Source organism: Nyctibius grandis, chromosome 6 (genome assembly GCF_013368605.1).
Source record: "Nyctibius grandis isolate bNycGra1 chromosome 6, bNycGra1.pri, whole genome shotgun sequence".
NCBI lineage: Eukaryota > Metazoa > Chordata > Aves > Nyctibiiformes > Nyctibiidae > Nyctibius > Nyctibius grandis.
Genome location: NC_090663.1, coordinates 67,396,541 through 67,468,629, shown reverse-complemented (window position 1 = coordinate 67,468,629; position 72,089 = coordinate 67,396,541). Strand labels below are relative to the sequence as shown.

The 72,089-nt window shown below is 42.6% G+C and overlaps 1 protein-coding gene across 3 annotated transcripts; it reads right to left on the bottom strand.

The window, feature by feature from the left end:
* Nucleotides 1-13,897: 13,897 nt before the first annotated feature.
* Nucleotides 13,898-48,327, bottom strand: PRKG2 (protein kinase cGMP-dependent 2). 3 transcript variants are annotated; one of them, XM_068403273.1, is made up of 19 exons: nt 48,255-48,327; nt 47,816-48,191; nt 38,341-38,507; nt 36,513-36,626; nt 33,539-33,644; nt 32,207-32,270; nt 30,854-30,931; nt 29,703-29,797; nt 28,837-28,905; nt 24,661-24,759; nt 23,615-23,765; nt 22,187-22,323; nt 21,936-22,025; nt 21,541-21,682; nt 20,607-20,770; nt 19,786-19,908; nt 15,753-15,815; nt 14,850-14,916; nt 13,898-13,993 (listed from the first exon to the last, which is right to left on the bottom strand). In XM_068403273.1, the coding sequence occupies exons 1-19, from the start codon at nt 48,325-48,327 to the stop codon at nt 13,898-13,900; spliced, it is 2,274 nt and encodes a 757-aa protein (XP_068259374.1). The 3 variants fall into 3 exon arrangements, with proteins under 3 accessions (XP_068259374.1, XP_068259375.1, XP_068259373.1); XM_068403274.1 differs by having other exon boundaries at nt 23,699-23,765; XM_068403272.1 differs by having other exon boundaries at nt 47,816-48,327.
* Nucleotides 48,328-72,089: the final 23,762 nt, after the last annotated feature.

Sequence of the window (72,089 nt, the reverse complement as noted above, 5' to 3'; positions counted from 1 at the left end):
GGGGATCTGTTCCCTTCCTCTTGGGCATTGTCTCAGAAATCCATGCCACGTGCTCGGGCGACATCTTGTGGGGACTGCCTGGAATGCCTGATCTTGGCAACGCTTGATGACGCAATAAGCTAGGCGCCCCCTCCTCCACCCACCTCCGGATGTGTGTCTCCGGCGACCGCATGGCAAGGGGCCAATCCTACGGTGCAGGAACCGGACATGTCCCGCTTTCGGACCTGTGATTGGTGCGAACTGTTGACTGGCAACTCCAAGTCACATGACTCTGCCGAGAAACTCTATAAAGAGGCTGGATCGCTCGACCACGCGGGACCGTCACCGCCATCTTCCAAGAAGGAACAAAGTACCGCGGGATGCCGCTGGAACTCTCAGGGTGGTGAATATTCTTTCTCCCTCAACTGTTTTCTCTTTTTCCCTCTTTCTTTTACTTCTCTCTCTCTCTCTCTCTCTCTCTCCCCCTTCCTTGCTCATTGAGTTGCCTCATTGTTGAACTTAATAAAGCCAGAGTTAAGTTTGTTGATACCGTGCCTCGGTTGTGCTTCGTCCGAACTCAAGGATCACGAATCTATTTTATTTCGGGTCAGGATTTTTGGGGGTGCTTTACCTGCAGGCAGGTTAAGCATACTGGGTGATAATTTGGCGGGCCCCTCGTGGGGGGGGGGCTGTCTGCATTGGACCAGGCACGCCGCACGTGGGCTGCACTGGAGTTACTAATTAGGCGGGTCTCTCTCTCTCTCGGGGGGGGAGGGGGACGACGACTGTCTGCATTTTATTTCTAGATTTACTCCTTTTTTACTAATTAGGCGGGTCTCTCTCTCTCTCGGGGTGGGGGGGGACTGTCTGCATTTTATTTCTAGATTTGCTTTTGAGAACTAATTAGGCGAGCCTACGACCTACGTAGGCTGTCTGCATTTTATTTCTAAATTTGCTTTGGAGGCGGACCTAAATCCGGAACCCGACACCACCTTGCTACAGCTTCCCGTCAGGTAGTTGTAGAGAGCGATAAGGTCTCCCCTCAGCCTCCTTTTCTCCAGGCTAAACAACCCCAGTTCCCTCAGCTGCTCCTCATAAGACTTGTTCTCTAGGCCCTTCCTCAGCTTCGTTGCTCTTCTTTTGACATGCTCCAGCACCTCAGTGTCTTTCTCATAGGGAGGGGCCCAAAACTGAACACAGTAGTTGAGGTGCAGCCTCACCAGTGCCGACTACAGGGGGACGATCACTTCCCTTGTCCTGCTGGCCACACTATTTCTGATGATACAAGCCAGGAAGCTATTGGCCGCCTTGGCCACCTGGGCACGCTGCTGGCTCATATTCAGCCAGCTATCGACCAACACTCCCAGCTCATTTTCTGCTGGGCAGCTTTCCACCTACTCTTCCCCAAGCCTGTAGCATTGCATGGGGTTGTTGTGACCCAAGTGCAGAACCTGGCACTTGGCCTTGTAGAACCTCATACAGCTGGCCTCGGCCCATCAATCCAGCCTGTCCATATCCCTCTGCAGAGCCTTCCTAAGTTCAAGCACATCAACGCTCCCAACCAACTTGGTGTCATCTGCACACTCACCGAAGATGCACTCAATCCGCTCATCCAGATCACTGATAAAGATATTGAACAGAACTGGCCCCAACACTGAGCCCTGAGGAACACTCCTTTTGACTGGCCACCAACTGGATTTAACTCCATTCACCACCATTCTTTGGGCTCAGCCATCCAACCAGTTTTTGATCCAGCCTTTCCCTCATCCACTAAGTGGGTCACGTTGTCATAGAAGGAGATCAGGTTAGTCAGGCAGGACCTGCCTTTCATAAACCTCTTCTGATTGGGCATGATCAGCTGATTGTCCTGTATGTGCCATGTGATGGCACTCAAGATGATCTGCTCTATAACCTTCCCTGGCACCGAGGTCAGACTGACAGGTCTGTAGTTCCCTGGATCCTCTTTCTGGCCCTTCTTGTGGGTGGGTGTCACATTTGCTAACCTCCAGTCAACTGAGACCACCCTGGTTAGCTAGGACTGCTGCTAAATGATGGAAAGTGCCTTGGTGGCTGCTTCTACCAGCTCCCTCAGTACCCTTGGGTGGATCCCATCTGGCCCCATAGACTTGTGTGTGTCTAAGTGGTGTAGCAGGTTGCTAACCATTTCCACTTGGATTATGGGGGCTTCATTGTGCTCCCTGTCCCTGTCTTCTAGCTCAGGGGGCTCGGTACCCAGAGAACAATTGGTGTTACTACTAAAGACTGGCATTAAGGTGCAAAGAAGGCATTAAGTACCTCAGCCTTTTCCTCATCCTTTGTCACTATGTTTCCCCTGGCATCCAATAAAGGATGGAGATTCTCCTTAGCCCTCCTCTTGTTGCTAATGTATTATAGAAACCTTTTTTATTGTCTTTTATGGCAGTAGCCAGATTAAGTTCTAGTTGGGCTTTGGCCCTTCTAATGTTCTCCTTGCATAGCCTCATGACATCCTTGTAGTCTTCCTGAGTTGCCTGCCCCTTCCTCTAAAGGTCATAAGCTCTCTTTTTTTTCACCCCGAGTTCTAGCCAAAGCTCTCTGTTCAGCCAGGCTGGTCTTCTTCCCCACTGGTTTGTTTTTCAGCACATGGGGATGGCCTGCTTCTGTGTCTTTAAGATTTGTTTCTTGAAGAGTGTCCAGCCTTCCTGGATTCCTTTGCCCTTCAGGATTGCCTCCCACGGGACTCTGTCAACCAGGCTCCTAAACAGGCCAAAGTCTGCCCTCTGGAAGTCCAAGGTAGCAGTTCTGCTGACCTCCTTACTTCTCTGAGAATTGAAAACTCTATCATTTTGTGAACGCTATGCCCGAGATGGCCACCAACCATCACAGCACCCACAAGTCCTTCTCTGTTTGCAAACAACAGGTCCAGTGGTGCACCTTCCCTAGCTGGCTCACTCACTAACTGTGTCATTACTATGCTTGTATATCTGTGTTTATCGCTTATCTTGCTGTGCTGAAAGCACATACCATCAGTTGTTATCTGATTACAAACTGTGAAGCCAGACTTCAGTGAAAGTGCTCAAAACTTTTGCCTATTCTCACCCCTGGTGTGTCAACAGGATTAACAGTACCTCCACCTGCCAAGGCCATGTGTTTGCTGGATGTTTGGTCTGTACCAAGGGGTGGGGTGTGGCAGTTCACTCAACGCCTGCTCAGATTTTGGCTAACCCAACTCATGCTAAGGCCTGATGTATGCTGGGAGCTGCACCATTAGGTCAATGCAAGAGCACCAGGTAAGCACGACAGGTGGCAAGAAAGAGCTAAAGGGTTGTTATGCAGCCATTATCACCTGCATATTGCTGTCTCTGGCAGCCATTATATTTTGTCTGGCAGTTTCCTCAGAATCCACTAACTTATGGAAATGGTATAGACCAAACCTCCAAGCTGGAAGGTATAAAACATCAGCTTACCCCTCTTGAAGCGGATCCAAAAACAGCTGGACTGCTGAGGCCTTCATGCTTCCCAGTGTGATACAGGGGACACCTGCACTGTGACGGACGAGGAAGGATAGGTAACTCACTGTCGGCTAGGTAACCAATTCCTTTATTTTGCTCATAGGTGCACGATATGAAGAGTTATGGGTTATAAGTTATGACACCTGATGATTGAATGGTGAATAAATGAATTTATGTGATAAACTAGTCTGGGTAAAAGGGGACTGAGCCCCTGTTTGTTGTGTGTGTTTGTTGTATTCTCAATGAGCTCATGAAATAAAGTTTACATCACAGAGTACGTTGTCCTGTAAATTTGAGAGATCCAAAGGGAGCTCGACGGGAGGGTGGGGAGTGGGAGAGAGAGGCCAGAGAAGAAAGGAAAGGAGGATGCCAGGGTGGAAAATTGCCCTTCATGCAGGCTGCAGGTAGGTCGCAGGCCTGACTGAGAGCGCGGTGCTCCACGAGTCAGTCCATCCCTGGGTATAGTGGTTAGGAGTTGTTGCTTCTCAGTGCTTATTGTGTCCTCCTTTCCTTGCAGCAGCTGGTAGAGAAGAAAGAAGAGGCATGGTGTGGAACTGCAAGGCAAGAGTGAGCACGAAGGGGAGCAGTGCACTGAAGAGGGGGATAAAAAAGGCATCTGGGGCAGAGACCTCCCTGTCATCAGGGCTGTGGTCTCCTAAGAAAAACCCAAGTTGCTTTGCAGGCTTATGAGCTTCCCTGGCCCTGAGGGAAGAACCTCCTGTCCTGCCGGGCACAGGCCCCCAGCAGACCAGGGAACAGGATGGTGCCAGGTAAGAGCCGCAACATGCAAGTGCAGGCATATAGCGCCTGCATCGGGTCCAAAGGGGCACAGGGATCTCCTCAGGGCCTCACCCCACATCCTACTGCCCCATCCAGGGTGTAGGGGAGGCTGGGGGGCGGGGGGATGGGTTGGAACTGGGGGCAGGCCCAGCCCTGGACTTCAGGCACCTATGTGGGGACACAAGTCAGCAGGTCATGGCTGAGACCTGCTGCTGTTTTCCATCTTTGAATCATGAGCTCTGATGACAAATATATATTGCTTTGTTCTGAAATAAGCAGTGTCCTCACTGAACAAAGGGAAGGTACAATCCCAGCAGAGTGACATTTGCTCCTTTAAGCATATCTGATTAAAGATACTTATTGTTCTAAACCCATTGTTCTAAGCCTTCAGTTGAAATCCCATCTCTGTGGTCTTTCTGATCTTGTCTCACGTGACTTTGGGTTGCAGCAGTCCTATAAACACACTATTCACTTTCCTCCTCCAATATTTTCACAGTTCAAGTGCCAAAGCAATAAATTGGAAGTGGTTATCAGTTTTTGACACTTCTATAAGTATTTATGCAAAGTATTTAACCATTTAGCTGTTGTCTTCCTCTTGTCTTGATGCAGAAAAGTGCATTTCCATAAAACTCTTAGATCAAACATTCCTTGGAGTGGTACAGGGAGGGGAAAGGCTTTCTCCCATTTCTGACATTTTCCTTGTGCCTGCCTGACTGGCCAGCCCTGTGATGTAAATGGCACATCCACAGTATTCCCTTTCGAGGTGGTTTGTTTCCAGATCCGCTGCTCTGACTGTTGTGCTTCTTGGCTGCAAATTTCAGTCTCCCACAGGCTTCCCCTTGTCCTTAATGTGGCTGCATCAGTTAAATTAATCAATTATGTTGCCATTACTGCTTTAGCACATTATACCATGCCTGCTGCCAGCCCCTTCAGGAGACAGCTTTTTGTCTGCGATGAGCAGAACTTCCCTAAGAATCCAGCCATTTCTCCTGCGTCTACAGCAACAGTCCTTGAAGGAAATCTTCAGTGATTTCATTTGCAGTTTAACCATATATTTTGCAATTTAACCGTATATTTTCAGGAGAGAAACAGTTTATGTTCTGAAACACAACTCTCAAAATGCAGCTGTGAAACCTTTCTGTCCTTGCTTTTTCCCTGGAAGGCTTCTGGCTCTTCTGGAGCACATGGGAAAGGCCTGTCCCAGATCTCCCAGGTAACCCACCAGATGAATTTTTGGGACCCTGTAAGATAGTGTTGTGTAATAAGACCAGGAACTGGTAGGATTTGTTGAAACTTGTCCCTGTTTCTAGTGCAAGAAAAGAGGTGGTGTTGCATATGACAGCTGCAGTCTTGCAATGGACAGCCAACAAGAAAAAACTAAGACATGATTAATCAAAAGAAGCATCTTACTGTTAAATGCAAGTTTATCTTTCGGTGGCTCAGTCCTCCAAGGGGATAGGATGAGAGCTTCAGACAGAAGCACCAGATTTCATGACCATGGTGTATTATTAGTGGTTTGTTGTTTGGGCTGGGGTTTTTGGCCTTTGATTTTGATGAATGTTCATGTGATCTTTTATTCAGGCAAATTTGTTTTCCATTAACCTTGATAAATTATCTCAAAACAGAATTGTTGAGTCCAAGTCACTCAAAAAAGTAACCTTTGATGCCCATGACAAAGGTGAAAGAAACCCCAGGCCCAAAATCCATTAGAAGTGGAGATGTACATAATTCACAGTATATCTATTTACATTCCAGCACTGTTCTCCCTCATCATTGACTTAACCACTCTAATTTATATCTACATATTTGAGTCAAAGGATGTTCAGCCCATTATTTCTGTGACAGCTCTGTCATTGTTGTGGGATGTTTCTGGGATGACACTAGCAGCCCTTATCTTGCTTAGGCTAGGCCTGACAGTGAGCTCTGCTTCAATAAAAGTCCTAAGACAGAGCCTTTTCCAGTTCTTTGCCTGTGGGTACCACAACAGTGAGGGGTGACTCTAAAAAGAAAGTGAGGAAGAAGGTCAGATGATACATGAGTTACAGCTGAACACTGACAATTCTGGTAAGCGTAATTTTAAACGACGGCTGAGTCCGTGCATCAGTTTCTGCACACGACCGTTCTTTTCTACTGCCAGTTAGCGAAACCGCTGAATGACCAGACCTCCAGTTGATGTAGATCTACTTACCTTCAGTGCTTCCCATAGGGGTGTGTTGATCTGCAGCTTCTGAGGCTCTGGGTCTGGAGGAAAGATACAACCCGGAATAAATAAAAGAGATTGGAAAGATAAAAGCCTCAAATGCAAGGCTTTCAGTTTGATTTTGAAAGCACTTTTAATCATAGCATCACTAAAGGAATGTCTTGCAAGCGAGTAATTTAAAAAACTTTACTTTAATGGGAGGGTCCCTCTAATGATGTTAGAGTAAAGCTATACAGTCAGAAATTACTTTAAACTCTCTTTTATTGACTGAATTTCAAGTAATTTTAGGTATTACACCTGCCCCTGGGCCAGTTCTTGTGGTTTAAGAACTATATTCTCTTCCTTTCAAAAATGCCTTTCTTTGTTGCAGTATGAAATGCCCATGCAAACAGGGGAAACGAAGTACTGCACAGGGAAACCAGCTAGCCACTGGCCACCATCAGCTTGTGCAGTACGGGCCAAATTCTAGTCTCTTTGAGCTCTAGTAACATTAAGAGTCTTTTGTAACGAGAGCTTTAAAGACATTCAGGCAGGAGACAGTGAGAATGTGAGGGGTTTTGGGTTTGTTTCTTTTTGCTGTACCTCTATAAATAAAACGCAAACAGCACCATCGTGGTAGTTTCTAGGCAGAAGGAACTTGAAAACCATTAAGCTATTATTTGGGCAGGCTGGGCCCAAATCTGCAAGCCTTCTCTAAGGCAAGTGGGCAGGAGAAAAGTCAGACACTCTGTCTGCAAATCAGCTGGACTTAAAGACTGGAAGACAAACACTGTGCTTTTCTCCTGGCTGAAAAGACAGACAGTTGCAGACAACAAAGAGCTTTTCACTGCTGTGTCTTGGTAATGAAAAAGAGCCTGTCTCTCTGGTGTGGAGCTGTGTCAGCTACTGTCTTTTGACTTTAAGGACAGTCAGAGTAGTGATGTGCACAGGCTGACTGTACTGTAGCGTTCACCTTTTAATCTGTTGGTCCACTCCTGGGCCCAGTGTCATTAGGACACGATGGGAGATGCCACCTGCTAAGCTGGAAGCATGCTCAGATTTTCAGTAAGCATCAGGCCCTGGAAGCAAACACATGAAACGGTTGGGGCTCCAAGAACAAGGAGGATGATGTAAATACCTTAGGCACTCGACTAACCTAGTTATATAAATAAACAAAGGGGAGCCTTTATAATTTAGATGGCTGTATTTCACTTCAGACAACTTGGCCTTGGGAAAGCAGAGGCACAGAAACCTAAAGATAAGGGAGTTGCAACAGCTGCCTTGAAGGACACAGCCTCCGTGGCCTACGTGATCCCTGGACTGAGTTTGCGCAGAGGCAGGGGTCAGTCAGCAAACACAGTGAGGAAGACTACTGGCCTTCATCTGAAGACCCCTGACGACCACCAGAGAAAATGACTGTGCATGCGGAATGGACATTTACATATATTAATGAGTTCCAGGAAATCTCATGATTATGTAAATGAGTTCTCAGAAATTCTATGACTGTGTATAACTTTATGGTATATAGCCTTTGAAAATTTGCAAAATCGGTGGAGTGCGGCGGGCGGAAAAGAAGGTACAGACTCTGAGATTGAGGATGCAAGGGCCAGAAGCCGAAAGGCCTAAGGCTCCTTTATTGTCATTCTACTACCCTATTTAACTGCTACAATGCAGGAACCGGACTATGCAGTTCAAGATAACATCAGCATTCATACTCTAAGCACTCATCACCCATTCTGGGAAGAGCCACAGTGTTCTGGGCTCAAAACATCAACAACCATTCCCTGTTTTCAGCTCTGTGTTCAGAACTGACCTTCAACGCATGTTTACTTCTTTCATGCCTCAAAAGACCCTGTGAACTGGTCTCAGCTCCTTTATCTTAGAAGCAAGCAAAAACTATTCTCAATGCAGTGTTCCCAAGGGAACCCTCTGCTCCCCAAGTAAAGCACAACTGTTTGCAGGCTGATGGTCTTCCACAGTGGAGCACGCATGGTGGATAATCCCCAGAGCTGCCCAGCCTTCAATAAAGTATGCCTGCTTAATAACACTCTAGTGTTACTGAGTTTTCGGTCGGACTCTACCCAGCTGCACCTAGCTTCCCACTTCGGTGAGGAAAGTTAGAAAGCAAGGGGGTTTGGAGATTTCTGATTTTTGTATCACTCTGATGCAGTGGTTTCTCTTGTAACAGCTGCACAAGTAAATCCATAGTTTATAAAATTCAGTGTGACAATGGCTACCTCTGATTACAAGAGGGTGACAAGAGCAGAGACTCTCAATCCCAAGGAGAAAAGATGCTTCTGACTGCTCAGTCGTTCCCTGCTGGCCCAACCTACTGAGTAAATTTGTGTTGAGTCTCAGAGTAACACCCTGCCCTCTCACCTGGAGGTGACCCAAGTTCCCAAGCCACAGGGACATAAAGGTTCAAGGAAGACAGGTGGTGGCTGTGCACAATTACAGATGCATTTAATTTCACATCTTCACATCTGCTCTCTGCACAACCTCCTCCTTGCTTTCTACCTTTAGGAGGAATTATCTGTTTTTACTGATGCTGCATTCTACCCTCTTTAGCACTGCCTCCCCTCACTCCCTAAAAGTATACCACATGCAAAATACGTTAATCATAATGTGGTACAAATCCATTTTCCTTGGTCTTTCACCTCAATAGATCTTACACACTTGAAGAGCACCACTTCCATAGGAGTCGTTTATCTGAACATGGACGTGCAGCCACTTCAATGGTGAGACATGAAACTGAGAAACAACATTCTGTAACAGGCATATGCCCATGTGCGTGTCTGTCTGTATCTCTTGATTTACTCCTGCTTGTTCAGCCCTAGATCAAGAAGTAAAGAAGTCAATCAGAAATGCTCAAACCCATGCCAGGAGACAAAAATAACTGTGCTACAACATTCAAGCACAAGGAGCTCTAGAGATACAGAGCACCAGTCTTGTGCTGCCTTGCAAAAAATGGGAAGGGAGGATGAATTTAGGGCAGTGTGCTATGCTACAGTTGAGAAGGCTGGCTTTAATGGTCTCTTCTTTCCCACGCTTTCTACATAATCTTGAGGAAGCCAAATTTTCAAACTGTCAAAGATGTCTAAACCCAAAGCTACACACAGCTCTCTGGAGGGACATAAAAAAATCACCAAATGGCTTAAATCTCTCAGGACTTCATCTCCCACTTTGTCAAATAAACATTCTTCTTGCCACTACACTGCAAGGTCCTTGGGGACCACAGCAGGGGAAAGCTGTGTCTGTTCAGAGATAGCTTGTTGAGTAGCGGGAGGAGAACGGGATCTCAAATGCTTTTCATTGCAAGTGAGACCCGTTAAATCCTGCCTGAAATCACAGAGATTCTCTAAATGTCAGGACAGCTGTTTCCTCTCATTCAGTGCAAAAATCTTACAGGCTTACACTCTCTAACATCCACCCCACACCCCTTTATGTACGAATACAAACATTTGGGGCGCTGAGGTTACTTCTTCCCCTTTCTATTAACAGATGATGTATTCAGGCATTCAGGCGGCCAACCTCACCTTTCTCAAAGCCTGAAGGGACAGCTGTGAGGACATGGTGAAAATTCATCACTTGCACTAAAAGCTGGATGGAATTATCATACAGCTGGAAATTTTCTCTTTCAATTTGCTGCTGCTTCTGCCTACATGTCTCTCTGAAGTGCTCACCTGCATCTCTGCTCTGATGTGGTAATTGGGGAAAGGTGCTTCCATCTACCCAGCCCAGGCTAACCACTCCTCAGCTCTGTCCTCTGTCAGGAAGAACTGTCATCCCTCCTGCCTGCTGAGGCATGTTCTCTTGTGGCAGAAATACAGGGAAGAAAGCATAGCTATAGCTGGGTTTCTCAGGGAGCCACACAATAAAAGCAAAGCTGACAATACAGAAAGGCAAAACACAGATAAGAACACCAAGAACAGAACTCAGTTACTAACATATGCACAGCATGCCCAAAACCTGAATGTCAAAATCTGTTTTTCACTGACCTTAAATTAGAAAATGCAACAATAAGCATAATCTGAACATCATCATAACTGTCGATGCAATTCTCCCATGATCTCCTGTGCTGTGAAACTACTTGAGCCTGAATCACTTATTTATCGTCTTGTTTTACAACAGCATAACTCCACTGGTGCTGAGTTGAAGTCTGAAGTACATCTGTCAGTTAAAGACAGTTTGGGTTAGTTCAAGTAATGTTTAGTCTGTACCGTACCAGCTTCTGCTTCTGTTTCTGGAAAACTTCATCTCAGTCAACTGCGTACATGCCAGAAATAAAAGGAATCATACATGGGAACTCTATATAAATACAAAATGATCTGTGACCTTATTTATTGTAGCTTCTCATGCATTCATTTTCTCAACATCCACTAGGGAAAACATAGTCTGAGTGGGGGACATCCTGCAAGAAATTACATCAGTGACTCTCTCTCCAGGGTAGTCTTTTCTGCCTCAGTCTCTTCTGAATCATGTGGACAAGAAGTGTAATTCAGGGCTAAGAATCCGGACTGCTGTATGGATGCGATTGTAAAAAATGAATGTCCTGCCCATTGCACTGTAAGCTTACTTTATTTGCACACACTGCGAGTTAAACAAGCTTTATAAAGAAATCATATCCTACAGCTGCACAGACTTAATGCTAACTGCACTAAACTTATCATACGGCTATTTCTGCACTTAAAAAACATATATATATACACTTATTTTTATAGATTTTTTTAATATATATAGAAGAAAACTACCTATAAATACAATGTAAAAATACATTCAAAAGCTTTTTATAAAACTTGGTGCAATATTATTTTGATTGTAATAAAAATATTTATGAGAGAAAGACAGACACACAGAGAAACACATATACCTAATGTCTAGTGCTTTTTTAAAATCCTGAAAAGAAAATACGGTCTTTGGTATTGCTGAACTGAGTTAGCTGCAAGTGCCAAAAGCATCTACAGTCCCAGCTTACAGCCTCTGCTCCACCTTCTCTCACTGTGTATGCTTACCATCGTTTTGCACAGGCTTTGCTGGCTGGAAGTTTCCACAATAGTTTGTAACAAGGCAGGGAAACAAAACCAGCTAAACATGTAGTGTCTTCCTCCAAGGGCTCAGTCCAACCTTCATTAAATTCAATGGAAAATATTCTACTGCCTTTATTTGGACTGAATGTTATACAAAATATTTAAATTGATTTGCTGTCAAAGCGATGGCCACCCAGCAGTAAAAAATAATTGTAACCATGGAACAAACCATGGAACTGCCCCTATGGCAGTCCCTCCCTCATCCAGTTGGGATAAGTCATGACCAGCAGCTAGGAAGTCTAGCCAGCAGTCATGGGTAACTAAACCCTGAACACACATTACCAGTTGCCTGGGAGGTTTTCCATTCAGCATGTGAAATGCAGTGTGCTGTGGCAGCTTCAATATCGAAATTTAGATTGGACTTTGTCTCACTGCAAGCTAAAACAAATCCTAGCAGGGGTTGCAGATGCATTGATCCCATAAGCCCAGCATGACACTCAGGAACATCCTTGTTTCTACAGCAGTTGTGGTTCATAACAGAGAGCAACAGAATTTTTCTGTATAAACCATGAATGCACAACATCTAACCACATTTATTATCCAATCAACATTTCAAAATAATTCCCCTGTTCTAATAATTTAAAGGTTAAGTGGTAAAGCCCAGGCATATATAAACTCATATAGAAACATGCATTGTGCTATATTCTGATTATGCAAACAGCTGACAGATAAAACTAATTCCTAGAATCACAGAATCACTCAGGCTGGAAGGGACCTTGGGAGGTCTCTAGTCCAACCTCCTGCTCAAAGCAGAGTCAACACTGAATTCAGATTGGGTTGCTTGAGGCTCTGTCTGGTCCTGTCTTGAAAACCTGCAAGGAAGGAGATTGCAGAACCTGTCTGGGATCCTACTTCACTGGGAGAACACTTTTTTTCCTTTTGTCAGGTCAGTACCTCTCCTGTTGCAATTTATGACCCTCCTTCCTGCACAAGTCCACCAAGGGCCTGGCTCTGTCTTCTCAATAACCTCCCCATAGGCACTGGCAGGCTGCTGTAAGGTCCCTGCAATGCCTTCGCTCCTCCAGGTTGAACAAGCCCAGGTCCCTCAGCCTTTCCTCACAGGGCACGTGCACCAGCTTCCTGACTATCTTAGCTGTTTGCTGGACTCCCTTGCTCAGGTTGTTTGACGGTTCTGGTTAGCAATTTGTTTACCTGTACCAATGTACGTGAAGATAGAGCTTGAAAAATTGGGCTACAAATCACAATTACATTTTTATATTGTTTTTGAGAGGAGCTTGGAATGTATTGCTTTTCTAAACCTCATTAGTAGCCACTAGAGAGAACGGAAGGCTGATTTAAACTGATTTGTGAATAGAATTCCTTACAAGAGGAAAAAAATCAAGTTTTTGCTCTCTTATTCTCCCCTGGTATATGAGTAGTACTCAGAATAATTATATGTTAATAAGTTGTCTGATGAAATACGATTTGAAATGATAGTTCACATCTAGTGACACCAACTGCAACATTGAAATGGGTGGGAGTTTTAGCACTGATGTGAGCAGATGTAGCATTTCAGCAAAATATCATTGAAAACAATCTGAAAACCTATTTGAAGAAAAAAAATATTATTCTATACTTACATATTTTTTCCTGCAAGGTAAATGCTTTTTGTCCATCTATTTTATCTTCACACTACATAAAAGCAAAACCATTTAAGAAATGGACACTCTTTGAAGCAGTAAGGGAAATACATACCACAGTCTGCTTCTCCAGGCAACTTCTATTATGTATATACCTTGTTTCCTACTGGATTTTCATTTGACCTGTTATACCTTGTCTCACATGTTCAACCTGATGCAAAACTAGACTGACAGAGGCAGCTTCCACAGTGACACCCTTTCAGCTACAGCATCAGATCAGATCAAATCAACCTTTCAGTAGAAGTCTCTTTTCTACATGCTTCTAGATCAATGCAATACTGGCCATTATGGGAAAAAGTGAAACACAGAACAGACTTAAGATAAAATGAAAAATAAATGCCTATAGCTGTTGACAAATGCCACAGAGTTATTGGCTTTCAATACTCAGCCTCTCCGTTCAAAATAAAGACATATGGTAACCTTGTTAATATCAAAATATTAGCTAGTGATATTTCCAGTGGCAAAACCATACATCCAATTCATAGCATCCGAAAATGTTCATAGGGACATTGTGTATCAAAAAAACTTCAGGTTACATCTGCTGACTGAATGCATGCCCTTGTTATGCACACAGATTTTTGTGCATTATCCAAACAAGTTCTGGTGCTGTACTGTCTTCTATCCTTCAAGGAACATTGTGTTTGTCACAAACCTTGTATAATTTGATTTTAATCAAGAAACGAGAGCTGGTTTAGAACTGATGCCTATGAGTCTCTATAAATGTCCTGGAAGAAAAAATTATCAGAAATCCTTGTCCCAGCCTGAAAGTTCATCTGGAGGCATTCCCTCTTCAGGTGGATAGCTGTCAAAGTAGCTGTAATCAGTCGGTCCAGACACCTAGGACATTAAAAACACAAACAAACGGTTGTTTCAGAAGGTAACTTTTGAAAATACTCTCCACTGATTATGCATCATTTTTATTGCTAAAGGAAGTGAAGGAATGAAAGGCTTGCATATGGATGACTTCTTTCAATGGATGCAATTCCTCATTCTTTAAAAGATAAACCTCCAGTAATTAAATTGTACAACAGAACAATAGCATTAGCCTCCTTATACAAAAACACTCCCCAAATACTATCAAATCCTAGATTTCACCCAAAGCCCTATAAAGTCAGTAAGAAAACTGGGCCACGCTGTGTACAATTTTGACTCAAATTTGTTTAAGACCAAATCTACACTCATGGGGTAGCTACTCAAAGCAGGCCTCAGAATTATTTTTTATTTCAAATTGAGTTTCAAATTCTTTACTCGCAATCTTTTTCTCATTTTAGGGCAACGAGAAATGGACATTTAAAACAGGATGCTTATTGAAAGATGTGCTGTAACTCAATAGTAAGAGAATACAGGAATTTGTACTCCACACAGCAATGTGAACAGTGCACCTTAATAATGTGCCTATTACCAAGGAAAATATGTTTTTTCAGTATTCGTTTCTGACCAAACACCATTTATTCTAGTAATGGTGAAAATCTAACGCGAAGTACACAGGCAGAATAATATTTCCATTATTTAACTGAATTTAAGTTATGTATCGTTTGCTGTCTCTCTTTCATTCGATTTTCACTAAAAATGGTGAGCTATAATAATTCAAATGCATCTTTGGGAAATTTCACTCTTGCCATCAGTTGTTTCTTTGTAGGCAAGCACCTTTATATTAGTAAAGCATTATGATATTGAAAGCCAAAGCCAATACCTCTCTTTTTAAAGGCGATGTTAATTTCCTCACTTTCAGACCATCCCAGTTAAAACCACTCAACCACCTGATTAAAAAGAAATAAGAGACAGACAGGAAGAGATCAAGAGAGAAAGACAGATTGTTTTCTGTCATTATACTATTAACAGCTGAAAAGCATGTGAACAAGGGCTGTAAGACATTTTTTCATGAGAATTTCTGTCCATGTGACAACACAGCTTTTAGAAGGAGGAAACTTAAGCACTGCCATTGCCGTACAAGGAAGAGTGTCAGGACCACCAGATACATTGCATCTCCTCTGTATAGAAGTGCCGAAGCGACAGGCAGGTTATTATATGCATAAGGACAGCCATGCAAAGACGTGTGCGTCCCCTTGGAATTCCACCCTCTTTTAACAGCATGAGAAAAGGGAGACAAGCAGAAAAGTCAAAGCACTTCTTTTCCCAAGCACAAACTGTAGGGCTTAGAAACAACTCGGATAAAAAGAAAAAGCAGGAAATGTTTAATTCACAGAGGACTTAAGAATGAGGACAAAAACCTAATATTGCTCTGGAGCTCTTAACTACCATTGTTAAAAAGCAACTGTTTAAGGACTGGGAGGTCTGAAAGGCAGATGCTGAACTGGCATCAATTTCTCTGAGAACTGAATCAAACTCCTACATCAGCAACCTGTGACAAAACCAATAAACAAGAAGATGTTTCTAGATAATTGTGCTGAGGATTTATGTTTAAATCGTTGCTTGCTGTAGTTGCAAATATACTCTATAGCAACAGAGATCTCTCTTACACAATCTGCCTGGAAGGGCCTGGAGCTTTATGGGTTCACCAGACTGGGTTCTAAAATATTAAAAATATTTTCAAATTAAACCCCAAATTTTCTTCTTGGTAGTCTCTTTCACTTACCTGTGCTTCCTGATGTCGTTAATTCCATTCCTCAAATTGCCTAATCTTTCTGTAGGGTTTTGCCTTAAAAAAAGAGAAAAATAATAATGATAAGAATTTTAAAATATTCTTTTTTTAAAGAGCGTTTATAGGTCCTAACTGCTTGCATTTAACAGTTACACAGGGATGGAACTTGCATACAACATGCGGTCTCCTATGGAGACAATGAAGTGTTGCTCACTGCTCCTTTCTTTCAAGTATGGAGAAAACTTTTAGGAAGTCAAAACAGTGTCACTCTGCTGTGAGAAGCAGCAGAGGGAAATCAACTGGTTGAATTTTAGTTGCACGCCTTTTTTTTCTTGGCCAGCAAGTCTGGTCATGAGTTACAAAAGGAAGTAGACCAAAATTTGCCGCTACAAAGATCATAGAATCATAGAATGTTAGGGGTTGGAAGGGACCTCTGGAGATCATCAAGTCCAACCCCCCTGCCAGAGCAGGACCAATTTAGGGCAGGTTACACAGGAACGCATCCAGATCGGTCTTGAAAGTCTCCAGAGAAGGAGGCTCCACAACCTCTCTGGGGAGCTTGTTCCAGTAATCTGCAAAGTTCTTCCTCATGTTGAGGTTGAACTTCCTGTGCTCTAGCTTGCATCCATTGCCCCTTGTCCCATCGCAGGGCACAAGTGAAAAGAGGTTGCACCTTTCCTCTTGACACCCAGCCCTCATATATTTATACACATTAATCAGATCCCCTCTCAGTCTTCTCTTCTCCAGACTAAAAAGCCCCAGGTCTCTCAACCTTTCCTCATAAGGCAGGTGTTCCAGTCCCTTAATCATCCTCGTAGCCCTCCATTGGACTCTCTCCAGTAGATATCTGTCCCTCTTGAACTGGGGAGACCAGAACTGAACACAATACTCCAGGTGAGGTCTCACCAGGGTAGAGTAGAGGGGGAGGAGGACCTCCCTTGATCTGCTGGACACACTCTTCTTAATGCACCCCAGGATACCATTGGCCTTCTTGGCCACAAGGGCACATTGCTGTCCCATGGATAACTTGTTGTCCACCAGGACTCCAAGGTCCTTCTCCACGGAGCTGCTCTCTAGCAGATCGCCTCCTAACCTGTACTGGTGCATTTTATTACTCCTTCCTAGGAGTAATAGGACTTCCTAGGACTCTGCACTTATTCTTGTTGAACCTCATTAGGTTCCTCTTTGCCCATCTCTCCAGTCTGTCCAAATCACGCTGAATGGCCACACAGCCTTCAGGTGTATCAGCCAAACCTCCCAGCTTCGTATCATCAGCAAACTTACTGAGAAGACACTCTGCCCCTTCACCAAGGTCGTTGATGAAGATGTTGAACAGGACTGGACCCAGCACTGATCCCTGGGGGACTCCACTAGTTACAGGTCTCCATCTGGACTTGGCACCATTGATTACCACTCTTTGGGCTCTGTTGTGTAGCCAGTTCTTAATCCATCTCACTGTCTGTTCTTCTACCTCACACTTCCTGAGTTTGCTCACGAGGATGTCACGGGAAACTGCGTCAAACACCTTGTTAAGGTCAAAGTAGACTACATCCACTGGTCTCCCTGCATCTACCCATTCAGTCAGGACATCATAGAATGCTATCAGGTTAGTCAAGCATGATTTCCCCTTGGTAAATCCATGCTGACTACTCCTGACAACATTCTTCTCTTCCATGTGCCTAGAGATGACCTCCAGAATGAGCTGCTGCATCATTTTTCCAGGGATGGAGGTGAGGCTGACTGGTCTGTAGTTTGCTGGATCTTCCTTCTTGCCTTTTTTGAAGACTGGAGTGACATTGGCTTTCCTCCAGTCCTCAGGCACCTCTCCTGTTTGCCACGATCTTGCGAAAATGATGGAGAGCGGTAGAGCAACAACATCAGCCAGTTCTCTCAACAGTCTTGGGTGCATTTCATCGGGGCCCATGGACTTGTGTGTATTCAGTTTCCATAACTGATCACTAACTCAGTCTTCATTGACTAGTGGAAAGTCTTCCCTCCTCCAGGCTTCCTCTCCTACATCCAGGGTCTGAAGATCACAAGGGCTGGTCTTAGGATTAAAGACCGAAGCAAAGAAGGTATTCAGCAACTCTGCCTTCTCTGCATCCTCGGTTATCAGGGCTGCCGCCTCATTCAGCAGAGGGCCCACACTTTCCCTTTCTTCCTTTTGCTATTGATATATTTGAAGAAGCCCTTTTTGTTCTCTTTTACTTCCTTTGCCAGTTTTAGTTCTAAGAGGGCTTTGGCCTTTCTTGTTGCCTTCCTACATGTCCTGACAACTTCCCTATAGTTCTCCCAAGTGACAAGACCCTTCTTCCATGAACTGTAAATTTCTTTCTTCCGCAAGATTTCCTTCAGAAGCTCCTTGCTCATCCATGCAGGTCTCATAGCATGTCTACCCGATTTTTTTTACTCAAGGGAACGCACCTATCTTGGTCTTGGAGGAAGTGGTATTTAAAAATTGATCAACTTTCTTGGGCTCCTTTGCCCTCCAGAGTCTTAGCCCATGGGATTCCTGCAAGCAGATCTTTGAAGAGTACAAAGTTGGCCCTGCAGAAGTCCAGGGTTGTAATCCTACTTATTGCCCTACTTCTACCTTGTAAAATACTAAACTCCACCATGTCATGATCACTGTCGCCAAGGCTGTTCCCAGCCTTAATGTCCCCAACTAGTCCTTCTTTATTCGTTAATACAAGGTCCAGCAGTGCACCTCTTCTGGTTGGTTCCTCCACTACCTGCATTAAGAAGTTATCATCGATGCACTGCAAGAGCCTTTTTGACTGAACATGTCTAGCTGTGTGGGCTTCCCAACAAATATGAGGGTGATTAAAGTCACCCATGAGTACCAAGGAGTATGTTCTGGAGGCTACCTCCAGTCATCTGTAGAAGGCCTCATCAACATCTTCTTCTTGGTTTGGTGGTCTATAGTAGACCCCCCACAACAGTTTCACTCCCCTTTGCATGTCCCCTAATTCTTACCCACAAGCTTTCAACCTGTTCTACCTCCCCCCCCGGATAGAACTCAATACATTTCAGTTGCTCTCGCACATAAAGAGCAACACCACCGCCTTGCCTTGTTGGTCTGTCTTTCCTAAATAGCACATAGCCATCCATGACAACATTCCAGTCATGGGAGCGGTCCAACCATGTTTCAGTGATCGCACCTATATCATAGTCATGCAATCTAAGGCAGATCTCCAGCTCCTCCTGTTTATTTCCCATACTCTGTGCATTGGTATATAAGCACTTCAGAGAGGGAGTCAAGCCACCAGTTTTCACTCTTGCTATCTGACCATTCCTGGCCACTTCCTTGGTTACTAACTTATTAGTGAGCCCTGTGTTATTATTGTCCCATGTACCACCATTATCCACCTTGAGTAGGACAGTAGTCTGAAGGCTGTCCTTAGGCTCATCTCCAGTGAGCCTGGTTTTATTTTTTTTATAAGATCCTTTCAATCCTGCTGCACAAACATGGTGTATACTGTTCCTGCCGCCACAGATGAAATCCCACTGGAGCTGGGAGTTCCAAGTCAGCAGTGTCACCAGCCACGGGTTGTGCATGGCACTATGCACTAATGCTTCTGAGTTATGCTGGGTCTTTTGAAATACCACCTTTTTGCACATTTTCAAGTGGGCTTAAGTCAGTCTTTAAGTGCCTTACGCTTCCTGTAGGAACTATAGACCTAAGTAATTTTGGAAGCATTTTTTAAAAACACTGCACTTGATAATAAAATCAAATTCTTTAGCTCTTTACTCAGCTCACACTTATTAAGTTTTCCCTAAGATGTGTTTCAGAAAAAAATTCACAGCTACAGAGAAAGCCCAGAGCTTGCATTTGTAGATGACACCTCTGCAGACTGGAGATGTGACACACACTCAGAGGCATGCATGAGTACTGAATATAATCAGAATAGACCATGCTAGGCACAACAATTTTAAATGAAGTTGTCAGGAATTCAACACTCTAGCCTGGATCTTAAATAGCTCAATCTATCTATACCCAGGCTCTGCCACAAACTGCCCCTCCTACCTGCAGAGTCTGCGGATCAAATCTTCAGGCCGCCTTGTTATTATTTTAGGAAAATCCAGCTTTTCAATGCCTTTGAGAATCAAATTATATGTCAGCATTTGATCAGCCCCAGAGAATGGTGGACTAGAAAAAGAAAGCAACACTGATAAATGGAATGGCTGGCAAGAGCAGATGTGGCCATTTCTCATCAAAGCAAATATTTGAGAATATGAAAAACCCCCCCATCTTCCTAGTTTTACAACCTTTGGCCTTTCAGTCTGTTTAAGATATTAGAAAGTTTTGAAGCTGAGAAGCTGCCTGTAGGTACCAGGGAAAACGCATGATCATATGTGTCCCTCTAAGCTAGCTCTGCCTCCAGCCTAAGTCAGAGAAGCCTCCATGTTGTACTACCATTGAGCATTCACAAAGAGTTGTCGCAGAAGTGTGCACGGAGGCAAAGAACAAGCCCTGCTTACAGTTCACCCACCCCACTGTACCCCGTCACCCACTAAAGGAGAAAAGAACAGTCTGTTGTCAGCTGTTCCTCACAGGAAACATCATCATCAGTTAAAGGAGCTCTACGCCAGCCACTTATAGCCAGTGTCTGGCTCTTTCCTTGGATGGATGAACTAGAATTGAGAATATGTCTCATACTTTGTCCGTGGCATTTCTGAAATGATGGAAGATAAGACATGCATAAGAGGCAAAAAGAAGTATCATTTTGCAAGTCATTCCTGTTTACTGATGCAGAAAAACCCCAAACTGTTTATTTTAAAAATAACCTTGAAAACACTTATAAAAACAAGCAAACAAGCTAAGAACTTGGAGTAGGAGGCACTTACCTGCCAGTAAGAAGTTCATACACAAGAATCCCAAGGGACCAAAAATCCACACTGAAGTCATGGCCTTTACTCAGAATGACTTCAGGGGCAACATACTCAGGGGTTCCACAAAAGGTCCAGGTTTTCTGCCCTGATCCGATCTTCTTTGCAAATCCAAAATCAACCTGATCAAAATCAACATATGCTGCATAATGCAGAGGTGTTTTGCACTGGGAAGCCTTAAGGTATTAATTGCTTCCTCACCTCCTGCAAAGATCTCAGAGTTGCCAGTTTACAGCTAAAACAATTACACAGTGTTGTTGTGAAGGAGAAAGAAGTAATTCCACTGGATTAACGAATGTTATAGAACAGATTCCTTTATTCTTATGAGTAATTTCCTGAATTATTTTCCTTTTGGACAGAACAACCCATGCTTTCCTCGAGGACATGCGATTTACAGCCCATGGAAAATGGTGGGTTGCTCATTGTCCTCAGAGTGGATGTTTCAAGCTCTTTGAAGGGTATTCTCTTTGCACATTTCATGATCACAGTCAAGTATGTCAGGAGTTCTTTATTGTGTTTCCTCTCTACAGAGATAATGTAGAACCTATGATTGCTTGAGGCTGGACAGGGAGGTAATTCTGCACCTGGGAAATGTGGTTCCTGCCTTTTCATTAAGATTGGCTGCTGGGAGAATTTATTTTTGCTGTTTATGCTGTGGCAAAAGCTCTCAGAGGCTGCAAATCCCCAGTTTGTCTGTGGCTTGCAATGGCTTTGCAATGCCTTTGTTTCTCACTGTGCAACAAGTAGCCTGCCTTCTTTTCTACTGAAGTGTAAGGGTTATTAAACTCTGGGATCCTGGTACTATAATTACATGCTGTCTATTTACATCTCCCCTGCAAGGAAACAGGATACGGGCACAAAAGGGTAAGATTACAAAAGGATTACATCTTACCAGTTTTATATATCCTTCAGCATCCAAAATTAAATTTTCTGGCTTCAGGTCTCTGTAGATAATTCCTATGTGATGTAGATAGTCAAAAGCCTCTGTCACACACCCAATACAGAACTTGGTAGTGGCTTCATCAAAGCTGCCTCTGGAACAAAAATAATCACTATTCTTGCAGACAATTAACTTCTAAAAACGCCTTGCTCATTAACCAGATAGCATATAACACCCAGAATATTAACAGCTTTTTTTGCACTGACATTCAGTTAATCACTCATGTGGTTGAAAACTGAACCAAATGCCTTTTCCTTGAACAGCCCTTGAATAGAGAACCTACTCAGCAGACATATGGAGCTGACTGGTGATTTTAAAGGACAAGGTTTCACTACATTTGCTGTTACCTGTCTCTCAGCAAGCTCCATAATTCCCCTCCAAGGCAAGCCTCCAGTAGCATGTATACATACTTACTATCTTTGAATGTGCGATATAGTCTGTGGAGACAAACGGCAGCAATTTAGGAAAAGCAAAATAAAATGTGAGACTTGCAATGTCTTTTCTCCAGAACTCACATATGCCAAACCTCATTCGTAACAATACTGTCCAGTGGGTCAACTGGGGGTCAACTTTCAAGGAAACCTTATGATCATCTTACCTTACAATGAATGGAGAACATATCTGCTCAAGGATTTTCTTCTCAGAATAGATATGCTCTTGTTGTTTGGTGTCCACTACGTGTTTCTTCTTTATACACTTCATAGCAAAAGCCATGTTCTCATTTTTCACTTTAACCTGTGAGTAAAAATAACGAGTACATTTGAGGCAAGGGAAAGATGTTTTACCAATCTGTTCTCAATAGGTACACTGATATCCATCTTTTTCAACACAGCACAGGACTGAAATTGATGACTGCAACGTGGGACAAATTCCAGATTTCTGCAGAACTGTTCTGTATTAAGTCAAGCATCAGATCTCTTTAGTGTCCCAGTCCCCACTTGTAAAATGAAATGTTCCCTGTGCTCATTTTATGTATACAAAATAGCAGCAGTTTGGATAGGTACTATATTTTACAATGAGTTTATACCACATGGGTCCTAATTTCAATTTAAGATTTCTAAACACTAGCATAATACAAAAGAACAAAAAGCAGAGGCAGTTTATGAAGAATGTTTACAAATAATTTTGCATTACACTGAAATATTATCTAATATGCATTAAAAAGATGGAAGTTAAAACAGGGCTTCCAGGAGACCAAGGAAGCAGCTATTGGTGTTCTACAGCTGGCTGAGAATTCAATTTTTAGCTTATTATTCAGGTGATGCTGTAGAATTTCCAAGCTGGCAGTCAACCAGTGTGGAAATTTGTTTTCTGAAACATGAATCAGAATAAAACAACTGATGGTCTAACTACTGTAAAGGATTATTGACTTCACTAAAATCACATAGTCTCCTTTAATTTACCATTACCATCACTAGCCTGCACAAGCAGCATTCACATTTTTTTCAGATGTTTGCTCCTCAGCCAGAGGAGAGTGGAATTTAAGACTTTAAGTCTAATGAGGCTCTTTGCATCCCAGAAACACAACCCAGCTGTTCACGCTACTGAATATGACTCAAAAGAGCCATTACAAATTGTTGGAAATTTCAAAGTCAACACAGCTCAGAGCTAGATCACACTGGTTATAGTTGCTGTGGGGCATACTGAAGCAATTCTAACAACACAGACTATGTGATGCTGGAGATTACTTCAGGTCCAGGTGGAATCTTGGAAAAAGGCCTGCAATTCAGGGAACACAATGCAGGTAGGCACATCTGTAAACTCCACATGCACAAACTGATGAATCTATGTCTAGTGACTGGGAATATACTTTCAACAGCAGGAGATGAAGGCACACAAGAATGGATTTGTTTCTTTGACCAAAGTCCTGAAAATATTTTTTAACTATGCATTGCTTTATACAGAATTACCTCTGTCTAAGAGGCACAAGCATGCAGAATATTAAAATCCTTCACATTTTTCAGCGGTTAAATCAATCATCTAAGACAGACAACTACTTGAATATGTTTAAAAAAAAACCTCTTACAAGCTCAACCCTTCCGAACCCACCAACACCCAGAGTTGTGACAACTTCTAAATTCTGGAATGGGGAAGGAGGGAACTGGGCTACTTTCTTCTTCAGCTCTATCATCTCCAGAGACACCTCTTTGGTCAACTGTCCACAGAAGGATCTTCCTCTGCATTAAGAAAATTAACATAGGTTAGTTCTTTCCTTATCAGCAACCTGTATCACAGTACTCTAATACTCCTATAAAAAATAAAAGAAAAGCCCTCTTATTTCCTAAAAGAATCTTAATTTTATTTTGTGCAGAAGCACTTTCTTTCTGGACATCCTATGGAAGTAAATTAGAAGTGAAATGCTAGTGAAGTTCACTGCGTACAATCAACGGTATTTTTATCAAGAGCTGATCCATGGTGAGGTTCCTAATTAAGCAGTCAGCTGCAAAACTTTAAGCACTCCAAGGTGGAGAACCAGTTTCTGAAGGACTGTGTACCAGTTCCAGTAGAATGATCAGAAACAAAAATGCAGCTATATTTCTAAACAGAAGAAAAACATACTCTGCTAATCTTCGAATAGTGCTCAGGTTGAAATCAGATGCAGATAAACAAAAAGTATGGTCCACAGCTAAAAGCAAACTCTTTAATAGCACCAGTGCTACACTGAAACATTAAAAATAAACTGTTTCTTTTACGTCTGCTTATTTCTATTTGAAATGGCAATTAGTCTTTTGTACAGTAATACAGTTTCATTAACTCAATCAGGAGTTAAAGTTGACCTTTAGGGGTTTTACCAGTCAAAGAATTTACCATCAGAATGTAAAAATTATTTGAGCACGCTTTCCCTTCTTTTCTGTGCTCAGTTTTCTCGTGATAGAGTGATTAGATATCATTTTTGTTTCAGAAAAAATTTTTTGCACTCCATAAGCATATCCAGTTGGTTTTATTATAGTGATTGCTATCATTCCTAGGGGCCCATCTCCATTAACTACCATCCATGATTTTACTTACATATCTATCACTCTTTTTTATGATTGTCTACTGAAGATCTGCCTAACAAATGATCTGACTTACTTTGCATGTCGCTTTTCATCAGCCTGGGCCAGATTAGCCACATAACCTTCAAGGTAAGTTTGGAGTTCCTCATAAGTTCCAACAGTTTGATTAAATGTCCTAAAACACATATGAAACAGTATAAACTACTGAACATACAGTGGAAACTAGTATCTGTGCTGCTGCACCAAGGCTTTACATTGCCTCTAAGTCATGACCCAAGCTATCACTTTGACAGTACAAATTTTAAGAGCTTTGAAGAAGCGGTAACCAGCTGAAGTACCAAGCTTTGTTTGCCAGAGGGTAGGGGGACAGAGCGCCTGATCTCAGGTTATTTCATGTTATGTTTAACTACTTCTGAGCAGGCTGGGTGTACTTTGCCTCCCATGCGCACTATGGTTATTAAGTGTGGTTCCGCCATCCCTACCACAGGAACCAGCTTTGCACGAGTCCAGGCTGTCAGTCCTTATGTCCAAATGGATAGAGCCCTTGGTACACAGTGCCAAAGTGATTGAGATCACCTCTCCTACTTCAGAGGTGAGTAACAGCCCTGTGGGAAGAATATACTTAGAATAGACTATTTCAGTTGGAAGGGACCTACAATTATCTAGTCCAACTGCCTGACCAATTCAGAGCTGACCAAGTTGAAGTAAGTTATTAAAGGCATTGTCCAAACGCCTCCTAAACGCTGACAGGCTTGGGGCATCAACCATCTCTCTAGGAAGCCTGTTGCAGTGTTTGACCACCCTCTCGGTAAAGAAATGCTTCCTAATGTCCAATCTAAACCTCCCCTTATGCAACTTTGAACCATTCCCATGTGTCCTCTCACTAGGTACCAGGCAGAAGAGATCTGCACCTCCATCTCCACTACCCATCCTCAGGAATCTGTAGAGAGTGAGGAGGTCACCCCTCAGCCTTCTTTTCTCCAAAATAGACAAACCCAAAGTCCTTAGCTGCTCCTTATTGGACATTCCTTTCACCCCTTTCACCAGCTTTGTTGCTGTCCTCTGGACACATTCAAGGACCTTAACATCCTTCTTAAATTGTGGGGCCCAGAACTGCACAAAATATTCAAGATGAGGCTGCAGCAACACTGATTACAGCAGGATAATCACCTCTTTTGACCAACTAGTTATGCTGTGTTTGATGCACTCCAGGATGCGGTTTGCCCTCTTCGCTGCCAGGGCACACTGCTAACTCATATTGAGCCTGCTGTCGGCCAGCACCACCAGATCCCTTTCTGCAGGGATGCTCTCCAGCCACTGCTCTCCCAATTTGTACTGGTGCCAAAGCGTTACTCCATCCTAGGTGTAGAATCCAGCATTTTAACTTGTTAAATTTCATCCCATGAATCACAGCCCAATGCTCCAATCTGTCTAGATCCCTCTGCAAGGCATCTTGTCCCTCAAGAGATCAACAGCTCCTTCTAGTTTGGTATCATCAGCAAACTTGCTAATGGTGCATCCAACTCCTGCATCCAGATCATTGATAAATATACTGAACAGAACTGGTCCTATAATTGAACACTGAGGAACACTGCTGGTGACTGGTCGCCAGCCAGTTGTAGCCCCATTCACTACAACCCTTTGAACCCTGCCCTTCAGCCAGCTCTTCACCCAGCACACTGCGTACCTGCTCATCCCACAGCTGGACAACTTGTCCAGAAGGATGCTGTGAGGGACAGTATCAAAAGCCTTACTAAAATCCAGAAAAACTACATCCACCGCCTTCCCTTCATCCACTAGGCATGTGACCTTATCATAGAAGGACATCAAATTAGCCAAACAGGACTTTCCCTTTGTGAACTCATGTTGACTGTGCCTGATGACTGCATTGTTCTTTAAATGCCTTTCATTAGTACACAGTATAATCTTCTCCATAATTTTTCCAGGGCCTGAGGTTAGACTAACAGGTCTGTAGTTCCCTGGGTCTTCGCTCACACCCTTTTTGTAGATTGGAATAACATTGGCTAGCTTCCAGTCAGCAGGGACCTCCCCAGACTCCCAAGACCTTTGGTAGTTGATCAAGAGGGGTCCTGCCATAACATCCACTAGCTCCTTCAGTACTCTGGGATGAATCCCATCAGGCCCCAGGGACTTGTGAACATGCAGCTGATACGGCTGGTCCCTTACAATTTCAGTGGCCACAAATGGAAAGTCACTGTTCCCACACTTGTGGTCCTCCAACTCAGGGGACCAAGCCGCCCAAGGTCTATGAGTATTATTAAAGACTGGGGCAAAAAAGCCATTGAGTGCCTCTGCTTTTTTTTCATCCATATTAGCCAAGTGACAGTCTTCAACAAATAGCGGTCCAATGTTTTCTTTAGACCTCTTGCTATTAATATACTTTAAAAAGCCTTTCTTGTTATCTGAAACAACACCGGCCAGTTTCAACGCTAATTGAGATTTAGCCTTTCCTGTCTTCTCTCTGAATATACGAACCACAGCTCTGTAATCCTGCTGAGAAGCCTGACCTCACTTCCAGAGATCATACAATTTCTTTTTCCTCTTGAGCTCCATGAGGAGCTCACTGTTCAGCCAAGCTGGTCTTCTGACCCGCTTGCTTGACTTAAGACCCACTTGACAGGGATTGCCTGCTCCTGTGCTTTTAAAAGGTGGTTCTTAAAGACTGACCAGCACTTGTGGACTCCTAAGCCCTCAAAAGCAGATTCCCAGGGTACTCTGCTAAATAGCTCCCTGAATAGCTTAAAGTTTGCTTTCTTGAAATCCAGGGTAGCAACTCTGCTGTCCTTTCTCCTCAACACACCAAAAAGCTTTAAACTCAACTATTTTATGATCACCGTGTCCAAGACAGCCACCTACCACCACATCCCCACAAGTCCTTCTCCATTCACAAACAGCAAGTCTAGGAGGGCATCTTTCCTAGTTGGCTCACTGAGTACCTGTGATAAGAAGTTATCTCCTACAGAATGCAAGAATTTCCAAGACCTGCTCATCACAGCAGTACAATATTCTCAGCTGATGTCTGGGAAGTTGAAATCTCCCATAAGGACAATGGCTACTGATCCAGAAATTTCTCCTAATTGCCTATAGAATAACTCATCAGTGCTTACATCCTAGCTGGATGATCAGTAGTAGATACCCACTACAAGAACTCCTTTGTTTTCCATCCCCCTAATCCTCACCCAGAGGCTCTCAACCACATCATCACTAACTGTAAGGGCTGTACAATCAAACCTCTCCGTTACGTATAGTGTGACACCTTCACCTCGCCTGCCCTGCCTGTCTCTCCTGAACAGCCTGTAGCCCTCCATCCCAGCACTCCAATTGTGGGACTCATTCCACCAAGTCTCACTAATAACAATGATTTCATAGCTTTGGGAGCTGATCAGTGCTTCCAGTTCATCCTGTTTGTTTCTCATACTGTGTGCATTGGTGTACAAGCATTTCAGATATGCTCCTGAGCCCTCCATGCTCCCAGAAGCAGTGTAAATGTTCCCACTAGCGTTGCCACCCTCTGGTGATGCCATGCCAACCATTGGTTTACCTACTGCAATCCTGTTGGTATCCCCTTTCCCTAGAACGTGCCAGCTTTGGCATGCTTCTCTGCAACTTATTTAAACAAGCTAAAAAAGAGAAGAGGAAAATGCATTCACAGTCCAAGACGCCATTTCCTCAGCAGGAGCCCTTTTGGGATTCAGCAAGGAAAAGGATTGTCGCTGTCAACATTCCAAGTAAGCATCCTTACAGCTAGCCCTGAGAAATGCAGGTTTGCTGTTTCACTTTCCACTGGGAGCTTCCTTCCTTATATCTTCCATCTGTTCCATTCTTTTCCACTTTAGGAAGTGTAAAATTGGCCTCTACCTGACAAACCCAGGAATTTGGCTGCATGTCCTTCTCGACAAAAGGACATCCCGAAACCAGGGACACTCAGGGGCTTTTGTTGTTCCCTGAGCCCATGAACAGCACTTAACAAATGTGAAACATCACCACAAGGAAAGAAGGAGAAGAATAAGTGAACCACTCTTAAGCTTCTGTGCTCCTATACCTTCTGTCGGCCTCTCTTCATTAGGTCTTTGTCTAAAGCATAGGCACAGTTCAGTATTTCAAAAGCATAACCACTTTTTCAGGATTCACTTGCAGGAACATTGTGATTGTGCCTACAGTGAAGTCACATCTTATTGTTACTACTGAAAGAGGATGCAAGTCTTTCATTAAACTGTAGCATAATACTTACTCTCTATCTATAACGAGGCACTCCACATTGTCTTCATCTGCAATAACGTTTGCTGATCTGACATCATCACTAAGAATTGAAACAGATTAGAAGAATTCAGAAGCATATCAAAATCCTCGAAGTACCTCACACTGTACTCATGGAGGGTCTCAGTTGCTACAGGTGAAACTCCTCGAAGGCCTCTGCAGCCTGTATTTGGATTAATATTGCTGATCCAAATACACAATTATACCATTTTACTAGTCATTGTTGTTGCCTAGCACAGTATTTTTTCCAGTTTCAATAGGGTTTGGATCATGATTTCCTTTAGCAACCTTCCAAGAATTTAGGACAAGAGGTAATTAGCATTACATCAGGATTTACTACTCATTTCTGAAATGATCCTCAGATACAAAACATTCCAGAGACCAAATGGTCCCTACTCAATCATCCACAAAAATATGGGCTATATGAGCTATTTGGCTCACAGGTCATATCTTCACTGTACTCCTTTTCTCTGCTTCTTACTATCATGGGCACTGGCACAGAAACAACAGCTCAGTCCAATGATGATGGAACTTATCCGTGCTAGGAGTTGTATAGAGCCTGGCACAAGTTTTCATCACAGCTTTTACTGAAATATAAACAATAAGCAACAATGCAGATAGGACCAGCATTTGACTTTTTCAGGGAAAACCAAAGGTAGATGACTGTATACGTTCAGCAAAAACCAAAACATTAAGGTGGATTCAGCTGTTGCCTTCATCTGCTGACTTTAGAATCAAAATAAAGATTATATTCAAAACAGCCATGAGTTGTATAATCTGACACATAGTGATAGGTCAATTGAAATACTATACATTGTGAATCAGACAATGTGAACTAACCTAATAAGAGCCTTTTCTCCAAAGTAATCTCCTTTATGTAGATTTTTAATCAGCTGAGGCTGCGAGTGATCTGCAGTACTCTGGGTAACTATCACCTGGAAAGTACAGGATCAAAAAATTTAGCAAGGTAAGTTTCAAAGTATTGCAGTTTCCCCTTCTTTTCTGTGTATTTCATAAATGTCTTAAACTCAGAAATGCTGCAGAAAGAGTTACAAATATGTATAATTACCCCCTCCTCTCAAAAGTTAAAACCATCAAATATTCCCTGACACCTCTCTGATTTTTGCTGAAAGATGGAAAAATGAATATATTCATTATTGCCCACCCCCCAACATTTTCTCCTCATACCTTTTAAAACAGAGCAAAATATACCGCATTTTAATGAAAAACTGAAAAATACTTTAATTCCCAGAGTGGGGTAGGCATCATATGAGCTTTTTGTCTTCTCAGCTAAACAGACAGCCTCCAGAAACATGAACTAACATTTCCCCTCCTCATGAAATTCCACTTCCACAGTAGCACACATTCTGCTGATGTCCACAGCCAAGAGCAAAAAGCAAACCGGAATAACTCCAGACACAGACACGTTTTCGAAACTTGAAACCCTTACTGGAAGTTTATTGATGCAAGTTCTCTTGATCTGATTCTTTAGAGTCCTGTCACAGCCTCCAATGTAACAGCTGATGGATAAAGGCTGCTGCCTTACTGCTCTGGGACTAACAAATGAAAGGAATAGACCCTGAGTCACCTAGAAGGCCATTCTCCATTAAACCTGTGACTCCATTATTTCTTAGATGTTTCACAAGTCTACATTTTGCCCACCAGATATTGAAACATCCAGGCGAAGACATAGGATCAAAACTCATTTACAAAAAATTGACTTTACATCTCTGCTACAGTGTCAAGAGGCTTGAGGACATACTTTAATGACATTAAAATTAGAACAGTATAATACGGATTCATTGTGGATGAAAATTAGGCTCCCTGAATCTCTGAAACGCTGCTCCAGGCTTTTATCACAGTACTGTGAACTTAACATCATCCTCAAGAAATCTGCACAGATTTTACTGAAGACCACAACTCTCAAGGTAGCTTTTGAAATACAGGTGTTTGTGTATGTTACTTTATAAGTTAGGTTTACTATATCTTACCTTTCCTTTTGCTATTATAAAGAAGGTATTTCCTTCTTCTCCTTCCCGAATAACATAATCTCCCTTGTCATAGTACTCCTGTTGGGGGGGAAGAGAGAGACAATATTGTTCAATGTATCATTAGACTCTTTGAAAATTCTAATTACTATGCAGAGTTCTTAATACATTTGGATGTTCCACTGATGTTTAATTTCCTGTCTCCTGCATATGTTGCATCCCATAATAATATGCAAGCATTCCACTATATAAAGCATGGTGGCCAATCTGTAAAATATCTTAATGTAGCAGCACGTTATTTGTTTAGAAGATATTAACACTAGTATCATCCATATGAACCAGGGGAAAACCAGGAAAAAAAAAATCAAAAGCTCTTAAAAGTGTTCAAAACCAAAATCCCATTTCCAAAAGTAATTTTGGGCTTGTCGCCTCAGTGGTAATGCCTAAATCATCTATTGCAAGCTACCTAAGCACCAGCTTTTCTGTCTCTGCTAAGGAACTCTGCCTTCATTACCTAATTGTTTAACTTTCAATCAAGCATTTTTTCCATGTCAACTTTCAGCTTTTTGATCTGTTCCTCATAAACAGCCACCTCTTTTTTTTTCTCCTCTGAGTGTTCCCTAAAAGTTCTCCCTTGCCAGAAATCCCACAAAAAAAATGTCACTGCTTAGGACACCGCTGTGCTAAGGCCATTTGCCGTTTCACATAATCAACACCATGATCTCCTCATTCCCTTGCGCTATGGCCATGCATCACTATCTGCCTCCTCTGATCCGTTGGGACTGAGGCTCTTAGTTTTCTGAGGAACTTTTGTTCTCCATCTGCAGAACTGTTCCAAGACTGGAGTTCCTACAGACTTCCCCTACACAAAAAGCATTAATAGTTACCACTGCTCTTGGAAAACATCGCAGCTATGACTGTATATCAAGCCTTTACTTCCAAAGGCTGCTGGCAAATGCAGCCCTAAGACACACAGATATTTGGCTGGTTTCATATGTTGAAGTCCTAAGGCCTTCTTCCCCTTGAAACTATTACATATCTATGTTGCAAACAGGTAAAGTGTGATTACCAAAAAAAAGTCAGAGACCTGGATAGAAACTTTGTGCTTAATCTTGATAAAGGCTAGATTATAGATCGCCTTATCTACTTGCTTGACTCCTTCGATGCCAAAGATATAACTTACTTTTATGCCACTAAGTGTTATTATTTGCTGCCAACCTGAAATTCCACTCTGACTGCTCCAAAACCACTGTTATATTAAAAAAAGCTTGTTTTTTTTGTTTTTATTTATTTACTCCTCTTTGTTATTTTGAAAGCTTAGTGAATACTATTTAGAAAAACTTAACAGTATCTTACCACCTCCAGGCAGTCCATGATCTTGGTTAATTTATCTTCAGGTAAGTTTTTCAACAGGGACACACTTCCAGAAAACAGAAATGCAAAACAAAAAAAAACAAACCCAAAAGTAGTTATCACTTTTTTCATGATCTCTTCTCATCTATACAATTTATACAACCACATTTTGTAACTAGCTAAACTAGTGGTGCTATACAAAATACATAATACACAACTAAATCTTAGTTTGGGAGGTTGAAGCATTCTCATCTTGTTTTTTTAGATAAACAGAACTCATACAACTTGTGACTTAGAAATGTGGCAAACATTGGTCAGTTTGTAAATCAACTTTGTATTTGAGTAGGGGAAAAAAATCTAGCAGGCACATGGACTAATTTCAAAATTCAGTCATACAGAATCCATTAATTGCAAACCCAAGACATTATAGTAATCCAATAACATATTTTCAAATGCACTTCAGAGACTCCAAACTCAGACAAAGGTAATGGCTTCAGTACTACTTGGACAACTATTAAAAGAGAATCCAGCTACTGTGATGACTTAGTGAACTTGCTGGTAAGAATGAAAAAAACTTCCTATCCTGAGCACTTGTACTTGTAAAAGTTACGAAATCATAGAGCTTTCTAGCTACTCAGGCTTAGCAAAGAAGTATTTATAGAAATCAAAGATGGAGATGGATGCAAAAACAGACAAGACATTCTATGCATGGCCAGTCTTGAGATCTCAATTTGAAGCCATAACAGAATGGTCATTCTGTGTGAAAGAAAGAAAATATGAAATCAGCTAATTATGGTTTGGAACCTCTAATTTGACCTTCTTCCTAAGGAAAAGCACTGTACAACTCTCAGTGTTTCCTGAAGGAGAGAGAATTATTCTGCGCTCTACAGATTTCCTAGTAATTTATGTTGGAATTAGTTCATAAGTTCAGAGAGACATGCAGTTCTCATATTCACATCTCCAAGGGATGAGGAATATTCCTTAATCTACTTCAGCAGCAAATTAACGTCTAGTTGGAGGATTTATTTAACTCTATTTATTTAATATATTGTTTTAACTGCTAGCCATGTAACATACCCATATATTTGTTCCCTTACTTAAAAGCATTCAAACACCTATTGCTGTTTCCTAAGGTAATACAGGAGAAAACCAATCAAAATGAGAAAAATGATTTTGTGAATCCTAAAAAAAAAAATCAAGAGAGGTAAATATTCAGGTTTTTGAGGCCCTTTGCATTAAAAGCGCCTCTTTCTCTCTTTACAAGACAGGTACAGTATTGTGCACCTTAGGAAGCAGCTCAAACCAGTATTAGAAATAGAAATGCATTATATTTACCTTCTAAGGAAGTTTCTGTATTGCTCTTGTCTTGTTTGTGCTGTCACCCTCATGATATTTTGAAACACTTCTCTGTCCAATGCCCATGTTTTAACATTGGTGATTGCTTTAAGAAAACAAATACCAACAACAAAATCAACATTTCCAAATGATTTGATGGAAAATATTACAGCATCAGGTCATGGTACAAGACAGACGAGCTCTTTCAAAATGCCCAAGGCCAAATTTTAAAACAACCAGCACCTACTGCAATCAGACTTTTAAAAGAATTCAGCTCACGCTTAATGCTCACTAAAGTAAGGCATAGATTTCCAAATGGTTCCTCCACGGAGCACTTCCCATGCAAGTCCACAGGCTGAGCAACCTTAAAAGCCTAGCCATTTACTATGAGCACAAACAGAGCTGAAAGCTTGTGAAGTTCTACCCCTAATCCCAGACAGTCATTGCACTCAAAAGCTGCAATGTAATCTTCAAAGGAGCTGATTTGAAAGAAACAAAAACTTGGCTGAAGTTTTTCAAAACTTAGGAGGTAATTGTTGAATACTATGTCTTGGATCCATCTCTAATTCAGATTACATGCAAATGTTTGTGACATATGCAATAAGATAGAAATAACAGAGGTCAAGAAATACATTTAATTTCATTTAATCCTATGATCCTCACATAGTTTTCCTCCAATGTAGCTATTTTATGAGGGAATAAAGGATAATCAAAACACTAATGATTATGTTTTGAAAGAATCAAAATATTAATACAGTAATCACGCATAAGACCCAGCAAAGACACAAACCACTGAGCGGCCTCTGGGTGAAATCATTGACACAACAGAACACATTGCACTTTTTATTTTTTTAAGCAAAATAAGGTGATTCTATTTAATTTAATCTCTTCTTTTAAAAGATGCTATACCATATTCAGCAGTTTTCCGTCTGTCATAATAAGGAACAAAACTGTTTTCTCTGGGGTAAAGGAAAGCTACAGAAAAAAACAGAGCAATTGATTTCCTCAATTTATCATAAACATAGAATCATTTTTACAGGAAAGAAAAATGCCAGGTTTTAAATGATGCACAGCCATTGGTCTTTGTACTTAACCTTGATACACACATATGCCCTTAACTGCCATTTATCAAAATAGCTCAAAAAATATTTTTGGATGCTGGAAGAGAGAACAAAGGCATTGCTTTGGTTTTGTTTTTCTCCTAAGTAACATCTTTCAGTTTACTTTGCATGAAGAAAATATGGCAAGTATCCAAGCTATCGCAAATGCATTTCCTGTATCTTGCACCTTATCTAAATAAAGCAATCATATAGCTAGAAAAAAGCCTATAATCTCAAAGATAAGACGAGAAAGAAAAATTCAGAAACATAGGAGTAAATCACGTTCCCAGTTTCAAACACAGCTACTGCATGTAAAGATGCTGCTGGGTAGCAGCAGCCATTGAAATGCTGTCTGGCTAAAGTCCTTCACTTGCTAGTTTTCAAAAACACAGGTAAAGGGTGTCACTAGATCCAGCATCAAGAAAGGGTTTTCACATATGTATTTACTAGTCATGCTCAGTTATGGCATTGTACTGCTCTTCCTCCACAACAAGAAACACAGGAAAGCTATTGGGGGGGCCTGGGTTTCTGCAGTTATTTTAAGTATTCAAACATCCTTTCTTGTCCATAATCGGACAATTTTTGTCCTAGCTCAAAACAAATTAATGTTAACAAAGGTCTAAAGCAGCATGACAACTTATTATGCAGAAACACTACTTTATAATGCTAAGACTATATAGCAGGCAAAAAAAGAAAAATGGGGAGCATATTCAAGTAGAACAGCGTGCTACTAAGAAAAATAATCACATTATTGATGCTGTTCTGTTTATGAGGCAGCCACAAAAACAGATCACATGTAATAACTTCCATCTGCACAGCCAGCAATGATTAAGTACTTAAACTGGGTGCAGGAAGAAAGACCAGAAGCTTTTAAAGCGAACAACTTCTTTTATTCCATTTGCTTCTTTTTAAGTCAACATGAACTTTTCATACTTACTGGGTGTTCAAAGATCCTGCAGATTTAGACAAGAAGAGAAATTAGCCTTCACACCCAAATAATATTTATGGAATGGTGGAGAGCAGAAAAATGATTAATTTAATCATATTTTGTTACTTACTGGTCTGTCACAGAATAATTATGGCAGGTTAGAAAAGGAATCAAGGGGTACTTAATGGATGAATACCCAGTCTTATGAATACCCAGTCTTATGCGGGAAGAGGGATATTTGTATCGGAGCAACACTTAACAACTCCATCGTGGTTAGCCAGTAAACATAAAGTAAGATCCAGTATTTGCCTTCAGAGAAGCAGCATGTCTCACCTACAAGTTCCGTCTCTCCCACTACCACATTTGAGATCAAACTCAAATCTTCTCCGGAGTGCCAGTCACAAATGCCAGGTGTAAATGGATCTTGGCAAGACTCAGTAACTTAATGATACAGAACTAAAAGAAGTACAAAGGCAACTATTTCCTACATATTTTATTTCCTCTTGAATTAGGCTTTATCTGCTCTATTAAAAATGCCATGGTTTTAACATCTTTTCAAACTCACTGTAATTTCAGCCTCAGGGTTGCATTTGACACAAGAATGTAAGAGCCAAAGATCATTGCTGCTACTAAATTGTTCAACATTAAAACATAATCCTTCCTTAGCAGTTAGTTTGGTACAGATCTGGCTAACCAGCATAGCTTGGAGATGCCTAATTGTTTATCAAAGGTCATGCTAGAGATGCAGTTGTATTCATGGCATAGTATTATTAGAGCTCTCAAGCACAAAGAACTCAAGGGAGGAAATGTGAGCTTACTGCAGATAATCAGGACATGCAGACATCTATTAAATGAAAACTTCAAAGAAAATCTGGATATAACAGGGACCTCACAAAACTACTTTATTTTCATTTTGAGCAACATTGTTTAAATAAACCTTAGGTACCTTTCACAGAGGCTGTCCGTGTGCAGTTGTATAAAATGGCCAGTTCACCAAATGCCGCCCACACAGGTATCGAGGAGAGTAGTTTATTCTCCTGAAAGACTTCCAGACTGCCCTCTGTCAAAAATCATCAGGATAATAGGTATTAAAACTGAGCTCAACTGCACAGAGTGAAGGGAAAACAAATGAATATATTTCTGGCTTTGCCACTCCCTGAGACACAGGAACAGGAGCAACAATGCAAACACAAGGACAAACCAGTAGAGACTTTATTTTTTTAAAATGTGTTGCTAATCTACAAGTCTGCTCTGGAAGGGTAGGAAAGCTGAGAGAAACTTTTCAACACTAAAATGGCCATGGAAAAGGGCCATTCTAAATCCTGATGAGATAAAACTTTGCTACAACAGAACAGTCAGTACTCGTTCAGATAGCCTAGTGTGGTATAGACAAAAAAGCCTTAAAATAGTGATCACAGGACAAATTACTCATGAGGTTTGTCTGTTCATACACATGTATATATATATATATATATATGTGTGCAGAATGCAAAGGAGAGGGCAGAAAAATGAAATACAAATTAAATCTTCCTTTAAGAAATTGTCCTTGAGCCCTGTTACAAACCTAGCAAAAGTCAAAGAAAGTCTGAATTTCTTCATAGGTTATGGACCAAAAAAACCTTCCCTTAAACATGTTGTGAAAGTTCAGCCCTCTTTGCTCCAAGACACCCACTGACTCCTCAAAAAAGGTCTAGTGTGCCAGAAAAATTTCTTCCTCAACTTCTTCCTCATATTTTATCTGGTTTTCAAAATGTTATCATTTTTGTCTAGCAAGAATATGACTACCCCATTACAAATCCTGCCTCCTCTTTCTCCTTGCACCATCTATGTTATCCTAATACAGCTACCATCAATTTCTCAAACTAATCCATCTGTATGAAGCCAGAAGACAGACACTGTGCTTTCCAACATACACCAGTATGCTCCTGGCTTAAATATGCCTGCCTCAACAGAGCACACTCCTTACAGTGTGAAGCCTAATTCATATGAGCCTCTGGGCCTTCCAGTGGTTCAGAATTGATGAAGTATGCCAATTAATCACATATACTGATTTTTTTTTTTAATGGTGAGATGATGAAAGAGAGTATTGCTGCTAGGAGCAACTTTCAGGTGTTAAACTTGTGCTCCACCGCGGCTGATCTGTGATTTGAGATTTGTGTGTAAGCACGGTAGCAGTCAGCACAGATGACTGCAGTGAGATCACTTCAGATCTGTTGGCATTATTTTAGGAAAGTCTTCTTACCCTAAAGCTTGTTTTTTTTTTTTGTTTTGTTGTGGGTTTTTTTTCCCCAGAAAAAAACAAGTAGCCATCTAAAAAAAAACCTCTAAGCTTTGAGAACAGTAAACTCAGACCTCATCTCTCAATTTCTCATACACAGAAAACTAGTATAAGCTCCTATGAATGTTGAAAAGTAAGTTTATTTCAGAAGTGACTTCACCATTGAGCAGTTTTCTGTATTTTAAATTATACCTGCTCTTCTTCTGGAGAAGAAAGGGTTGGCTGTACCCAACCTACAACAGAAAGGATTTGCTGGCCTCTAGGCTTTCAGAAATAAAAGAGGTCACGAAATAGCATTAAATCAAGGTTCAAGTTTCTAAGGCGCTTTTTGTCGCTCTCATTCTGTTTCATAAAAGTCACAGGTAAAACTTGCATTGCCCTCAGCAGGGCCAGCACAAATTGTTTAAGAGCACAAACATCATCATGGTAGTTTCCTGCAAAGACTTCTAAATCACTTTCCTGTTTCATGTGTGCTGTATGAGTAAGCAGTATTCACCTTTGAGCACAAAAATGTGATTGCCTGGCTCTCCCTGTCTGATGACATAGCTCCCTTGCTGGAAAGTCCTTTCATACATACATTCCACCATATCTCGGATCTGGTGAGGCTCCAGTCTCTTCAAGAACTGATTTTTATTCAGGGCATCCATGATAAGCTTCTTCTCACTGGTTTCAAACAAAAAAACAAAGTTTAGAAGATCCAGCGTGGTTGGAGTATATTACTCACCAGGCATTCATTCCTCTCAGGATGTTTCCTCTTATTTTTAACCTCACATGACCAGTACCACTAACAGATGTTACAGTCCTTGCAATTAATATGCATCTGTCCTTCATGGGATTTTTCATGGGATAAAATTTATAGAATCAAGTTTCTGTTAAGATTTTTGTTTCAGTTTGTGGCCAGCCATAGTGATCAGGGCCATTAGCAGCTAAACCCAGGGCAGCTGACCCAGGCTGGCCCACAGGTGTATTCTATATCATTAACATCAAGTTCACTACAAAAGGGAAAGCTTGCTGGGGAGGAGCAGGGCTCTTTTTGTTCTCCTCTCTTATCCCCAACGATTGCTATTCCTGGAGCAACTTGCTACAACTCTGTAGCTAAGTATAATTTTGTGTGTTTTGGATTGTCATTGATATTGGTTTATTTTATTAAATCTGTTTAACTTTAAACCCATGAGTCTCCCTCCTTTTCCCAATTCCCTTCCTTAGTCAGGGAAGGGACATTGGGTGGGAGAGCAACTGTTACTGTTTAGCCCCAGGTGTGGGCTAAACAAAGACAGCATCCCATTAGCTGTGCCACACTATGCCCTCTTTCCTCCTGTGTGACCCTGCCTACAGAAAGCATCAGGTTAGATATAAGAAGGCTCCCAGTAGAAGATGCTCCCTGGAAAGTTTTGCACTGTTCCTTACCATATTCTTTCACCATTGCATGTCTAAGGCATATAGCCTTGCTTAACTGAAGGAAAGGAATGTGAAAGGTACACCTTCACATACCACTGCCTGTACAGGAATGGCAACTTGTTATAACATCAGGTCCACTTTTCCAACATTCTAGTACTTTTTTGCTAATATCCAGCAAAAACATAACACCAATGATAGTAATAAGGTTAAAGTCAACACTGACGGTGTGGCAGGTGCACCCGCCCTGACGTGAGCTGGGGGCTTTTTCACGTGCTTTCTTTGCTTTTTCATGCGCTTTCCTTGCTTTTTTGCTTATGGTGACTGTTGCCAGGCTCGCAGCCACTGGAAGGTGGGGCCCCAGCCAATCAGAACTGACCACAGGTCAGACCCATCTAGGTATAAACAGAGTCCCACCAGAGCGCAACTTGAGTCGGTCCTCCTCTGAGCAGTGGATCTGCAGTCAGGGACTCTCATTGCATTGGGACGTCATCCAAAGTAACTTCCCTGGGATCGAGAGCCCTCATTTTGTGGGTGAGTGATTGCACATTTTGAGTCATTGTTCTAAAGGATTCTTGGGAAAAACTTAGGAATTCTTAAGTCGGCTGTGTAGTATTATTCCCACCTGACATCTGAACTTGTGGTTCACTATTGTCTGTTGGAGTGCTAAGTAATTTTGGTTAGAATAAATCTCATTCTGAGTGCCTGCCCTGTCTATTTTGTGGGTGCCTCTGCAACAGATGGTACTAAGACCTCATCAAGAGTTTCTCCTTCGTGGTGAGGAAAGATGCAAGGAAAGAAAAGTACACAAAACCATGATTAACAAGTGCTGCTGTTTCTTAGGAGAATGTTAGAAGACATTGGTGGTTGGAAAAATGAAGCAAGTTGTAAAAGAATGTGATTTAAAAAATGACTACAGAGAACTTCCCTTGCACCTGCAAAATAACATTGATCTTGTGGCATTCCCTGTTCATAGCTACTAAGCAAATTTATGATCAGGACATGATTGCAAGGTCAGCTTGCAAAGTACCTGTTGAACATTGTCCTAAAATTCAAAAAATAAGTCCAGGATCCAGGAGGGGTGTGTGTGGAGGTGGAGGGCTAGTGCTGATCCCTCCCGCACTGCTCTTTGCCCTCCATCCACCTCCCTGCAAAACTCTTCGTACCTCTGCTGTGCTCACTTCCTTTACACAGATGACAACAAATGGCAAAAATGCTCCTACCTGAGTAAAAATCCTGTAGCAGTCTGCTCATGTTGGTCTTATCTACAGCTTTTGTACAGCTCCTGACCCTCAGGGTCCTCTGCCCATGGCTGTGATGAGCATTCAATACCTGCAGTGGCTTCCAGAAGCACAACTTGGAACTGTTGGACTCAGTGATCTTAAAGGTCCTTTCCAACCAAAATGATTCTATTATTCTGTGATTCTATGTGGGATGCCAAATATACTCTGTCTCCTTAAGAGTGACCAGACATGAGAGAATCTTCCCAAAGCAAGCCCTTTCCTCTACTGCTTTTAGGAATTTTTAGGGTATAATCAGAAGTAAAAATACAACACAAGGGCTTGTGGATATAGGAATGCAGCCATTAATGCTGACCTCTTTGCTTTCTGAAATTCAGCATTCAGAGAAAGAAACTTATATCGCACTTTGGTGATGCTATAGCAAACTACAACCATCCTGAGTTGTTTTGTTAAAAAGTCTTCGGAAAAGCTTCAGGGTGTCTGTAAAAGTCAGACAAAAGGTAGGTAAAGCAGGCACATCAATGACCAAGGGCCTGTCAGGGTCCCGAGGGCAGTAATAGGCCTTGACTACCCTGATCAGCCTCACTTGGGACCACCACCTATGCACCCTCTGCCCATTGGCCTGCACAATCTATTTAAGCTCCAATCTGGGCGTTTAATTTTTGCCTGAGCTATGTTATAGAAATAATTGATTTTGGTTTTGTCTTCTGGATGGGTATTGGCCCAATATTGTAAGTACTTTGTTTCTGTCTCTTGGTTAGAGCTTGCATCTGATTGATCTCCTCTTCTGTGGGACTGCTGGTGGACTCTGTTATCACCACCCAGATCTGCCTACCCTGTCCAGACCTTGTGGGATAGTGCCCTGGTTAGTGAGGGCATGGTCTGTGATGTATTCACCCCTGGTTCACTTACTCTTGTAGAGCATCCCTGTTCTTGCTGCTCCCTGAGACACAGCCTCTGCATCATTTCCTGCAGCAATAAATATATATAAATGTGTGAGTTGTAAAGACAAGAATAGACTATTTGAGTTGCTGGAGGAAGAGCCCAGTGGTTGGATTTTAAGAATAAGAAAATGTGGAAAAATTGACAGTGGATAAATCCACTAATAATGACTAACCAACTGAGACAAAGCTGGCTATACATACATACTGGGCAATCTATGAGTTCTGATTGACTTGTGCATGTTCTGGGTCAAGGGTTTCCTATAAAGCTGTGCCTTGGATCCATGCCAGAAATGAATGCAACTAAACAACTGCTGCACTAATGTAGCTTTTATGGACCTACTGATAGTTTTCCTTTACTGCTGAAGTGAAAGATAAATTCTGCCTTTAAGTCCCCATGTTCCTAATGTGCATATGTAAAGAAGCTGCATAACAAAATAAACACCTTAACAGCTTTCTGAGGCATTTAAGGCCCACTCTTGCTTGTATTAATAAAACAATGCAAGTTTATCATCAAAACTAGGTTGTGTGGGAAAAATCTCCTGAGGAAAATCCAGGAATGAACAATCAGCTAAGGCAAGTAAGTAGACTTATAATGTTACTAGCCATATAATGACTGAAAATAAGTAAAGGTAATGAGATGAGGCCGGAAAAATAAAATCTAGTAGCTATGGTGAGGATTGTGTTTAGAAATAGAGATCATAACTTAGCTTCTGCTGAAAGCAAGAGGGTTATGAGAATATAAGCGCTAACTTTGTTTTCTGCTAAAAACATCCTTGCTTATTTAATTCACCCTGGCCTGCATCATGCATATAATACTGCAATAAAATACAGTAATGGCTCATAAACTGATACTTAAAAGGAGCACTAAAGCTTCCAGAACTACAGAATAGGAGACTATGCTGTTTTCAGAAAGTGCAGTTGGCCACAGAGTGAAGGACACATGAGTATCATAACCATGGCTCAGGCTCTTGAATCAGTTGCTTGCTCATTTCATGGGTATCCAGCACAGTATCTGTCTAACAGTTTTCTCTCCGTGGTTTTCCTCAGCTTCTGCTATACCCGCCCCGCTTTTAAGAACTGCCGCTGGAAATAACTACATGTTGTGAAAGGACAGAAGACATTTGATCCCATACTCCGTGCGAGTCACTGTCCTGATGAATATTACTCAAAGGCTAATAAGGGGGTGCACAGCTCCACACAACTGTTATGATGTTGAGGTATTTCTTGGTCCCACTGCTAGTAGGACTTTTCTTCACTGCCTGGGGAAGCTTTGCCATAGCATCCTTCTCCAGGCTTTGTTCCCTTCCCTGCTGTTAGCTCTTGTGGAAATGTTCCCCCTGTCCCTTTCAATACATTCCCAGTCAACCCCTAGAAATAGCACTTGATGCTCTAAGAAAGGCTTTTTGTGAACAGGATTGGGAATTTATTCCCATCATAAGATAGATGTCATCTCACAGGTACAAAGGTACAACATACACTTTGCAGAGCAATGCTTTCTCTTAATATGCTTTTCTGCTACTAATGAGAGATTTTTGGTTAACTGCTGGCATCGACTGTAAAAGACATCAATGTCAAGTGTCAAGATAGTTCTTCCCCAACCAGTAACAGCTGATAACAGAACTGGGTCATGATCCTGAGCCCACAATGGGAAGGGACTTGATATAGGCAGCTTAAATGCTGCTGATGGTGATAGCATGCTCTAGAAGGACACAGAAAAATGTATCCTACAGATACTGAGACACCTAGATTCTTAACATTGCAAAAGGATAAGAGATTAAAAAAATTTCCACTTGAAAGACTTGTTTGAGAGATCTGCTTTCACACACCATGTTCAAACTCTAAAATCTTCAGACTTTAGTTAAATTTTCAATGCTCAAACTCCCATTAAGGAAAAACTCGTATTTTTTGAAACTGAGATGGATTTATCAAACTAGCTCAAGAGATAAAACATATGCATAAGAAAACATCCACTCATACAGGATAGATCAAGAACCATTGAAAGCTTCTAAAACTTTCATTAAAATTATTCATGCTGAGGTACTCCAAACAAAAGTATAGCACTTAAAACCCTGCTGAATGAACAGCATAAAATTGTCCCATTTGTTTTACAAGTGTTTCTAAAAGGGACTCGTAACACTCTGGACTCAATGCAAATTCAAGAACATAGCATGGCGCTTCCCCTTCTTCTGAAATAACTCCTTTCACAAGTGTGTAGCAACACTGTGTGCAATTGTCTTATGCAGAAGTGAGGCTGCATTGTCCTCTCTATATAAAGGGGAGGAAGTTACTTATATCAGCAACTCTAAACACTTCTATAGACACTGTTAGGCTAAAGGATCAGTATTTTTTTATTACAGTGGACAGAATTCTGTAGACAGTGAATGTTAGACATGTATGCCAACTGTCTGAATTTGACCTGCTACAGCATTTACAGCCCAGGTAAGGAAACCAAATGTTTGCACCTTCAGCATTTGGTTGTCTCAATAGCAAGCTGATGGTGGCTGAAACAAGTACATATGTATCACAGGCTTATCTGAGAGGCATAGTAGTGCCATGTCTAAACCAGTTTTGTGGTGGTTTTTCACGTCTGTTTGCTTCCAAAGTATTTGGAAGATGAAATGATACTTTGGCCACTATCACATCAAAAGATATATCTGCCCCCACCCCAGAATCCTAAGCAAGATCTTTCACTATTACTTGATTTGTTGGAGAAAGCATAAATTCCTCCCTCTGTGACTATAATGTATGTTGGTTTATAAAATACATTTTCTGTAAGAGTAGTTTAAAAAAGCATTCTGTCCAGGTCTAAGAGTTGTCACAGAGCACCATCTAATGTTAAGGTGGCTGTGGCAGGAAAAAAGGGTTAACTTGCAAATGACAAATACTTTTAAGTATGACCTTCAAGATTTTTTAAAATTAATTACGCCACAGGAATTGAGGTTTCACTAGTATCTTGCATATGTATTAACTCAAGTCACCCATACTTGCTGTACTGTAGTCCAAGATGTCTAGTCTTTCAAAGCCTAAGTTATTTGAACAAAGTCAATTCGATCACTGCAAAGCAGATGACAACCCATTAATAAGACAGATTTAAGTTTCAGAAGAAGTTTCATTAAGTTTCAGGTTCAAAGACATGAACTCTTGGAGATGGTCTAAACTGTATATAAAACCAAAACTAGTCTGACCTGTCTTTTACAAGACTACTCAGGCTAAAAAGAACATTAATACAAAGTATCACTAAAAAAAAACCAACACTAACAAAATCCATCTGCTGGAATGCCAATAATACAAGACCATATACTGCTATTTAATTTTCTTCCTGATTACCGGACCATGCTCTTGGACCTGCATGTAAAACACAGGAAGATTGCCACTTCATTTCCTACCAAAAGCTAAAGCTGGAAAATGGTTCATTGCAGAAAATTAAGTTTAAAAACACTGGGTAAAATATGAAGTTGAAGATAAGTTTAATATTCTAAGAAAATAATTTTTTAATGTCTGGAATGATCTATTGAATACATAGGATACTCTAGAAATCACTTTTTCTTAATTCTAGTCCCTCTGATGATTTATTATTCAATAGATCAACTGTAAGATGATGGATAAAAGGATGGGGGAATGGAATGATTTGGGTTGGAAGGGACCTTAAAAAATCATCTAATACAATGCCCCAGCTGTGGGCGGGGACATCTTTCACTACTAGACCAGGTTGCTCAAAGCCCCATCCAACCTGACCTTGAACACTTCCAGGGATGGGGCATCCACAATTTCTCTGGGCAACCTGTTCCAGTGTCTTACTAGCCTCATTGTAAAAAAGCTCCTTCCTTATATCCAATCTAACTTACCCTCTTTCAGTTTAAAACTGTTGCCACTGGTCCTGTCACTACAGACCTTGGTGAGAAGTTTTTTCTCTCTCTTTCTCATAAGCCCTCTTTATATATTGAAAGACTGCAATAAGGTCTCCCCAGAGCTTTCTCTTCTCCAGGCTGAACAACCCCAACTCTCTCAACCTTTCTTCATAGGAGAGGTGTTCCAGCCCTCTGATGATTTTTGTGGCCCTCCTCTGGACCCAATCTAACAGGTCCATATCTTTCTTGTGCTGCAGGCACCAGAGCTGGACACAGGTGGGGTCTTGAGAGTGGAGTAGAGGGGGAGGATCACCTTTCTCAACCTGATGGCCGTTCTTCCTTTTATGCAGCCCAGGATATGGTTGGCTTTCTGGGCTGCAAGTACACGTTGCTGCCTCATGTTCAATTTAACATCCACCAGTATCCCCAAGTCCTTTCCTGCAGGGCTGCTGCAACATATGTTTTTCTTCAGTCATAATCCTGGCTCCCATGAAAATTGTTTACCTGAGCTCTTTAGTCAGTTAAAACTCATACAATTATGTTAAATTAAGATTTTAGCATTAAAAGTTGAAGATTTGGTTGCATGTCCAAAATTGATTTTACTTAGTTTTGCACTGAAGCTTGAGGAGCAACTTCTTTTTTTTTTGTATAGGACACATGGCAAACTCTCTAATGCTAATTGCTCTGGCCAAGTTGCTACACTTCCTAGCACTAGATAAAGAAACAAATTATGAGTTCCACTTCACTCTCAAATTACTTATTCTAAGGACAATAATTAGCAGACAAATCCAAGTTTAATGGCCATTGAGGAAGACAAGAATTTAAATGAAAATTGAATAATGTGCAAGTACTAAAGAGAAAAAAGAAAGGTACAAACAGAATCATAGAAAAGCTGGAAATGGTGAGGAGGAGAGGGGAGGATGGTGTGCTCCTACTGCCAATGCAGTGCATAATTAAGCAGTCAGTTTTTTCCAGAGGAGTAACTATCAGAATAAATTTAGGAATGGTGTGTTCTAAACTGTTATGAATCTATGGGAGCCTTAGCAGTAGCAATGACAATCTCTTAACCAGAGATGAAAGGAGGGAAAAGAACCGCTCCTTTATCCTGTTATGTTACGCTAAATCTTTTAGAAAGACAAGAAAACAGAGATGATATACAACAAGAAAGAAAATGTTTTTGTAAGTGCTGAGCCACTGAATCAAGAAGGAAAATTTCTAGCTCTGTTTCTATTGCATGATCAGCCTTACGTTTAGATTACTTAAACTGCAATATTTGTTTTTGTTCTGAATGGCAAATTCTGTGCTACTGAATTCTGTGCTAACTGGCTCTTCTCTTTGCTTCACTCCTCAGTGCTGTTACAATTCTGTCTCTGAAAGCACCCTAGAAAACCATCTGGTGGACTGCAGTACATGGATCATGCCAAGGAGAAGACAGTTAATTACAAATAGAACACTCCTAAAACAAACAATTATTTAAACTGCCTAGGTACTTGTGACAAAATGTTAATACAGTTCCCCTACTCTGTAAAAACACTGCTAGCCAAAGATTTCAGCTCCTTATGGTGACTCAGCAGCCTTTCTGGTTCACAGGACAGCCTCCAATGTGCAATGCTGGACATGATGGATGAGAAATCAAGTCTGATAACTCTCAGGTCTACTACAGTACAGACTCAAACACGCCATGAATTCTTAACAGAATAATAAAGCTCCCCACAAACCTGAGGCACTTAAGCTGCTGGCAGCAGTCCAGACAGATTCTGGCTACCATGTTAAAACAGACACTCAGGTTATGTCTACACTGCAAGGTAAAAGAGGGTCTAAGGTATGTTTTAAGGATACCAGTCTGATACCTCTGTCCACAAGGTCAGCTGAGACTATGGATATTTCTGGTTCTTGCAGAGGCTAGAAGTATAACTGGATTCAAAGAGGAACAAGTGAAATTAGGTTCCTGCACCATGACTGTCAGCAGCTTCCTCCTGCCCTCCAGCTTCTAAGAGGATTATCACACCATACAAAACATTTCATTATATTTTGCACCAGACTGAGTTGAAACTGGGCTGGCAAACTTTGTACACAGCTCAGAATCAGTGTCCATTTGGGAGAGTTGAGCTGGGCCTACCTGCTCCTTCCCAAGCCATCCATGCTATATGAATAAGAATCTGAACCCATGTGAAGGAATCCAACGTTCTGCTCATCAGTGCTCCAGAGTATAGCTTAAGTTACAAGCACTAGGCAAACCCAGACCTGAGAAGAGGCTTAGGTTCTGCTTAGCTGTCAGTAAAGATAAATCCCAAAGAGACTATAAGAGTCTCCTCAACTAAAATACAGAGGCTACCCACCACTCTTCATCCAAAGTCTGTGGGGGACAGATGATTCTTGGTTAGTTACACACAAACTCAACTAATATCTAACTACCACAGTGCCAAAGCCTATATAAAAAAGATGGATACTTTAATCTTGATTTATTATGAAGAGAGGATATAATTGTGACAAAACTAATATCCTTGTAACACAAGCATATAATCCCCCTGAAGTGAGCTCACCTGGAATCCTTTCGGACTCTCGCTTTTTCAAAGGAAAACATAGCTTGCCCGTTCAAATCATACAGCCGTGTCGTGGGCTCTGCAGATACACCTTCCTTGGCTCCTCTCCTCCTATTGGCAAAGACTTGAATCCTTGAAGACACTTTAAATGGAGAAGGCTGAAGAGAAGGCTCTCCTTGAGTGCTAACAACATCCTGCAGCTTGTTCAACTGTATACACTTGCTCTGAAGTTCCTTAGTGAGTTCTGCTATGACCTTAGCCTGCATAGCCAGCTGTTCCTGAAGCTCAGCAACACAACTTTGACTCTCTTGCAACTCTTGATCTTTTCTCTCCAGCTCCTTTTCCAGTTCAAGCACCCTGCTGCAAAGAACATCAGCTTGCCCATTGATCACATTGATGTCTAGACCTGGGTCCTTCAAAAACTTATGGTTGCCAGCACAGCCAATAGGGAGGTTTGCTACATGTCTATCCGGCCGCCTCAGATGCTTGGGTTTCACTGATCCATTCCCCATTTTGTCCAGAGACCTAGCTGAGAAAATGAATTTGCAGTTTTATTTCATTCCCCAACTGGAAGAAAAAAAAAAAAAATCATGGAATGGTAAGTAATGAATTTAGTATTTAACTGGCAGCTGAATTTGAGATATACAACTGTAATAAACATAGTCGATTGCTTTCATCCTTTTCAGTTCTGAAAGTCAGAGGAGTAAAGGGCAAAGAGAAAAGGTAGGTAGGTTGGTGGATACAAAGCAAAAGATCTGATGGCTACCAATTTTTTTTGTGATTTGAAGAAGAGATGTGTAAGCTCCTATCAGCCTAATGAAGATAAAACAAACAGCAGGAAGGAGAAAAGCTTGTGCTGTACTGCTGAAGCAAGAAAATTGTTAGAAGTAAAAAAAAGTTGGTCACTTCCCCATTGAGGAATAATTATTGAGTACACACTAATTTAATCAGTGGGTGCATATCTGCCTGGCATAAAGGATATGTGATTATTAAGCATATGTGTTAATAATATTTTTAAAAAAAACCATTAAGGGTTATGACCATAAAAGAACAGTCATACTGCTCAGAGCACGGGTCTGGCTACCTTGTAAACTGTCTTCAACCATGGCCATAAGGAGATGCCCAGGAAAGGGTATCAACGGGATGAGCATATAGGCTATTCGACTGAAATACTGTCTGAAATTTCAGATTTCCTGAGCCTGACGTGCTTTATTTAATCCTCAATGGACCTCTAATCTAGTACTTGTGCCATTTCCTTTCCAACCCCTGTAAACTTCATATCTGCAGATCCTGGGAGGACCCTAGCGAGGAGTTGCACAGGTCTGCTTCTTGCATGAAGAACTACCTCCTTTTATTTGTTTCTTCCAGTACAAAAACAGGAATAGCAAAGTTAGGAAAAGCCAGCTTCAGAAAGAGTTCTCTCTATTACCCTTTTCTTTTGTAAATTTCTGTAAATTTGTAATTTTGTAAATTTCTGTCCTACCTCTCTGCCTGAACATATGCCTGAATTTTTTCCCAGAATGACAAGTCCTACCTTACTCAGTCCTTCCTCATACAGATATCACTCCAAAAGTTTGGCCAACCTTGCTGTCTTTTTCTGATGATACATTCAGTGCAGCACGGAGTTAAACCAAGAGCAGGCAGCTGGCACTGTTTCTGCAGCTCTCAATCATTTAAAACTGGCTCACATTTGTTAGTGTAACAGCAGCTACTGCTGTCAAGGAACAATTACTTTTTATGGGGAATTACCCCTTTCCATTGTCTGGAAAGTGACTAAGAAAAATAAAAGAGCTTGGGCTCCTGATAGAACACCTATGCTCCAAGCACTTGCTGCAACTAGCAGCCTTCTGTAGATTTGCAGTGACCCACCTTCTTCTCTGGACACTATCTTCAGCATGTTTTATTATATCATTTTAAGAGCAGCAAGGAATAAGTGCCAGCTGCTTAGGTCTGACTGTATTAAATGCACAAGTTGAGGCAGGGGAAAACTAATGCGTTGCTTTTGGGAGTCTAGTGTTCAACAATCACTAATCCACTCCCCAGAACTAATCTTGGGGAGCAATACCTACCTATCAGTCCCATCTGTGGGCCACAACAGTGCCAGGTTGCAGTTTGGTTTAGTTCAAGCCTAAGGAGACCTCCACCAGGAGAGAAGGAATGAGCTTAGGGCTGTATTGTCTGGGCCTTAGCACCACATAGAGCTTTTCCCAAAACCGCTGCTCAGGCTCTTGACGAATCCTGTTCAATTGTATCCTGCTATTGAAGAAGATCACAGCACAGGAAATACCTGCCTTAGATGAAACAGAAAATTGTTTCCTTGGACTCTGATTTTTGCCTTATCAATAAGCTATTTTAACAGGTTTTATAAAGTACTGGTGCCCTAACAAGGCAATCATGCTGCTGTTGTGATCAGTCGTCAGCAGGCCCAAAGTAGCTGTTGGTCTGCCTCATGAATGCAGTACGACTTTTTCAGGTTGAACCCCAAATGATGTGGCTTAAGCCTCTTTTACCATTTCATTGGAACCAGTAAGAACATGCCCCTGACAAGGTACACTAATCAGACAACAAGAAATAAATTGGGAAGCTTCAGCAATTTGCTTTTACTGGCTAGTATAACCATACTTTTAACAGATGCACACTTCTGTTCTGTTGTGCAGCCTTCAGTGGCTTAGAACTGAAATGCTTGACAAGGTAGCTCACATTGCAAATCTAGTTTTCCTTAAAACAGTCTTTCTTCTCAATTCTGTCTTGCTTATTGTGACTTTGCATAATATTTTTCTTTTGCCCCAATTTCCTGGATGCATTTTGATAGCTGGTGCTTCAGCTCAATAACAGGGTAATATCTCAGCAATAAAGGTAAATCTGTACTGCACAGGAGAATTTAAACAAATTGCACATCAAGGTACCAAATCAAGTAACTCTGAAGAGGGACCTGTGTCACTGCATATAGCTTAACCAAAGATCTTAGCTCAGCATGCAATCATATTTTAAAAAAACAAAACAACCAACCTAAACTAAATGTTACAATATACAGAGTAAAAATGGAGATTACAGGAAATATGTCATTACACACAACACAGTGGCAGCCTCTGCTACTAAATGCAGTAGCAGCCACTACATTTCAAAAAAAAGGATATCACAAACATTTCAAAACTACCTTCACAAAAAGATAGGGTCACAGCTCCAGGGCGCAGGAAAACCTACTATTTAGATTGTATCCAGAAACAGAACAAGTTTACTATACAAGGAGATGACGATTAAAGTTCATAATATAACAACTGCACTACAGTGAAAACCTTAGGAACTTCTGTCTTCCCATTGTACATGCACAATTAATCATCAGTGTACAACGGAACAAGCAGTCGGATCTGGCAGATCCCTGTTTCCACACAGTGCCCTTTATTGGCTACTAGTATAGGAAACTCGCGGCCAAGTATATAGGAGGAATCAAGAAAAAACTGACAGGTAATTCAGCATTACAGTAGTTAATTCTAACAGAAAACGTAAAACCTTATGCCTCCAAGGTTTGACCAATCCTTACCCATAAGCAATGAGACAAAAAGCAAAACCAGAGCATGCTCTATGTTTACTACAAGTCACCTCACATGCTCTTTCGAGGGGTCTGCCACTGGCAGAGACGCGGCCAGAAACCAGGCAGACTCGAAACCCACCCGGGAGAGAAGGGCATGGCACCGCCCGCCCGCCCGGCGCGGGCTGCTCAAGGGATTCAGCGCAAGTCGGCGCTGAGTGCCCGGGCTGCGCTCGTCAGAAACCGGGTCTATCCCAAGGCCGCGGGATGCCGATGCTGCCAGGCCAGCATCGCCGCCGAGACCCCCGCCCCGCCGGAGCCTGGCGTCACCCCGGGGAGGCCGCAGCTCCTCCAGGCTCCCCGGCCGCCGCGGCGCCGTGCCGGCCTCCCCAGGTCCCCGTACGCACCCGCCGGCGCCGCCTCCTCGGTCCCGGTCCCGCGGGGCTGCGCTCACCTGCGCGCTCGGCTGGGCCCGGGGCCCCGAGACAGGACGGGGCCGGGCGGCGGCAGGCACAGAGTGATGCTCCCGCACTCGCTGCGGAGCCGGGGAGGGCGGAAGCGCCGCTGCCCGTCACGGGCGGCCGGGAGGTGCGGCGGGGGCGGGAGGGGGAGCGGCCGCAGCGGTGCCTGCCCGTTCCTCCCTCGACGATGCAGGGTGTGTGGGGCCGTGCGGCGGCTGAGGGGGCGCTGGGCTGTCCCCCGCCCAGGGCGAGGCAGGGGCTTGCAGGACGTGGGGAGCCTCCGGTGCAGTGTCCGGACTCGGCAGGGAGGCGTATGTCCGTCCCAGGCAGGCAGGGTCAGGAGCCTCAGGAGCAAGCCGGGCTCCTCAGCCCATTCCACTTCGCAGAGAGGTAAATGTAGCACTCGGCTCGGGCTGTGTTGACAAGCGTTTGTCCTGCTTGCATTCTTCTGCCCTTCGGAGAGGTCCTTGCACGACTATGAGGCACACAGCTGAGCTGCAGCAGAGATACTGCAGCCCTTATTGTCTGAAACCGACCCCCAGGCACCACTGCACAGCCCTCCTGCAAGGCACCTTTTCACATCCCAGAACCTCTCCTCACTCAGGCTGGAGCACCACGGCTCACCCCCAAATGGAGCACTGACTCCTGGTAGAGCACAGGTTTCACAAGGGCTGTTCTCTCCTGGCACATACCGTTATGGTGATTCAAAACAGCTGTCTTCAAATCAGGGATTTTTAGACCCAAACAGCCTGCCAAACCACGAGTGAAAGGATTTTACAACAGCTGAAGAGCTGCATGCACAACTCTCCTACTGATTCTGTCAAGCAGTCTTGGTCTAACCCCAACCTGTAGCCTCTAGGACACTGGCTCTCCGATTTTCTCCGATACATTTACCCTCTGCTTTTGAGACTGTCTTTACATTTACCCCAAATTCTTTCTTGTCCCACTCACAAACTTAAAATTGCTGATCAAAAGGGCCAGCACTGGAGGAGAAATACCAAAGGCAGTCTCTAAAGCCCTTGCTGGTATCCCTCCTATGTGCAATTCCTGGCAGCCCCACTAGTGAAAAATCTCTACAAATGCATATCTATGAAATACTCCAGGAAACTCTATCACATGCACCAACGTCAGTTTATCTGCCTGTAAGTCCTCCTTTGGCTTCAACAGACCTCAGTGTTCAGAGTGGCTTCTACAACCGCTGCCTGCAGCTGGGATGAAGCAGCTCACATAAACTCTAACAGGACCAGCCAGAGAAGGGCTGCGCATTCTTTTACTTACAGTGGAGTTCTTGATTACAAAAGACAAAATTATAAATAAATGTTGGCCACATACGTTTCACTGACTGCTCAATACCTCAAAACACAAATGTTATAGTGATCAGAGAAGCATGTGATGATGTCCCATGAACTGCTTACACTCTGAAAGTGAGCTGCTCTGAGAAGCAGCAATTCAGTCAGATTCCCTGAGGCACGAGGCAGTTTGTCAGCACCCTCTTTTCCTGTTGCAAAGGTCCATAAGAAATGCAGTCAGGAGTCTGGAGACTGCTCCCTAGTTATGGTACACCAGGGCTTTGCAGGGTCTTGCTCTTTGTTGGTAAAGTGAAAAAAGTAATGAATACCCCCAGTTTGCCTACCAGGAGTCTTCAGAAATTATTTTCTCAACAGCAGCCCGATAATCAGAAAGTACACAGCTGCAGTGGATATATCCTCTCATTTAAACTCCTGGATAGCAAGCATTACAACTGAGCTATTGCTGATGCAGGTTTAAGGACAAGTCCCATTTCCACTGAAGTCAAAGGGGAAATTTTCATTTAACTTGTTACAGATTTTTTGGTACTGTTCATTGCATGTAAGTTACATTGTTAGGAAACTGTTCCATCTAAAAAAAAAACCACTGGAGATACTACTACAGATTCCAACAGAAGTCTGGAATTTAAAAGATGTGAATAGTTCCTATTTTAAGAGTTTGTAATTGCAATAAACAAGATGACCAAGGAGCGTGGAAGGACAGTCCCATACAGAGAAAGGAGTTGCCCAAGATCACACAGAAGTGACTTGCAGATCTCTGAAAGGGACATGCTGTCAGGGCCCTGAATGCAATAATAAGCCTTAATGGCCATGATCAGTCTACCTGGAGCCACCACCTACAGCCATGGGCCCAGGAGCTCTGTTTAAGCTCAGCCTGGAGGTTTTAGTTCTCATCTCAGATACAGTGGTGGAGTAGTAGTAGTATTCTCCAGCTTAGATAGAGCTATAGCTAACTATTGAGGTCCTTGATTCAGACTTTGGCCTGGCTTGGTCTTGGTCCTTACTATCTGAGTAGAAACATGCTTGGCAACACTGGACTTGTTCTTAACCCTAGCCTGTGGACTGAGTTCCTGTCTTGACCTTGGACCTGCCTCATCACCATGGTGTTATCCTATGATCTTGACTCTTGGTTGGACTGGTTGTGATCTCTGGCTTTGCTGTCTCAGGTATTGTGGGAGTGGGCCCTGATCAGCAAGGCCCTTGCCTTGCTAGTTGTGTGATTTCTGTGCCCCATTCACCTTTCCATAACAGCCTTTCTTTTACTGTTCCCTAGCACATCAGACTACATTAGACTACAGTCTTCTGTCTTATGCATAACTTCAGTCACCTGTAGAAGCCAGGAATCAGTTATCTACGAACAACTTCATCAAAGCTGTCTGGTAATATTTCCATGGAATACTGGAAGGAGCTTACTACCAGCTTAAGAACCTATGAGGTAAAAAGATATTAGGAAGACAAAGATGGGGGGATAGGTGGTTCAGAGAACTAATCTGGTAAAGAAATACTGCAGAGATCATAGAACCAGTAATGCTTCCAGAAATTTCAAGCTGCCCTATTCTAAACATTCCTTAGATATATTACAGAGACTTTTTTTCTCAGAACTTGTTTTATCACTTCATTTGATACCAGTTAGTTTAAAAATTTGCAAAACTTGCTACTCGTTTTGGTTTTGTTGTGGGTTGTTTTGTATTACAGTTTTTTTTTTCCTTTGAGCAGGTTAATATGAGTGTACTACAGCCCAGGATTTGTGGTTAGATGCCATACTGTGGCATGACCTGCTTATAGGTGATGCACCTCCACTACAAGTCACCAAGGAACACATGGCTTTCTATGCCAGAACAGATAGAAAAAAGAAAGAAAAAGATATTTCAACCACACTTGCAGGTGTCAGTGGGTCTTTGTAATAAAGCAGGTAGTGATCTAGCAGCCTCACGGGGACCTAAAGAGAGGAATCTGAGAGCAAAGCCCTCCACTGTTCCTGGCTGCCCTGGGCATTCATAGAGTTCCTCTAAGCTGCCCAAACACCCTTGAAGCTTCTGTAGAGGGATGCACCAGCAGACAGAGGCACGAAGCGTTCCTGTGCCTCCTCACAATAAAAGGGAGAAGGAAAAAACACTCTGAAGCAACTCAGCTCTTGCTTTCTGTTCTTTCCTGGACAGTATGTACTGAAAGAAAAAGCTATACGCTCGTATTATACAAGTCCTATTGTCCATCATTCCCACTGTCCTATCTGCAAACTGCAGGGGCAGCAGTAAACCTGTAAAGCACAACAGCAGTGTCCTGTTGTCAGTCCTTTCCATTTGTATTGCTGTCCCTTAACAAGAAAGGGATGAGACATTTATTGCCATGAAGTATCGAGGAGGAGGAACTTGAAAAGATGGGGCTTTAGGTTGTGCCTTGCTGCTGCAGAGTTCATGTTTTGAAGCAGAACAAAATTGATGGTATTAAATGTTTTTTTTGTTGTTGTTGTAGATAAGAACCAAACAGGTAGGGATTACAAAATAACAGTGCTTCTACTTCTTTCATGCTTTGGGAAATATTTCTGTATTCTAAGAATTTTGCTCTTAATTTTGTGGCTAGCCTGTAGAATCAGTAATCTAGAAGATGCACTTCTACCTGAAACATGACACACTCTCACTTGCCCACTGCAATCTCAGAAAGAGTGCTTTGTTTGGGGTTGGTCCCTTCCCCCCAACAGCAAGACTATTCAGAAAACAGAATACAGTTAAAAGAATTTAATTAACTAAAATTATTCTACAACAAACGTATATATGTATAATATGCGTAGAACCCTTTGAGACGGCCTTCTGCGTACTGAGTCTAGATCAGTTCCCACTTGCTGTCATCCTCCACCACAGATGAAGAAGATCTCAAAGCAAAAAGGAATAAAAGTTGTGTATGTTCACGGCACCAAGAGTCAGGCAAACTCAAAGGCTTTTAATGGAAAGAGATACAGTAGCTATTTTACCCTGGTATTAGGATGCAACCAAGATTTAGCACTCATGAAAAGGCCCACATTTTTTTCTAGTTCAACTATCACATTCCACAGCATCCTGCTTTTGTTGTTACTTTTTTCATGCATACTTTTTTAGTTTTGGCCCAGGTCTCATTTTTACATCAAATCAAGTTCTCGTGTGGGACTCTCTGTCAAGTCATGCAATTGAGACAAATGGCTAAGTTAAAAAGTAACAAAACCAACAAAAGAACCATGGACCTCAACTGCCTGTGCAGTGTTAAGGCAAGCTGAAGAAAGGCTCCAAGTTCTCATAGCTGCATAGGCAAGCTGATAGTCCAGCTGGGATCAGGAGGGTTGGCAGAGCCCATGGTGCTACTGCCATGCGCTGTTTAGCTCACTGGGCAAGTTTTAGGTTCCTCTTAAACATCTATCATCAACAGGGACACTGAATTAAAAATTCTCCTGTGGTACTACAGAGAGATGGCATTTTTTATGTTCTTAATGACCTTCAAGAGGCAAAAATTACTAACTTCTATCCCTGGCCAGCCTTTCAAAATTGAAATGTCAATACTGAAAGTATTTTAATATGAGTTTTATGATACTTCAAAACCGTATTGGCACTGGAAGTAAAAACAAAATGATAATTTAAAAAGAAGATTAAGACTATGGAAGAAATATTGTGTTGATGACTTCAACAAGGTCAAGATTTGACCCAGCACTTACAGTCTAAGTCAAAGCTTCCCAGAGGGGTTGCATCTTGCTAATGTTTTTCAGTTATAGACATATTATAAATTTTAATCAAACTACTACACTAGAAACTCTCTAATGAGAGTTACAACTGCCTGTGCCATTTCTCCTATAGCAACCTGGAAGATACATCTTTATTAACAATACAATGGTAGCCTGTTTAAATGCCCTTAACAATAGCAATCTAATTAAAATGCTACATGTTCAAGGCAACTATTTAGCTGTTAGTTTAGTAACAGGAGACATCACTACTCATGACCATTTGCTGTGGCAGAGAACATATCTTGATTCTGCTGAACCCTCTAAGCAAAATCAGACTGACACCATGCAGCAAAGTCACACTGAGGTGGATATAGAGACAACTGGCTACTCAATTTCTGAATCCTGTGACTGTGGTTATGAGGTTTCCTATGGTCTGAATCAGTGAGACATGTCAGGCTGTACATCATTTTAAGCACAAGAACTGGCTCACTGAGGCTTCAAATAAGAACAGACCCAGGAACCACACCACACCCCACCACAGAAGCTGTTTACTCCACACTACTTTCATGTTAATACCTTATAAAGACCTTGGGAAAAACTAGTTCTTTTTTCTCTTCAGTAAGTACACAATGACTATCACTTCTCTATCTCAGAAAATATTCTACAGCACACTCTTTCCTGTTCAAATTCTTCATTCACCTTTCCACGGTCCCTTAAGTGGCACACAGTCTCTTTTGTGTTAATGTTTCTAAGAAAATAAATGGAGACAAACTATATGTAATCAGGTGGCTCAGTACAGAGCAGAGAGACGATATATCATACATTGCCTGCCCTGAAGCATTTATAAGCAACAGTAAACACCATACAGTGCCTCAAGAATGCTAGTTTTATTTCCATGTTGTGAGAGGAGCATTCCTGAGATTTGTAAAGGAAGCTGAAGAATATGCTAAAATGAAAAAAAGTGGGAGGAAGCTGAGCTCTGTGAGTGGATCTGCCCTCACTTGATCCAGCAAGGTAATTGAGCACATGATGCTCTGAAGTCGGCATACTATCTCGCACACGTAGCTTGGTGCCCTTATGTGGTTAATGTGACCAGGGCACTGCACTAAAGTGAGGGATTGGACTGGGCTGCTGGCGGCCCTGACCTTGAAGGAATGGAGCTATGTCCTTGAAACGGTTAAACCTGAGAGTGAAGAGGAATTTAGCAAGAAAACAGGATGTGAGAAAAACAAGATACGGGGTGATATTCCAGCTGCCAACTATGGACTCGTGGCCGGCGCGTGACGGCCAATCAGCGGTTGTGGTCGGGCACGTGAACAGCGAGTGCAACCAATCATAAAGCTAGCCAGCTAGAGGGGGGAAGATATAAAAAAATGGAGAAAATAAACGCAGGCACTCTTTTGCTTTTGCTCTTGCATTGCTGCCTGCTTGAAACTATCCTTCTGTCTCCTGTTTTTATTTGATCGCCGTGACAAATATAACGACAAATGGTGCCCTGTGTGAGGCACGACCGGAGCGTGTGAGGCACGACCTGAGCGTGCAAAGCACGACCAGGTTGTGTGAGGAACGACCGGAGCATTTAGAGGTGCTAAGAGACCGTGACGGCCGTGCCCAACGTAGCTGAGACAGGCGGAGTGAGCCTGAGGTCTGGACCACTGTAACAGACGCCTGGAGAGGTGAGCCGTTGGGGACTAATTAACATGGGTGCTAAAATTTCAGCCAAGGAAAATTCCATACTAACGATATTCATGAGCATACTTGAAAGGAGAGGCATCAAATATGAGGTGAATGCCCTGAGAACATCGCTGGTATGGTATAAAAAGAATGATTTGCCAGCTATGGCGCAGACTGCTTTCGAAGTTAGTATGTGGCACAGCACTGGAACGTCTCTGTTTGAGGCTACCTCAAGGGGGGACAAGATTGCCACTGCGTCGTTGATGACATGGAGATTAGTTTTAGGCTCACTGGAGCAAATGAAGGCGGACAGAGAGGCAAAGGCGGCGGCTCCTTTCACAGTGACTTTGCCCTCTGCGCCTCCAGAGCTCCCCCCAGCCCCACCGCCCTCTGCACTGCCAGAGCCCTCCCCACCGCCCATAGAACAGCAGCTGAACATTGATCCTTCTACTGTCCCGTTACCCGAATCTGAGACTGAGCCACCCTTAATAGACCTTTCTGAAGAGATGGAAGCGGGACATAATTGCTGCAGAGCCCGAGGGTCGGGAAAGTCAGGCGGTAGTGTGGAGAAGTTATTCACGTTGCAGCCAGTCCAGGCTACTGTGTCTGGCCCGGACCCGGACAGGTTCTGGAGAAAATTAAGAGCGCACGCACTTGTGGACGGTGATTTCGGGGCTGCGGCTGCTATGGGTGGCGGGGTATTGGCTTGCCCAGTATATTGAGGGGATGGAAATGGCCCACCCGAATGGGAGCCATTCAGCTGGGGAGTGATTTGCCTTAGACAAACAAATACAAAACGGGGCTGCTAAAGAAGAATTGTTACTACAGTTAGCGAAGGACAATGCAAACGAGGATTGCAGGGAAGTTATTGCAGGGATGGCAAACCGCAACCCCACCTTAACTGAGCTAATGGATGCTTGCGGAAAAGTAGGAACCACCACGTTTCAGATGGAGCATTTAGCAAAAACATTTGCGGCAGCAGTTAAGGTAGCTCATCGTTGTTATACATGTGGGCAAGAAGGTCACTTTAAGAAAGTCAACCTTAAGAAGTCAAAGCTGAGTGGGAGAGGTAACTCTGTTTTGATGTGTCATCGCTGTGGGAAGCTGGGGCATTTTGTGAAGCAATGCAGGTCTAAGTATAATGCTCAAGGTCAGCTGATAACAAGCAGCGGCAGAGTGCAGGGAAACTGGAGAAAGAATGGCGGGGGGGGGGGGAACTGCGTGCTGACACAAATGAGTCTTCCCAACCAGTTCCAGGCTTATGCAGTCAACTCGCAGCCCGAACCGCAGGGAGTGCCGGACTGGATGTTACCACAGCAACCACAATCACAACAGAGAACAGCAGAGTGCATAAGGTTCCACTGAATCCTGTGGGACCCATTGGAAACGGGTTAAGTGCACGATTACTTGGACGTTCTAGTGTAACCTTGCAAGGTCTATTTGTTTTACCAGGAGTTATTGATGCAGACTATACATTTTGGTTATTGATCTGAAAGATTGTTTTTTCACCATCCCTTTACATGAAACTGACAAATGCAAATTTGCTTTTTCAATACCTAGAAGGAACAACATGGCGCCTTGTCAACGATATCAGTGGACAGTATTACCGCAAGGCATGCAAAACAGTCCCACAATATGTCAATAGTATGTAGCAAAGGTGTTGATGCCAGTATGGGAGCAATTTCCACAGGTATACCATTATCATTACATGGACGATATTCTTGCGTCAGCTGCAGATTAAGCAGAACTTCAACAAGTATATCCAGTTCTACGGCAATCATTGGCCACTTTCGGGCTGTGTATAGCACCAGAAAATGTTCAGCAGCAGGCCCCATGGAAGTACTTGGGAGTTAAGGTCTTGGATCAGACAATTGAGCCACAATCCATTCAATTCTGAGTAAACATAAAAACCCTGAATGATGTGCAAAAATTATTAGGGACCATCAATTGGGTAAGGCTGTACTTGGGCCTCCCAACTGCTCAATTGAAGCCGCTCTTTGACCTGTTGAAAAGAGACACTGATTTGATGTCTCCCTGGTCACTGACAGTGGAAGCCACCTTGGCTTTAGAGGAAGTGGCCAATGGTATGCGACAGAAAAACGTACATCGTGTGGATTTAGAGACGCCAGTAAGTTTATATGTAGCCATTGCCAACTATCATCCCATGGGATTACTGGGCCAGCGGAATGAGTGCTGGCAGGATCCGCTACATGTTCCAGAGTGGCTGTTTTTATCCGTTCAACCACGAAAAACTGTGAGCGCTCAGATTGAGCTGATATCGACAACAATCACGAAAGGACGCACACGATGCGTTCAACTCACGGGCCAAGACCCCAGTCAACTGATAATTCCCATTGAAAGCAATTATGTAAGCTGGTGTATGGCAAACAGTTTACCATTTCAACTGGCCCTGGAAGGATCTGAAGGGCAGGTATCTTATCATCTTCCCAGTCACAAATTATTACAAGCTCATTCAGAGTTACAAGTGATTCAAAAGCCGCTGGCAGCGGATAGCCCAGTACAAGGCCCCACGGTCTTTACTGACGGCTCTGGAAAATCGGGAAAAGCAGTAGTTACCTGGTATGATGGAAGGCAATGGCAGGAATCGGTGCATTTAGTACAGGGATCACCTCAATTAGTTGAATTTAGTGCTGCTATTGTTGCTTTTAAAACATTTTTGCATTGTGCTGTAAACATTGTTACGGACTCTGCTTATGTAGCAGATATTGTGCAGCGTGTTGATCGTGCGCTACTCAAAGAGGTAAACTCAGAACAATTATTTTCGTTGCTAAAAATGCTATGGACTGTAGTGCACTGATGTATGCACAGGTATTATATCTTGCATATTCGCAGCCACACCGGTCTGCCAGGATTCATATGTGAAGGGAATGCGCATGCCGATGCTTGGACCCCTCCAGTGCCAGACCTAGTTCAGTCTCACCAGTTTTTTTCACCAAGGGGCTCGGGCGTTAGTCCATCAATTCAAGATCTCTTTTGCAGACGCGAAATCTATCACCGCCGCTTTTCCGGAGTGTCAACGCCTAGGACCCGGACTGGTGTTTCCATGTGGGGTTAACCCGTGCGGCTGCCATGCCTTGGACCTGTGGCAAACGGACGTAACACATATTCCCTCTTTCGGTCGCCTACAATATGTTCATGTCTCTGTGCATACTTTTTCTAAGGTTGTGTGGGCATCGACCCATGCCGGCGAGAAAGCAATCGACGCCATCTCACATCTTCGGCAAGCCTGGGCTGCCCTTGGGATTCCGAAATGTATTAAGATGAACAATGGGCCGGCGTACGTATCTGCACGCATGGCCCGATTTCTCACCTCCTGGGGAGTGGAACATGTTACTGGCATTCCTCATTCCCTGACCGGCCAGGCCATTGTGAAACGAGTGCACCACACTCTGAGGCATCTTCTTGAAAAGCAAAAAGGGGGAATGAGCTCTGAGACCCCGCATGCTCGCCTATGGAAGGCTGTGTACACATTGAATCATTTAACTGTGCCAACCGGGAAAGAGTGTCCTGCAATTATCTCTCATTTTTTGTCTTTGCAGGGAGGTGATCCTCTTGTCAGGGCAAAGGTTTTAGCACAAGACCTGCAAATGGGAAAGTGGACAGGCCCATGGGATTTAATCACCTGGGGACGTGGGTATGCTTGTGTCTCCACAGATGCAGGGCCACGGTGGTTTCCCACCGGGTGTGTTAAGCCTGCTTTGGATCCTGGAGCTGACAAGAGGACACCAGCCGACAGTCCTTCTGCCGACACCTTGGGAGGGGAGTCACAACGTTTGGGTGACTCTGATGTGGAGCCTGAACAAGACGCAGTTTTGTGCCTCCTTAGCTCAGCCTGAACAACCCTTTCATACATGTCTACGGATCTGAAAGCAAAAATTACCAAAGGGTTTATTTCTAGTTTGTGGGGATAGGGCTTGGCCAAGGCTGCCCAGTAAGAAGGTGGGAGGTTCGTGTACCATAAGCAAATTAAGTCTACTAATGCCTACGCAAAAAGTCATACTAACCATACTAACCTACATAAGGCCAGGCAAAAAAGAAGTGTCACTACCATAGGGATAGATTGTAACGATGCTGCCCAAGGGTTGACGCAAGGGCGGAATTTAGCTTGCTGGGTTGCAAAAAGAGCTAATCAAACTTCTAGAGTTTTAGAACCATTAGCCAACGATGTAGATAGTATTTGACATGCTACCTTGCAAAATAGAGCTGCTATAGATTTTTTATTGTTAGTGCATGGTCATGGGTGTCAGGATTTTGATGGAATGTGATCTGAACGATCACTCCAAATCAATTCATAAGCAAATCAAAGAACTAATGGACACATCGCAGAAAATATGAGAGGGTCATGGGTTCTTAGATGACTGGCTGGGTCACCTAGGACTCGGGGGATGGCTGACAGGATTGATAAAGATGGGACTTATGGGATTGCTTGTAGTTTGTATCATCATGCTTGTGTTACCGTGTTTGTTTTCTTGTTTGCAAAGGGCCCTGCAATGGTTGATAAACACTGCCTTTTTGGTTGAAAAACAAAAAAGGGGAATTGAGGGATTGGACTGGGCTGCTGGCAGCCCTGACCTTGAAGGAATGGAGCTATGTCCTTGAAACAGTTAAACCTGAGAGTGAAGAGGAATTTAGCAAGAAAACAGGATGTGAGAAAAACAAGATACAGGGTGATATTCCAGCTGCCAACTATGGACTCGTGGCCAGCACGTGACGGCCAATCAGCGGTTGTGGTTGGGCGCGTGAACAGCAAGTGCAACCAATCATAAAGCTAGCCAGCTAGAGGGGGGAAGATATAAAAAATGGAGTAAAATAAACGCAGGCGCTCTTGTACTTTTGCTCTTGTTTTGCTGCCTGCTTGAAACTATCCTTCTGTCTCCTGTTTTTATTTGACTGCTGTGACAAATATAACGACATTAAAGAAAAGAAGACAGCATGGAAAGATAAAATTTAATTATAGGGAACAAAAGAAAGGGGAGGTAGGCCTTGCACATGACAAAGGAGCATTTGAGATGTCTGTGAGACAGAGGTATAAAGAAGCCAGAGGTTCTGGCTCATAAGGAATGTAACTGTACTACATCTGAAGAAAAGGCCAGCAGAATTTAGGGAGATTGCAGAGCTTCCTCAGACTATAAGATCACAAATCTAAGTGTGTTGTGCAGGCACACATTTTTCTGTCTTTAATTACATGTATAGTTCCTTCTTTGGCTTCTTTACATGATTGTGTACTCACCACGTCACCTTTCTTCACTGCTGCCCAGCTCATTTCCTTTGATCTAGCAAAACTGACTCTTGCTTATGATCACACATGGTTTTCCTTCCTCTGTGGTATGATGGCCCTCTGTTAGCCTAGATGAAAAAAAAACAGTAAAAAGTCACAGGTATATAAGCTAAAAGTGTCTTGTTTGACCCATGGGGATACACGTCCGGCTATCTGTGTCCCAAAGGAGGTCACATAAGCAGAGACAGCACAAACAGAAAAAATACATTTTAACTGGAAATTTCTAAGTGACAAAGTGTGAGGAAATTGTCTGCTTCTTTAATTCATCAGACTTGACAGCATTTCTTACAACACTATATATGGAAGAGTATTTAACATTGTAATTAAATTACTTTTTATCTATCTCTTCAGGCAGTTTATTTAGAAGATTTGTTAAACACATATGCATGTGTGTGCATGCATGCACAAAAGCTCTGAGGTGGAGGTTAATTCCAGAACTAGAAGACCAGAATTCCAGAACCAGAAGACTAGAGCACAATGCAAAGACACCTGCACCAGCTACACCCCAGCATGGGCAGCACACTCCTGAAACTGCACAGGCCACATTTGCTGTGTGGACCTGGCAAGGCTATGTTGGTCCAGGTCCTTAGTGGCTTCCTATCCCACTACAGAACTTGAGCATCTCCAGGCCACCTCTCTCCTCTGCGCTCAGCCAATCTTACCAGACAAGACAGGCAGCCACCTTTGAGCAGCCAAGTTAAATAACCATAGCAGTGCTCGCTAACGCTGACGCCAAATGTGAACCACTACCACATCATGCACCAACTGGAACTGGAGGAACCTCCCTTTTTCCGCTCATTCTTGAAAGAAGTCAATCTCAGTTCAGCATGCCAATTGTGGGAATATAGTCCTAGACTGCAAAATGAGAGCTCCTGAGGATCATCCCTGCCTCAGGAGTGTTCAGGCCTGGCAATAAGCCCTTCCAGGTCCCTTTGCCCTTCCCCTCCCTGCCACTTTTGTCTCTTTTCCTTTTCCCAACTGCTTTCCTCCAGGTTACATTTCAGTTTTCTGTTCAGTGCGGACATCTGGTGGTCGAGCCGGTGATGGCAGCTGAACAAGGGAAGCTGAACAAGGGATTCAAGGGTCTTTTTCTTGCATCTTGGCCTGCTGGTAGGAAAACCAAACTCTGCTATGCAACAAGGATCTATTTTACTTTTTGTGCCCCCTCTACCTTGCTGCTCATCTTCTCTCCTCCTCAAGCTTCAGGGACCTGCTGCTCCTGGGTGTTCAGAGGAAAGGGCAGGCTGTGCACCCAACAGACTGCAGGTTGCTTCTGCAGATGTGCCCAGAGACGGAAAGGAGGCTGTTTCAGCTTAGGACTCGATCTGCAGAGTAAGCAACACACCCCCAAGCAATGTCAGCTACATAGATGCTCCATATTGCAAAGAACAGCTTCAGTCAGTCCTGCCTGGTGCAGATAACTGCATTTTACTCCTCCTTCTGACAGCCAGGAGGAGTTGGCAGCAGGCAGCATTTCCAGACATTTGTGTGTGACCCTCCTGGACCACCTCCATCTGCCTGCAGTCCCCCACCTCCTGTTCTTCTTGGACACATTTTGTGTTTTCAAGTAGAAGCTTCATTTCTTCCTAAATAAGAAAGGAGGGAGGAGATATTTGCCCTTCCTGCAGTGTTACCATGTCTATCACATCCTTGATGGCCTCTGGCACCTCTAGGGTCTGCAACAATCTGTTGCTCAGGAAATCCCATTGCTCCAGGCAAACTGAGGCACATCCAGCACATGACCCGACAAGGAGGAAGAATGGCTCTGCTCTGTAAGCGAAACATGGCCATATACTTTGCCCATTAAAAAGGAGGCGAGTGGGGGCAAATGCAGATAACACAGTCAGAAAGAAAAACCAAAGACAGATTATTATAATATTCCTAATCCTAGGAAAACACTCAGGAAGACTGCATCAACAGAGAGTAGTTCTTGAGTGCTCCAAGCAAAATCCATTAAATCACCAATCAAGATGTCAATTACTCACTGCTCCTGCAGGAGGGCTACTCCCAAGCAGGCTTTTTGTGTGACACTTACATGACCAACCTCCTTAAGAAATATTTTTAGAGCTGCTTTATCAGAGGACAACTGCCTTAGCACTGTTACAGCAAATCAGGATGCATCTCATCTGCAGGGGGTATCATTGTCCAATATCTTACTTAAAGAAGGAGTCTGAGGAGCCCGTGGGAAGAGCCATAGAAAATGCCCTGCTCAACTGCATATGAAACCATCTCAGCAAAACTGCCCCGTTCCCTGCTAAAAAAAATCATTAGTTTCAGTTCCAACCTTTGTAATCAAACGAGACTCTTGTCGGAATTCTCAGAAGAGGAAAGCTGAAATGCCTGTTCTCGCTTCTGAGAGCTATTAACTTATTTTGCTTCCTAAAACATTGACAGAAGGGGAAACTCTAGAAGATAAAACTCTCCTTATCTTCAGAAACAGCACAACAGTGTCAGCACCATGCAGATGAGGTGAGATGCTCCCCACACCTGAGGAACAAATCAGCTTTCCTGACTTGCTTACTCCATCATCCCCACGTCACACAGCACTCAGTGCAGCAAAACCCACAAGCAATGGGCAAAGAGGATATTTGCAATGGCAGAACTGGCTTAGAACCAATGGCAAATTGTGTCACTTCTATGGACATATAAAAAAGCAAATTGTAGCCTGAAAAAAACGCAGAAGTAGATTTTTACCAGAGCTGGCATGAACTTTCTGCTTTTCTTGGTTTTGCTTTGTTTTACAGCCACATTCCATTTAGCAAATGCAGGATAATTCAATGGTACTCTCAGCTTCACCCTGTTTGAAAAGCAGCACAGGGCATGAAGCATCTCATAGATGCATTTTGCAAACATCTCTACATCCTGCACTTGGCCCAGATCTGTGCTCTGAAACGGGTCTGACTCATTGTAAAACTACTTTTTTTTTTATTTTTTCCCTCTTCCCATGTTCCTGATATTAAGCATCAATGCTAAGATGTCTGAATATCACAAAAATATGGGGCTGGATTAACACCTAATATTTTTTGCATAATTTTTTGTGTTTCAGCTCCAACCTTTTTCTAGATGTAACTTTTGTTTTTCATTAAACTTACTGTGTCAATGTCACAACAGATCATCCCATGAGACTGAACATCAAACCCAAACTGATTTCAGTTAGTGCTACCTAGATTACCTGCCACAGTGAACAAAAATCCACCCTGGGAAATAGTGACAGAGTTACTGGACAGGGATGAAGCTGTGGTATCAGCTGTGCATAGCCCTTTGCTGAAACAAGCAATCCTCTCCCAACATCCTTCCACATCAGCCTCTGGACCCTCACTGTCAAAGTCCATTGGAGAGTTTTGCCCTCCACTTTGGTAAGCAGGGAAACAACTCAGGCTCTGCCTGTATTTCTGTGTAGGCTCTGCTCTACAGAGGGAAAGGAAAAGACCACTTCCACATACTTCAGGGAGAAGAAGATTGGCTGCAGATGTCTCACAGCTGTGTACACCAGCTTTGTTGCTCCAGCAGCTCATTGTAAATCTGTTGTTTAAATGTACCTGTTGCAGTTTGTTCTGGTTTCGTAGGGATAAAATTAACAGGATTACTTTCTGTTACATGTTGTTTCAGTTTGTGGCCAGCCATGGTATGGTGATCAAGGCCATTAGCAGTGAAAGCCAGGGCAGCTGACCCAGGCTGGCCCACGGGTGTATTCTGTAACATTAAGGTCAGGTTCACTATAAAAGGGAAAGCTTGCTGGGGAGGGGTGAGGGCTCTTTTTGCTCTGTTCTCTTCTCAACAATTGCTATCCCTGGAGCATCTTGCCACTAATATGTGGGCTAAGTATAATTTTGTGTGTTTTATATTAGCATTGATAGTGGTTTCCTTATTTTATTAAATCTGTTTAAATTTTAATCCACGAGTCTCCCTCCTTTTCCCAATTCCCTTTCTTGGCTGGGGAAGGGACATTGGGTGATAGAGCAACCAGTTATTGTTTAGCCCCAGGTGTGGGCTAAATAAATCACAGTTATTTTTAGTTTAGAGGACTTTGGGGACATCTCTGTACCTGATGCTTATTTATAAACATCTGTAAGGTGGTTTGGCTTGGGTTTAAGACCCTGTGCAAACCAAGGGATTAATTCTGAACCTGCAGCCACAACATAGTTCCTCCCACATAAGCTTCCTCAGAATCCGCTTTCCTGGAACATAGTTGTGTTTTGTTAATGCTATAGGCGGAAATAAGCAGGCCCTTCTGCACGATGACAGTTTTGATCATCCAGGTGAGGTATGAAGATGATGATAGATAATTTGAGTTCTGTTTTAGAATCAAGCTAGAAAACCAGAGTACAGTACATTTTTTCACAAAATGCTCCCAGGTATTGTTGCTGCCTCTCCCCTTTTCACCACATACATTTACAGGACAGAACATTTCTACAGAAACAGAATTTTCTTACAGCCACAGTCTGTCTTCACTACTTGCACATAGTAATGACACCTCTATTTCTCCTTAATTACAGCAGTATGCTACTCTGGGCTCAGGAAAATTTGGCTTTGATTGTTGAATCTTGTTTTACCATATTCAGCTTCAGATGAGCTACTTGTTCTCCCATGTTCTTCATAACTTCAATCTAGTCTGCAGCCAGAAATAATAAAGTAGACAATATAAGGTAAAAATGTGACACTGTCTATTTTATAAGGAAAACAAAAGCTATGTCAGTTCTGGAAAGCACAAGGGCTTCTACTTGGTGCACTCATTTACCCCAGGTGTTATCACTGCTGTTCTTTAATTCAGTAAATGTTTCTGCTCATTCTGCTCATGTTTCATGTTTCCTACTAGTATCGTCTACCCCATGTTCAGTTATATTAAAACTGAAAATGAATTTTCCTGATACCACCAGTTCTTCTGAGAAATAAGTCTCATGGATGAGTAAATACAATAATATAGGGAATGGATTACTAGAACAAAGTCCTACATGTGTGTCTCCATTTAGCCTGCATCCAGGGCTAAACAACAACCAGTTGCTCTATCACCCAATGACCCCTCCCCAGCCAAGAAAGGGAACTGGGAAAAGGAGGGAGACTTGTGGGTTGAAATTGAAACAGATTTATTAATATAAGAAACCCAATATCAATACTAATACAAAGTTATACTTAGCCCATATAGTGATGGCAAAGACCCTCCAGGGACAGCAACCACTAAGAGAGAGAAAGAAAAAAGCAGAGCAAAGATCCCAAACCATCCCTAGCAAACTTTCCAATTTATAGTGAACATGACGTTAATGTTATAGAATACAGCTGTGGGCCAGCCTTGGTCAGCTGCCCTGGCTTTTGTTCCTCCTAGGCTTTAGCACCCGGCTAACTCAAAACTGCTAACGGCCTTGATCACCATGGAAACCCACATACCATGGCTGGCCACGAACTATGTAACAGAAATTGATTCTATGATTTTATCCCAGCGAAACCAGGACAATGGGTGACATGTAGGAAACCTAATCTGAGAATGTTAACAGATTATTAACCTTAGGAAATCTTTACAACAGCTGAGCTATTTCCCAAAGAGGAACACAACTTTTAGACCTATCTCCATAGGGATGAACTGACACCTCTTTAAAAGAGTATGCTCAGAGTTGTACATCTACATAAGCAATACAGTATCTGAGTGTGCAAGGGATCTGTGTTGTCTCAAATTCACCTTGTGATCAGTTCCTAGAAATTCAGAAGGCTTTCAAAGATCTCCCATATTTTCCATTGTTTCCTCCAAAACATAATCAAGTTAAACAAATCGCTCTGGATTTGCATCTATTTGGACATTTGATATGACAAAGTTTAGTGCTTTGCCCCTTAGCAGTGTTACTGTACATTTATTTTGACAATATAATGTGTTAAAAGAAACCATGACCTTGTCAGGCCAGGACACAAGAAATAGCAAAAGTAAGTATACAGCATATACAGAATGCTCCCAAAAATAATGAATCCCATAGGAAATAGCAACAAAGTAGAAAAAACAATTTTTAACTTAAATATGAACTTTTGACAATGCAGTTTCTAACTCCTCAGCAGAAAGCAGTTAACCTACTTCGGAGGCAACAGCAGTTTTACACATTTTATAGCCTAGCTGTCAACATTTGGTCACATTTCAGCTATTTATTACATACACACTGAATAAACTAAACATGCACTGCCACCCCCCCAATATAAAAATGTACCTACTCATACCAAGTGCATGCTCCTACTGAAAACAAGAACATGTTTACGTGCTAAGGAAAACTCCTTTGGACTCAGAAGCTAAAATCTCATCTTCCCCTAAGGGATTTCAACAGCTGCAAGGTGAGAGACACAAACTCACTTCGCAATCCAAGTATTCATGCACCTCACTGGTGCACCCAGGGATATAAGGTTTTCTGCAGGGCAGAAAATGATGACACTCATTATGACAGTTTCCTGGCTTTGTGCTGATTAGTCACACAGCTTCCTGGAGCGGGGGTTCCCACTCCTGGAGATTCTCTTTCTCCAGGGGACTTAGGCACGGCTTTAAGTAAGCCATTCTATCTTTCCAGATGGCCAGGGGTGATCGGGAATATGATGTACCCAGACTATGCAGTGATCTGTAGCCCATTCTTGGATGGTTTTGTTTTTGAAAGGACTTTTCACTATCTGACTCTAGCTTAAGTGGCACTCCATGGTGACAGATACGCTTGTTTATTCCTCCTAGGATGTTACTCCTCTTTGCTCTCCCAACAGAAACCTTGTAGTCACCATGGTGATAGCTGTACCACTGTGAGACTGCAGTGCCTGCCGGTCTTGCGGGAACCAAGTTGGGGCTACGTAATCTGCTGGCCATCCTTCTCCAAAGATGCATTTCTCCCATCATGTGTGCTGTTTCATCACTCACACTTTGTTAGCATGTCGTATTATTCCACAGATCTCACACTGCCTAACTACTTCCATTATGGCTTCCCAAGACAAACCCAATCTCTGTTCTCTGTCCCAGTAAGAAATTCAATCCCTCGCAGCATGCCCAGCAATTTTGTGGACTCCCCTGGCTGCAAATGGTTCTCCATTATGCTCCCATTCCAAAACTGTGTGTTCAGGTCAGGCCAGATGGTCAGCCTGCTCAGTGCGTTTCTCCTTCTGAATTGCCTTTGAGACATGTAAAATACTGTCAGGAAATGAGACATTCTAAAGATGACCACAGAAGAACAGAAAAAAACCTGTTTATTTCTTGGCACTCTCTGGTTTTGGCTCAGTGAATGCAATGATTATAGTGTAAATGAGAATGGGAGGAAATAATGTGTTCACAATATTCACCAATTATTTGGAGCATTTGCAGCTCTGCTAGCCTTGCTTCGGCTGTGCAGTGCAATCTGAAAAGTGGAATTCTTCTGCAAGACAGAGTCCATTATTTCTAGCAAGAGGAGAAAAGAAGCCACCTTTCCAGTTGGTGCAAAATAGGCTGTAGTGTCCTACCTGAATTGCTGCTTGTTTTTAGCTTTATTGTAATTACAAGGTACCTGTTTCAAGGGAAAAGCTCAGAGAAATGAGACTGTCAAGGAAATATGTCCTGGTAAAGTTTATTATGATGTTCAACTCTCATTGGCTTCACACCACAGCCTCAGACAGTTTCCTGGAAAAGATCCACCTTTCAAGGCACATGAGCTTCCTCCTACAGAAACCCTCACTGTATTACAGAGAAGGGAAAACATGTGAAGTTAGTCTTCATGATGAAATTTTCTATTATCAGTCATACTGACTTGCTAGCAAGGTAAATGTTCCCAGCCTGCTATTAGAACTAAACTGTGCAGCTCTTCAAACATCTCAGGAAGCACTTTATTTTGTATAAATCAAACAGTGTAAGTCCTGGCAAAATTCAATCCTTTTGCAAAGGAGATAGTATCATACAACGTACCACTGAGTTTTCACAGCCGCTGAAAGCCCTTTCATAGCTAAATTGACTTCTTTCATGGATGGCTCTGAAGCGTAACGGAAGATGTAAATGAGGGTTTAATTTTTAGCTTAGTCTGATGGGGAAAAGAAAGGTGTTATTTATTGTAAGCAGTGCTGATGATGCACATGAAGGAACAACTCTGAACTAGAGACTGGGCATACACTAGGTCTGACACATCAAGCTATCTCACATAGATCATACTGTGTCTCCCTTTGCAGTTTGGGTCTAAGCTGAAGCCTGAAGCGCTGAGGACTGCACATGGGGTGAAAGAGAGCATCGCAGCACAACCTCTCAGTCCTCTAGGCAGCACAGTTGCTAGAGGAAGATGGAGAGGGGGTGGGAAGCCGGATTGGCTTCTCCTCACATGTGAACAATTCTGGGAATCTCATGTGTGC

Excerpts from the sequence above, each read along its gene's own strand:
- PRKG2 (XM_068403272.1), bottom strand. The coding sequence starts at position 48,327 with ATGGGGAATGGATCAGTGAAACCCAAGCATCTGAGGCGGCCGGATAGA. Across the intron at positions 36,627-38,340 it reads TCACATTTTTGTGCTCAAAG|AGGGCAGTCTGGAAGTCTTT; the intron begins GTGAATACTGCT and ends GATTTTTGACAG. Across the intron at positions 33,645-36,512 it reads ACGGACAGCCTCTGTGAAAG|CAATCACCAATGTTAAAACA; the intron begins GTACCTAAGGTT and ends GTTTTCTTAAAG.